Source organism: Pithys albifrons, chromosome 5 (genome assembly GCF_047495875.1).
Source record: "Pithys albifrons albifrons isolate INPA30051 chromosome 5, PitAlb_v1, whole genome shotgun sequence".
Classification (NCBI taxonomy): Eukaryota; Metazoa; Chordata; class Aves; order Passeriformes; family Thamnophilidae; genus Pithys; species Pithys albifrons.
The window spans coordinates 50,768,508-50,840,596 of NC_092462.1; the positions used below are offsets into that span (position 1 = coordinate 50,768,508).

Below are 72,089 nucleotides of genomic sequence, written 5' to 3' on the forward strand. Positions count from 1 at the left end.
ACACTGAATCCAGTTCAAGAGCAAGAACACTAGAGGTGAGACAAGTAGTTTTCTGACTAATAGGTCCTGACAGTTTGCAGAAATGTTAAACAATGTTAGTTACTTGACTCATAAACTTTAAGAGATCAAACTGACAACCAGAATAGTTTAAATCCTAAAGCAAGACTTCCAAGTACCTCTAAATCACAACATGAATCAACTGGAAAATACCTCAGCCAGGTAAAACAACCCTACTAACATATTGTTCTCACATGCAGTTGTTGATGAAACAAGATCTGTGACAGTCTTTCTATAGAGTTTAACAGATGGCCCCAAGTTCTCTTTCAAGTGTGAAAAAACTTAGAGTTGTCCAGACCAGAACGTTACTGGTCAATGCAAATTAGTCCTAGTCCTTGCTGTGGGTATTCTGTACCCAAGTCCTGCCTGGCTGCTGCCCCCAAGGACAGCAAGAAAAATCAAAAGGGGTATGGACCTACAGTATTAAAAAAAAAAAAAAAAAAACAAAAAAAACACACAACCACAAAGAAAATAGAATATGCACAAATACTGAATAGCAAAGTTTTCTACTACTTCTGAGCAACATGCTCTTAACCACAGGCTCTTTTGATGCAGATTTCCAAAGCTTTACCCTCACTAAGGTACATGGAGAGCTTTGTTCCAGCATCATCCACTGGTGCATCTGCAGACTCACAGAGGTCATTAATATTAAACACACCTCACATGTAGGGTTGGCTTAATAGCTCTTGCTGTACTTACTCAGGCTTCTAATTATCAACATCCCTGCTTAGTGCATTTTCTGTTAGCTGTGAGGGTTGTGTCCCACAAGGGGTGATGAGAAACTCCTTCTTGTGCTTGATCTTCTCAACCTAGTTTTACATTTGTAAGTCAAGAAAGAAAAAACTTTTTTTAAGTGTATTCTACTGAAATATTTGCCATTCTGTGAAGAAAAAGGTTAGAAGAAACTCTTTACAGACGTTGACTTCACCATCTCTGGTACTACATGTGTATTTGCCTCATCCCAGCTGTTAATCTGTTGGAAAATCTAGGGCATTCAGTTACAGTTACTTAGCATATTTTACTTAGGCATTGCACTAATTCTAATACTTAGGAAGCTGCATCTGGGGTTGTGGTGAAGCTTCTCAGTAACATCTGGGTGTTTCCTTTCATGAATATCTCGTATTTAAGATAGAACAAGATTCCACACAGCAGGAGACAGAGACTCCTGAAAACAAAATACAGGTCCCTTAGGCTGCACTGGAGGGAAAGGGACAGGAAAAAAAAAGGAAGTAAAAAAAGAAATCAACCAGACATGAAAAAAGAACACAGTAAGTGCTTTAAATATTCCTTCTGTAACTAGAGTTTTCTGTGGTTCACATATGAAGTCCAAAGTGTCTCCCAACTTCCATGATTGCAGAGATGACAACAGTTCCACAGCATCACCAAAGGGACCTATTTCACCCTAGAAATGGGTTCTGACCTGTAAAGTGTTCCAAAGGTACGATTTAATTATCCTGCCATAATCCACAGCCTGCAGAGGCTACATCCCTCCCACAGAGCAGCAGGACCACAAGATGAGGGGTGAGAAGCTATTTTATTCCTATACCACTTATGGGGAGATATACATGGGTTTAGCAGCAATCAGCAACACAGCCCTTCTCGGGGGGAATGGCCTTTCTTTGTTAGACCGTCAGTAGATACTTAACGACTTAAATTAGCATTTAGTCTTGGCAGTACCTTAGCTGGGAAGGAAGCAGTTGCAGTTGAATATATTTAGACTCAAAACCCTTGTTAAGTAAAAGCTTGGGGTATACAATGAAAGAAAAAAAAAGAGAGAGGAGAGGAAGAGGGGTCAGAGCCTTAGGTAGGCTCTGTTAAAAAGGAGTGATTTCTTTTGTGTCTGCCTCTGCTTGTTTTCAATAGTGTTCAAGCTATATATAGGTTACCAGGCTGTAACCGGCTTGTTTGGTCTGCTTATTTAAGTAGAACAAGCTTTTAGTCAGGTAAAAACAAACCTGTTCAAGCAGTGTGGTCTAATTGTTCATTTTATGTTTTACCTTGAACTTTCTTTTATGTTTCTCTATTGTGCACATTTATATCTCAGGTTTTACCAGGCATTTGTGTGACCTTTATGTTCCTGAAGATTTTTGTAGAATCACTAGAATTTCTTCAGTAATGATATTTAAAGGCATAGCTTTATAGGGAAGGACAGGCAAGATCTAGTCAATCTGCCTCTGTCTCCCCAGACTACTAAAAATGACTGAGACAAAAAAGAATTCTGCTGGAAACAAAATGATGAGCCTTTTCCTAGAAGGTTGTTTAAAAAAAAACAAACAAACCCAAACATAAAAAGTATGGAAGAAAATCTTATTTAGAAGACTACTTTGTTCAACACTGAAATCAAGGCAGCAGTTTGAATGGGGTGGGAAAGCAGTATCTGGAAAATGCTTGTGGAAGGGGGAAAATCCCATGGAATCAGTAAAACTTGTCTGCAATCAATTTGCTGCAAATGAATAATGAAAGCTAAAGATCTCGATGAAATAAAAATATGTCTCTACCAAGGAGAACTGAGATTTTTAAAAAGGAGTTTAAAATTATGATAAGAAAATAAAAATGCCAGGTACTTAAGGAAAAGACAACACAGCCAGTCAGGATGTGGAAGTGCAGACATATTCACAAATAATCTGTTTCGTTTCTTTACTTTAATGTTTCTCTTTTTGCTTGTGATGTTTTATCTGGTTCTACTCCAAGCATCAGAGAATGCTTTTGTCCATTAACTTGGTTAGAAACCAAGTACAGGCTTCAAAGGAATAAACCTGGTATCATATTACTAATAAAAAAACAACTCCACATAAGCTCCCATGTGATACAGCACTAAAAAGGGCTGGCAGTCACTTGATCCTTAATTTAGTATTAAGTGTATGAGAAACAAATTTATTTTTAGCTATGCCAAGACTGACACTAATATTATGAAGCTGTGTACAGTTTAAATTTGTGCTAAAAGGTAGCTAGGAAATCTCTAGATGAAAGAAACATAAATGATTTAAAGCTGCAGAAATTGCCTTGCAGTGAGAGTTTGAGAGCCCAATCTGTTCAGCCCAAAAACAGGGGCCTGAGAAGTGGCTTTATTACTGCTTGCAAGTGCCTTCACAGCAATAAATTATGTATTAAGGAGATATTTAATATAGTAGGGTCATAATAAGAACATATGGGCAGGAAGTAATGCCAGACATTTCTGGCATATTTTTCCAGCAATGAAGATGATTAATCATTATAGGGAAATCCTAAGGGAAATGGTGAATTTTTAATTGTTTCATGTCTTTGTATGAAGATTAAAATGGCTCTCCTGGAGGTATAAATTTGTTAAATGCCACCTGTTTGGTGTCAACTAGGTGAAAGAAAATTATTCAAGATCCTGTAATGTCTATAAATCCTGGAGATCTGTACACTAGGACAAAATCTGTGCAGTGTCTCTCAGGCACAGAGTTCTTAATGCATGGCAAAAGTAACTATTTTCTACCCTGAACCTACTAACCTACATGGAAGGAGGTTATTTGGCTATACTCACACTTCTTTGAGGAGGTCCAAAAACAACTGGCAATGCTAACGATTCACATATAGTAGCAATGTAACATTTTCTGTTAGAGTGAAGTCCCCTTTTCCATTTGTGCTCCTCCAGTACCCACTGTTTCTCGTAACAGAACAGGTTTTGTGAGCTACTATATCATAAACTTTCTGTTTGGAGATTTAGTAAGCCTTGAACCTCAACAGATGGAGATAACTCATCAAAAAAACTATCTTCATTGCTAGTTACATGAATTTTATGAAGAGTTAGTAACTCTTCCTTATAACTGTCACTTTTACTTCTGTTTCACAGTGGAGTCTTGCTCTAGGATTGCTGCAAAAACCAGGAACCATTCTGCTCCTTCAAGACCTCTGAGTTCTGCAGATGAAGAAGTTAGCACTATTTTTTTTGCTTAAAAAATTGCATTTTTAAGTAATCCAGAGCTCTAGTGGAAACTTGATGTTGACTGTGTGTTGATAATCAGTCTTCAAATGCTTATCTTCACATCTTGTTACCATGGTATAAGGGTTATAAAATTAATTTCTAGTATGGAGCCTATGTTAATGGACAACAGTCTCTAAAACACTCCAGTCACTTCAGTGAGAAGTATATTTGCAGTATCTTTGGCAATGCACAGTCTTACATAGGAAAGAAATTCTGGTGGATGAACTCAATATGATGTAGCTGTTACCAGTGAGAACATTCACTTTCCTTCAGACCACCCTTGTTAAGAAATTCAAGTACATGTCTTGGAGAAAGGTAGGAGAAAACTAGGAGACTGTTTCTCTGGCACTAAGAGAAAGAATGTAAATCTTCTCTTATAAGATTTGTTCTTTAGTAGATGCAGTCTTCAAACTATTTCTGTCTGTGTGAAAGGGGTAGAGTATACATACCAGCTTGCAAAGGGCAGAGCACCTCTGATGTCATTCCTGAACTTTTTAAAGCATTTAAAGGATGTTCAGTGTGTGGACTGGGATGTAGTATATCTGATTTTGGTAGATATAAGGGGAGCAGGAGAATCTGAGAAAGAAAACCAAGCAGAATCACCTAGATGAGATGACTAAGGTCCTGAAAAGACTGATCATAAAGCTGTACAGAAAACAGTATTTTGGAAATGGCTTGAAAAAGGTGAAGATTGAGTCAGATATTAAGCTATGTGCTGCCTAGCTAAAGGGACAAAAAATCCTCAGTATGTAATTTTGAAAGGAAAACATTATAGTGCTCTAGAGATATGAGACATTGTGAATATACAGAATAGCCTCTTTTTAAAGCCTTGCTAATATGAAGTGCTGGTGCTCTGGCTCTGTTAACCAAAAAAGACAACTTTTTATTTTTCCGTGCATGCATAAAACAAGCAAGTAGCTGCCCAGGGGAAAACCAGTGTGTTCCTAGTTCTGCTTGCTGCAAGCAAAGCTTAGTTGGCTAATTGGGCTTCCGACGATGTGAAACACACCAGCGGGAAATTATACTATGACAACCATGCGCAGGAACACAGCCAGCCCTGCAACATCTGTCTTTTCACAAATCTTGCCGAAGCCAATTAAATTCCCTCATAACCAGCTGGTCCCAATGTGACCACACACTGACTCAGTCAAGGCAAGCTGAAGATTTTTGCACTGGGGCAAGGCAGTTTCATTTCCACCTCTCTTGCACAACTTGTGTGCAGCAGCATCAGTCTTGCTCCTGTGGACTTCCTTCATCAAAATGCCATTGCCTCCAGGGTGAGGCCAAAGTTGTACTCAAAACATCTTTAGTCTTCCTTTGTGCTTTATTATGTGATCCAGATAACTTAATGTACACAGCCAAAAGCACCTGGTTCTTCCTGTGCTGCAGTTATGGTTCTCATATTGATGTCAGTATCCCCCAGAAAACACTAGGCTGAAAGTGCTTTCCCAGTGCTCAGAGCCAACAAAGCCTTATTTTTCAAAGAGGTCCCTGGCACATGGGGGACATATCCCTCCTACTCATGAAAACAAGGGCTAAGGTCACTTGCCCTTTGACTGACTGTCTTTCCAAAGGCATGTAAAAATCCTTTGCAAAGGTGCTGCTTGTCATTTTATTTCCTGGCAGACAGCAGAATAACCAGTATTATGGCTCTGTTGTCTTTCTGATCCTTTGTATCATTCAATTAAAATCACATAGTATAGGAAGTTTTATAGTATAGCAATTTTCATTAAGGTCATAGTCTTACATTGATGAGGCTGTTGACACAAATGTAAGTGAATTATAGTCTGGCAAGGGATGAAGCTATTAAAGGCAAAATGTCCTCCAAGTCATCCCTAAGGATCAGCAGGTTTTATACCCAACAGGTTTTTTTTTAGTTAATGGTGTTTAAATGGGAATTACAGGAACCCAGTATGCCTTAAAGTACTTATTATCTTTCATTTGAAGGGCTGTTCCTAGTCACAGCAGGGTTAGGTGACGGAGCAAGGAAAGAAAAGGAACACAAGCAACAACATCGGTTTGAAATTAAGAACTGAAACAGGTTTTTTCCTCCATATAGCCCAGCCTAAGATCTTTATATGCCCCAAGCTGAGTAATTACTCTTAAAATACTTTTCTGATATGAATTTATCTTCATTGCCAAATAAAAACTGCAGTAACAGGACTTGTTGTTACAGGGGGGAAATAGAATTTACTGTAAATATGTTATTCCATGCAAACACATTTTATTTAACTTTTTCATTTGCAGCTCATATTATCATCAGGGATCAATATATGTTCATCCTTTCTCTGTATTACAATAATTATGTTTTTATATAGAGACAAGTCTATCTTGATTACTTCCTGAATGAACTCATCAGTTCCTTTACAATCTGACATCTTTTGCCAGGATGCAGAAACGGCCTGCAAAGATAATGTTTTTATTTGGTTCTGTTTAAGAACCAAGTCTGGAGGGAAAAAAATCTCTGTCTTACTATATCATGATCAGTCTTGTTTACTGAATTCTTAGAGGTACTGGAACACCTCTTATGGGTTTAGCCAAGCCTAAATTAAGCTTTAGTTTTCAGAGTAGGCCTTAGATTATCAGCTGACTTGAGCTGGATCAGGCCAGTTGACAGGTGACTTCTACTGGCTAAACTATAACAGGTGGGGAGAAAGCTTTTTCCTTTGGTACATACTTGGCATTTTGCCAAAGTATTCAAACCCAAAACCTAAAACAAAGCACCACCTCAGAAGAATTATAAGCTCATATAAATATAATGTTATTTGTAAATATCTTTGTTATTTATTGCACTTTCCCCAATAAATATATTTCACAGAAAATATAAGGCATCATTCTGTCTCCTAAAGAGCATGCACTCCAAATATGAGCATGATGAACAGTCGATGATGCATATCGAACAGTAAAGGGAAAGCTTAAAGAGGCCCATATGGTTGCTCATGGTGTCAATATTGTTGCTTATATTTGTGTTTATACATATAGATGCTACATCAACAGTATATACACTATATATCTAGAGAGATATAAATATATATCTTTACATATTTGTCTGTAATTAACATACTCATGAACTACTCAAGGTATTCTGATGCATGGTTTCCTTCTGGAAGGGATTATCTGCCTATATTTATAGTTGTCTAAGCAGTATGGATCCACTCTTAACCTGGTTTTCAAACCCATTTATATCATCCAAACAATTCTGAGCATTTTTTAAAAAAATATTTTAATGTATTTTTACTCTCTTAAATTCAACAGTATTTTCACAGGTCAGAAGAGAAAACACCACAACAATCTAGTTGTTTTTTCCTATGATTTAGAAAAGGCTGACTCACTGAAGAAAACTATTTCTCTGAAGCAGATTCTTTTGAACTGTCATTTAGAAACATTGGAGTAAAAGAAGTTGATATCCCTTTTTTTGTTTGTTCATTATTCATCCCTTTAATCTCAGCCTGGGGTGCCTTTCTTTCTCAGTAACTACTTAGTAATGTAGGTCTTCAGCTTCTGCTGATTGTCACCAGACATCTCCTTGTCCAGCAGTAACATCATTAGGATTCTCTAAGTAATGTATTTCCCGTGGGAAAAAAAAAAAAACACAAACACAAAAAAAAAAAAAAAAAAAAAAAACGAACCAAACAAACAACAAAAAATCCCCAGCCCTTTTGGACAGGCAGTTAATTATTCTTGTGGCAACATAAACCCACTGGTCCAGAACTGGAGCCTTTGTCCTTTGCTTTTAACATTATGATGTCCCAAAAATTTTGGGAACTACAGTGATTCTGTTTTGTATTCAAACAGAAATTTTTTCTCTCATATTACTGTGCCTTTTTCCTTATGATTCATTTTTTATCAAAGGAACACAGGCTTTCTGAGCAACAGAATAGGGAAACAGGGAGTTGTGCTATCAGTGGAAAAAGCAGCAGGCAAGTAAATAGATCTTTCCCTCTTACATCACAGTACACAGTTTTACCCTCAAGAAGCAAGAGCAGCTCTGGGAAAAACAGTGACAGTTTTGCCATCATGATAAAAGAGAGCTTGAGGCTAAGCTTACAAAGCTGAATTGCCTGGGACAGAAACAACTCGGTCTACTGAAAACACTCCCAAACAACCATCAAGTCCAGCCAGGTTCTTGCGGGATTTTAGTTCTTTTTGAATTTTTTTATTATCGGGAAAGATAACAATATGACAAAAGTGTACTGTAACACTGTGCAACAACATGTCCGTGGTATCACTAGTTTTCTCAATGTGACTACAAATGTTGCCCAGCTTGAACAATATAGTCATTAAGGAGCTTCCCAACCATTTTGAATTGCTTCTGGAATCTTGTAAAATGGATGACAATAAAATGATTGCAGGGAAAAAAGTTCACTGATAATATACAGCATATCCCACATGGACTTCTACCTACTCTGCTGGGTTCTCATTTACAGCAATAGTAAGAAGAACATTTTCCTCTGGTGTTCTCCAGGTACTGTTTTCATCAAAGTTGTGGTATCACTGCTTTCTTGTGTAATGTAATATTCTTTCTACTCCCTACAGTTCATTGCCAGCACTACAAACAGTGCAACTCATACCTCCAGAAATGGCTGTCATCATGATGTGAAAGTTCAGAGCACAAACCATACAAAAGAGGTTTTAACTGCATCTCCACCTATTCAGGGCTATGTGCTTTCCAAGTGAGGAACACCAAACATGAGGCATTCATAAGGAATAGTGCAGATCTAAAGGAGGCATTAAGCTCCACCCTGCCAAAGGCAGGTTCTTTCCTATCTTTTGTCCACTTTAATAGCAATTCAGAACAGTGGTAAGAAAACAAAGGAAAGCACTTCATCTCTCTTACACCCTCACTTTGGACCTTTCTCGAAGATGCTTCAAGAGATCCTTCAAGAGACGCTCAAGCTAAAGGCACTCAACATCTCTGTCAGCAACCTGGATTTGTCAAATGAGAATAAAGTGAAAAGCAAATAACAGTCTCAACTCTGGGCCTTTGAAGTTTATTAGAGGATTTTTAAATTATTTTTCACTTTCTTCAGGCATGTGACTTTATCATTTTAATTCCAAAATGAAATCTGATCTTTTGGAAATAGTGGTAGAATATATATGCTCTCCTTTTTCCTGTGAACAACCAATTTATTCTTGGCCCTACTAGTAAAATCCTTTTTATTATTATTATTCAGTTCAAGATGTGAAGACTCTACTTCTAATACCTATTTCACAATGTTTTAAGGATTTAGCAAAAGACAAATTATTTATCTTCATTCCCAGATTGGTACTATCTTTTCTCTGAGGATGGAAAACCAGGCAAATCCCCAAAATATTATGAAACATTCTCTTGGATTTCCAGGTCTGTAATAAATGTGTGCCAAAGGTGACAAGGTACCTTTCAAACTGAGACCAGCAGCAGCTTTTTTTTTTTTTGGCACTCAGTATTTTATTTGCCTTCCACAGACATCATGAGTTGCTGATGTAATGGCTCCAGTGTGTGGCATATTGCAAAGGCTGCATGGTTCCTTCGTGTCAATTTTCAGGTTGATACACTAGTAATGTAGTAGGCCAGGGCCTGTTGTTAGTGCAGATACTATAGCCACATGTGACATGAGGTGTGAAAGATGTAAGCAGAAAGTATTTACTTTCAAGAAAAAGGGACAAGTGATGCTAAGGAATATTTGTCATATGAGCTATTGCACTGCATCACCAGGAACCCTCAAAAAGGGAATTTCTCCCACCACACCATTAAAATTCGTTCAATTCATCTAACTGATATCTTGTGATAAATGATATGCACTGAAGTCATGAGCTTAGAGCAGCTGAAATTAGAATGAATAACCCTCTGGAGTAAGAGAGGTGCAACCAGTATCTACTTTTCATCACAAACTTAAAATTCAAAGGAAATCAACATCTTACAACACAGGAATGGTTTCACTGCCTGTTCAGTCCTGCTCATCATACTTCTCATTTATGTCAATCTCCATCTTATTTACATCATTTAGCAAGATTAGAGATGCAATGACAACTTATGGCTAATCTTTGTTTCTCAAAGACATCTCTACTTTCGCCAGAATTAAATAATACTCCTGCGCCTCTATCTGTAATACCAATTACTTTAGGATTACTCTAAAAGTCCTTCATCATCCCTTGTGCTGTGCCACAATTTCTATTGCATTCAATCAGGAAGACATGTCTTCTTTGCATGATTAGTGTGTGCAGGCTGTCATTCTTCAGCAATATTTTTCAGGATTCCATGACCTTTCCCCATGAAGTAAAAGTAGACCCACAAATTACTACCTTCAAACCAAATAACTTCGTCACATCTAGGGAACGTTTCTGCCCACTCTCTGTCTTACCCATAGCTATTACTGTGTACAGGTCTCAAATCCTTTCTCTTGTTAAAGAAATCAGTGCTGACAAAAAACTATCCTAAAAATGCATTTGTGAGTTCAATTGCTGTAGAGGATCTCCTTCAGTAATACAAAGAGTTGTTTGCAGCAGAAAGTACAGTGCTAAAAATTCTAAACTTGCCAGAAGCCCAGTCAAAGGCCACATGACATAACTGAAAGAAACTATAGTATCATGTATCATATTTTTTCCCCAAGTCTCACAGACTCACAGACTACTTTGGTTTGTCTAACAGACTACTTCTGGTTTAGGGTTATTCTACTCAGTTCTTTTGCTCCTCAGAAATAAAATAAATGTCTAAAATACGCTATATTAAGGAGAAAGGAGATGGCTTCTAGTGTAACTATTGTGAATTTCTCCATCCTAGATGGTGATTTGTTCCAATATCATAGGACAGGGCTTAAAAGTGTTCACCTTAGCTCTGTTTTATTCCATGCTGAACTGTATTGGCAGAGTAGACTTCTCTCTCCAGCACATAAAGTAATTACTAAGACATCTGTTAATTAATAAGTACAAATTCTAAATCTGATTAAATATGTATTTTGTATAGATTCCTCTGCACATTTCTTTCTGAAATGAAGTTGCTGCTGAGAAAATGGAACTGAAGATACCCAAGCTCTCATTCTAAACAGAATGCCTAAGATTTATTTTTATTTCCTTTGCAATTTGACATGTGACTGGAAATGCTTGCTTATTATTTTAAATACTTCTATGAGATGCAGTTCTATACACACTTACTAGCAGGAATTTCTAAGCTTGAAACAGATCATATAAAGTAAAAGAAGTTACTTCAAAATTGCAACAGAAAAGCATGGTAACGGTTTGGGTTGAGTAATATGACAGGTAGTTACATTTATTTTGTGTAACACAGAAGACTTATCTAGATCTGCATGTTTTCCTAGTTATGGCACAGCTTTTGACCAGTTCATGAGGGCACTTTAGGAGAGGTAGCAATATGTGCTACAGCATCCAAAACACTCAGTCATCTCACAAGTGGGCTGCAGAAGGCATAGTTGCACGTGGGCCATGACACGACATCCAAAGCCTCTGCTGAAGTACTGCAGTCTTTCAGCAAGACTCACACAGGACTGAAAGTTCTAATGAAGACTGTGAGTTGGTCTGCTCCAGTAGAGTCCAGAGCAAGTTTTAAGTATTGTGCCAGGAACGGGTTCTTCCAAACACAGATTTGGTCCCACTTCTGAGAAATTTGCAATAAAAATGAGAATGGCACATGGCACTGTGACAGCAGCAAAGCAGATTGTTGGAGATGATGAGACAAATATTTGAGCTATTTTCTTCAGAAACAAAGGAATGAAAATGGGGTTTTATTACTCCAAGTTTTGTTTTTAACTATATAGGGGTTTAGGCAATAGCTGATGTCACTTGGGTTAAATACGATGCTCCCATTTTTTCATAATCTTCCATGAAATGAAAGAAAATTCTGAACAGATTGCATACATACTAAGTTCTAGAACAAAAGTGCATGAGAGTAGGAAGCTAAAATGTCGTTAATTAATTTACTATATTTACTTCATTTACTAGCAAAACACATAAACTATTTCATCCCTGAAGAGTGGTAGATATTTTTCTTTCAATTAGATGAAGTGTCTGGCTAATGTATGTGTCGTCAGTAAGCTCTTTCTCTTGCAATTAAGGTAACAGTCATCCTTCATGGATAAGATATATTTTCCAGTATTTTAGTATATATTATAGAAAAAGCACTAAAAAAATCTCATGGTTCTGTATGAAACGGAAAGATATTGACAACTAGTTTCAATTGCAACTTACAGGAGAAAAGTAATCCATCAAAAGCGCAATGCTCAAAACTGAAAAACTTCACTAAAAAATTGTGATGATCTCTCTTATTCTGAAATGTAAATCCTTGCTTCTGCAGACATAATCTGATCCTTTTGAGGATAAAAAACACTCAGAATGTAAAAACTGCTGAAAATAGTAATTTAATGTCACAGAGTCAAATCCTCATAAGGATATAAAAAGTTACAAACTTGTTGCCAAGGTGTCACTGTTGATCTGTATCTCTGATGAACAGTGATGATGTAGAGGATCTGCTGCTCAGTTTTAGAAGCAAAATTTAAAGCAGAAAGCTCAATTTTTTATGTGCTTTACAACTGTGGTAGTCCTGGGTTTAGTTTCAGCTAGGCCTTCAGTTTCAGCAGGCCCAGAGAGTCCATGTAGATTAGAGGGGGCAAATAGCACCTGACTTAAACAACCAAAGAGATATTTCATATCATTTTGACATCAAAATCAAGTATAAAAGAAGGCACAGGTGGTGCCTAGTCAGTCCCTCGATGCCTGGGTGCTGAGCAGACCTGCTATCACCCTTGCTGGGAGTGTTGGGCCTCATTCACCTCTTCACAGCTGTTCGGTTTGGGAAGTACCATTTTTTTCTTTGTTGTTGGTTTTCTCCTCTCTTGACAGGTACCCTTTGGGGGGGAGTTTGTTGGAGCATTTTTTGTGAGTTGAGGTGGTGGAATTCTGTGTTGTTTGGGTGGGAGACTCGGTGGTTGTTATTGTTTTGTTTTTTTCTCACATTTGTATATATATGTATTATATCATATTCTGGTTTTAATTGTCATAACAAGCTTGCTATTTCGAGCTTGGGTTTGGTTATTTTTCACCTCTTCAGGTTTTTTTCCTCCCTCCTCTTCCCTTGGTGCGGGCGGTGGATTGTCTCTCTCTGTGTTGGGCAGTTGGCATTTTGCCAGCTCAATCTAACACAACACATTGAATTTTATATGCAATCAGATTTTAAGAGGTAAAGCAAATGTTATAGCTATGTTTAACAATTTAATTATTTCTAGATATCTAGTAACATCAATGGAGAAAGGAAAGAAGGAAAGCTGGAAATTGGTAGTTTTTCAGGTATAAAATTTTTGGGAAATCTTCATATTAAAAAAAAAAGGATAAAAACTTCAAAGAAATTTTTTTAGGAGAAGAAGACTTAGTGTATTCCAATTTCTGCCTCATAACATCTACATGAATTTGTGCATCAGTAAAATATTTTTAGTCTGGAGATTTAGATTAAATTTCTCTCTGTGCCTCTGAGGCAAGCAGGGATGTTAAAACAGGGATGTCAAATCTGATTTACCATTCAGAATTGCTGTGATCTTCTCTTTTTATGAAATACTTTCAGACTCACAGCCAAGTAATCTTTTATTAGTTTGTAATTATTGCTGACATTATCAATATGAAATGCCATGTTGGGAATAAAAAGGTCTTTGGGAAAGTAGTATAACTGTTGAAGAAAACAAATCTCAATATGAAGTTAAGAGCGAAAGTAAAGATATTGTCTGCTCTGACTTTATGGTGATTCTCTGCAGGTGTATACCGGATGAAGACAGTTGGTTGCAGCAGGTTAATAGCCCCCCTTGAACCAACTGTCAGGAGAGATGGAGGACAAAGGAGACACCAGCTGAGGATTTAGGAGAGCAGAGTGGAAGAAGCTACCTCTATCAAGCAGGGCAGAAAAATAGTTTGAAGGAGAGAGAATGCAATGAGTGAATCTGGGATCAAATTCCAAAACCATGCTATGGTACAGCAAGCTATTGTGGACCATAATTCATAGTACAGCAAAGACAGATAGTAGGAAGTCTCCCAGAGAGGACAATAGGATTTGTGGGTAGGACCTGAGGCTATAAATTGTACAGTAAGTAGATATACCAAGTTGGCTGAAGGTAAGTATAAAGTGTGGCATGACATATTTGGCATTATTGAGCATTAGATGCTCTGCAAGAAGTATAGGCTGCAATAGAAAAGACTTATTGCCAACATAGACCTGAAAAAGGAGTGGAGAATAAATGCAGAAAAATATTACAGGGTTTTTTTCAAACCATATTGCTCATGAAGTATGTCCTTGAAGATGAGATACCATGGTGCTAAAAAGAGGAGAGGATTTTATTGCTAATTTTGCCTTGATGCAGGATGTGGACATTTGGTTAAGAATATGAGAAAAGACTGAGAAATGTAGAACCATTATGTTCCAAATTGGTAAAAGAACATGGTGATGTAGAAAAAGGCAGCACAGCACCAGACAACTCAGAAGAGTGTCCCACTGTCAGGGATGTCACAAGAACACAACACTGAATAGCAAGGAGCCCTGTTGTGAAACTGCAACCTGCAGAAAACACTCTAATGGATGTCTCTAAAACATTGAGGAAGAGGATTACAGACTAAACTTTTTGACAGGCTTGTCTGCTAATTCTGCTTTAGTTATTCTGTCTTGTCCTGAGAGAGATCCTAAATAATGGAGGGAATAATAATAATATACTTATATTAAAAGTACAGCTTTGTTGCTTAATAGTAGTCTAGTAAATTTTCTTCTGTGATTCAAATGTATGGGTAATGATGATGACTGTTTATTACTTTTGTGCTTATACTTAATAAAAAAATTACAAGTTTTTACTGAGTCCTTTAATTTTGCAGACTGAGGTATTGATCTTATGTTCTGTCAATCTGATTAGATCGCTAAGGCCGTATAAAGCATTCACTGCCTTTGCAGCTGTATTGATGCATAAGGATTAACAGAAATATATCTTTCCATAGGTTTGGAGGATTTTTGATGGAGCACAACATCTCTGTCCTACTGTGTGCTATTCCTAATTGTCATACAATGGGAAAATTTAATGCACAATTGAGATTTAGGGACAAGACAGAGACTGGATGTTTTTAAAAGTCTCAGACATTGGCTCAGATCAGGGGCAGAGTCCCAGGCAAATAGTATAAGGTTGGTACCGAGAGTTAGTTCAGAGAGAGGATTCATATTTAGATGATGTTTTATAGGTTTGCCATCCTCACTCATTTATAATTTACCTGACTTGAAGTCAAAGGTAATTTCTACCATATCTTACAGGCAAGAATGCATCCATCAGATTTAATATTTATAAAGTAATATAGCCACTTTTAAGTTTAAGCGTTCACATCAAATGATGACATTTGGCGAATTGTAGTGATCATTATTTCCTACTTTGAACACATTATGATCAATTCTAAAAATAACCACCTGTAGTCAACCATTCTGACTGGTCATATAATCCTTGCTTGTTTTGTGTCATCACAACGAGCTTTTTCTCCAGAACAAAATATAACTCTGTCAGCTACCAGAGAGCATTAACCTGTAGCATATTTCTTTTATATATACTTCCAAATTTCAGGTCACTAAAAGATAATGATCTTTGTTGAACTTAATATCTGATTGTTGGGAAGGAGGGGAGTCTTTTAAATAAACCTTTGTTTTCCATTAGATGATTTTTCCGTCAGTGGAGAAAATATGAGACCTCAAAGAGACACAGGCAGTATGTGACTTATTGCATTGGGGCTTTTCTTGAGTGGAAAACTTGCTGGTTTTCATAAATCTTTTAACTCATTTGAAACCAATTTTTCAAAGTAGAACTGATAAGCTAGAAGCCTAAACTGCAAGTGTTTTTCCACAGCCATTTCTTTCTAATGCAATTATTTCCTGATTCATCATCCCTAAGCAAATTGTCGGAAGAAAGAAAACTCAGATTAAATATAAAGATGTGTTTCTAATAAATTTTACTTTTCAAGCTATTGTTGGATTACAATGTCCTTTACTATCATCTCTAAATTATTTAAAGTAAGCTAAGCAATCTAAATTCTTCTCCTTACTAAATTATTTAGGGTGTAAATGTTTCCTGTTGAATGCTTTTGTGGTCAAATAAGGTATGTCAGACTAAGAGAATAAAATAGTGTCTTCCATTATGTATTTACTCCTGAAAATTGTGAAACTCAGGACAGTAAAATTAATTTCTTATTTTCATTAATTAAAACCCAAAACTCTCAAGAATTTCTCGTTACTTTTTTTTCCAGAATACTAAGGTCAAAAGTAATAAGTTTTCTTACAATACATGTTTACTTACAGCTGAACTAACTTCTCTTCTTTCAAGAGCTATCAGTTTCTTTTCATTCATTATTATGAGTTCCCAGGTATAGCAGAAATAACTCATAGCATGAATTAATATCTTGATGGGCTTCAAGACACGCCATATTCTTACTTTAAAAGAGGAATTTATACTATACACAATATAGCATTAATTACAGAATTCTACATTTTACAGTGCTTCACTTGTAAAGGGAAGATAGGCCAGACACAATTGACCAGGAATTTAAATCAGTAGGATGGTTCTCATTGATTTGAGATGACTGTGTTTGAGATCAGAAAGATTCAGAATTAAGTACCCAGTGTTATTACAGAGAAAAAGAAGTGAGGAGGATGAACACCCTGCTTTATGTGGTCCTCACTATTTAGAGTAGGTATTTGCTTACTGTCCCGTCCCATGACAGCAAGACTCACTATGAAACAGAAGACCAGTCTTATGCCCAGATGCCAAGCAGAGACTATGTAAAATGAAAGTACATGATGATTTGTCAATGTGTGATCACCTTTTGAAATTAAATATAAGATTCCTCAGCATGACATGGCTTTTTACTCAGAAAGAAGTGTCAAATACTTTACGGACATTCTTCCCATTCTTAAAATTCATCAAATCTACTTGGAACTAGATGATCTTTAAGGTTCCTTCCAACTTAATTCAATGACTCTTCTACAGAAGAGAAGAAGAAGGGTTTAGGTCAAAACTTGTAGAGGAAAGTCTGCTATTGCAGCCTTGAATACAAACTTCAGGCAAAAAAAATCATGCTCCACAGAAGGTCCTAAACAAGATCCGGTTACTGAAAATTCACATACATTTTCTATGAGTACTTGTTCATCTCAGGTGAGTCTGAATGCACATGAGTGATCTGTGTAGAGACTGAATATTTATCTGACTTCAGCAGAGATCTCAAGCCAAGTATGAGTCTGGTTGCTAATCTTGCATTGGCATTTGATTTTGTTTTAGAAAGTACTCTTATATGTATTCCACTTCCTCATAATGGGCAGTTGCTCCCTTTCCAAAAACTAACAAGAAAAAGTAATCCATAGCAGTCTAGTATTTTCTGTCTTATTCTTCTTCATTTCCCACGTTATTCTAAACGCTTTCTTTGCTTCTTCTTAATTCTCTCATAAGGCATAGTTACTTCAAAAGATTTCTTCTTTCAAAATTTTCATTAAATCACCAAAGCATGTGTATTCTGCACATGTATATATAACATTTTGTCTGGTCAGTTGGTTAGAATGACATATATAATCCCCAGAGCAACAGCCACAGTCTTTGTTGCTTATACCTGAAATTATTCCTTTATTTGTCAGTCAGTAGGAGCCTTTGCCACAGGAAGGCCTGTGTTTATCCATTAAGTTTCAAGTACACCTCAGATGGTTCTGATAAGGAAGAAAGTGTCCTGCAGAGTTTCCGTGTCTACCTTTCAGTTCTTTTCATGGAAGTAACCAGTGGCTAGAGCCCATGAAGGAAAAAGGAAATGAAAATTTGAATTTATAGAAAAATCAAAGAACGAGTTGTATCACATCATGTCCTAGAACATGAATCATGGTAAAGCCAAGCCACCTGATGGCTGTAGCATATCAGTATGGGGAATACATAGCCCACTGGAAAGCGTGCTGCAAGCTACTGGACTAAGAAGTCCGAACCATTCCCTTTCTCAGGATCAAAAACACTATTTTGCAAAGCAGACAGCCTTAGGATTACCTTGGTCTATGATACTCACTCTCATACATGTTAATATGCTGAGCTGTCAGGCAGAGAACATTTGCTTAGATCCTTACCTCAGCATAGCAATGAAGGCCAGAAACAAGAGTAGCAGAGCTTGATGCATTTATAAATAGAAAACTTCCCATACAAAGATGCAGCTGAATGAGTCTTATTTGTCATAACAGAGAAGATGGCTGCTAACTCCTTGAAAGTAAAGATTCGATACTGGTGTAAATCAGAACAGAGCCGCATTCCTCATTTTATTTCAGATTGACAATAAAAGCTATATTGTTAGCTGACTGATGCATCTCTTATACTAGGAAGCATCATATTCCTGACCTGGCTCCTAGGTGTGCCTTAGTAATGATGGCATTCTGTCACACTTAGTGTTTCTATGAAAGCTGGAGCAAGCTGAGAAGCCAGACTCAAATTCTTAGCAAAGGTTGTAAAACATACAGTAAAAACAAAACAAAACAAAACAAACAAACCCAAACAAACAAACAAAAGGTTTGGTTTTCATGCAGGCTGTTATAAGGAAAATATAGCTGGAGAGAAAAACCTAGTAATTCAGTTGATGACAGAGAGAAAGGATCTTTTTCTACCACTGGAAATTTGTCATAGGTTTCCTGAAAAATATGCAATGCTTGAAGAATGCTCTATTTGTTAGCATTACGTGTCCTGTGTTTTATTCTATTATCTTCTAGTCTTAAAAAGAAGATTCTGCCAAATGACTTTTTGCTTTCATCATTTCTCCTTCTAAAAAGAAAAGTAAGGAAGTTTTGTCTCATCTTTGCTTGTAGGTATTAAGTGACTCTGTTAGAAGGACAGTGCCTTGGCTAGGACAGTCTCTCTACATTCCTTGCATGTCCTCTGGAGATAAATCAGGAAATAAACGGAATTCAGAATATTTGTCTCACTCTGAAGAGAAGTCATTTTCTGATTGCCAGAAATGCAGGAAAACCAGTTTTAAACCCTCATTCCAGGTCAATGAATAACTTTCATTTTCAGTGAAACTGAAAATATTTAACATACTTCGACAAGTTACAGTAATTCGGTCATACAGTCCTTCAGCAGGAGAATGGTGATATGGACTATGTCATCAAGAAATACATCTTTTCAGGGGTAATGACTCTGGAATTACAGTATCACAAATACACTGGCATTTTCTTTCCTAGTAATTTCCCTCAAGGGTCAGAATTTATGACATTCTAAGCATTGGTATTCTGTTTTGTGCTGCCTTTCTTTCTGTATCTTACCAGTCTGAACTGCAATAGTAGTCAGAAATGGAGGGTACATGACTATTAAATAAAAAAAGGGAAATGTTTTTCTTTCTTTTCATCTTACCCATGCACTAAAAAGGTAAGAACATCTGCAATTGAGAGTTTTATATCTTGGGTGCAACTAAACATTATGGGTGGCCTCCGTACAAAATTTAATCTATCTCATGTTATGCAGAAGATTCAGACACTCCCTCTAAGCCTCACAGTAGGAGCTTCAGGAGCAGTAGGATCTCAAAAGCACTTTCAAACCTGCATATTCAATATACCACAGAATATGCGTAAGTCCTTTAGATTCAAATGTTGAAGATAAGTAAGCCAAATTTGTCCAACTGTTCAGCATCAGCTATCACCTCTAGACATAACAAGTGGAATGGAGGTGAAGAACTATTGGAGTCACCCTTTATTGGGGTAATGTAGATTAGCTTAGCAGTAGTCAGAGGAGGCAGAGACAACTCAGGCTGCAGCGTGATCAGAAGACTTCACCGAAGACAAAGTACTTTATTTTTAGTAACAGCTTCACTTTTATCTACTCCTGTATATAACATGCCAGTACACTATTGGTCAGTAGTTCACCTAACATACATGGAAAGATTCTGCTGGTTACAAGACATCCACATTCTACAGGTGGTTCTCTGGTCCTTAAGGGTGCATTCATCAATCACCTCAGACCTTAAGAGATACACACACACACTGTCACCCCCACAGAGAACAGGTGGTTGTCTGCTGTTGGGGCATGGCTTGTGGATTCGGGCCATGGCATCTTAGCAGAAGCCTGTATGCACAACGCCCTGCTTACTGCAGACTGTTTGGTCAAGGATACTGTGCCCTTGCAGGTGTGACGGTTAGGAATGTAACCACAAGGCTAGAGCAAAACAGCCCTTATTGGTTGGAGTTCCCAGTTGCTGCCTGCATGGATGCCACCTGCTATCCAATCAGCATCATGACTTGGGCATGTGGACAGCCACCGTTAGCCAATTGTAAGCCGTTATTGTATGCGCAGGCATCTTGAGAAAGCATATTAACCCTGCTCACCTGTCAGTAAAGTTTGAAGCATTGACCATACCTCTGTGAGGACGCATCAGTGGCTTCCACGCCAAATCCCAGGTTCGTAGGTCTGGGGGCAACCCGCAGAAAAGATGAGAGACTCTCGCCTTTAAGGAGACTCTCACCTTTAGTCTGCTGATTCAGATGAGGAAAGTAAGGCATCAGAAAAACAAATGCTATCAAAAAGCTTTTTTTGCAAGTCTTGCTTTGTGCAACTGTGCCTATCCTGCTTTATACTTCGGCTGTGCTGTGCCCAAAACAGTGAAAGAAAATCTGAGATTCTCATCACAGAGAAATATAAGGAACATTGCACGGGAAAGAGGGAAGAGAAATGGGGTCCTCAAATAGAGTAAGAAACACATAGTAAAGGCAATTGCACTTACCCAAACTCCAGTCAGCACAGCTTTACAAAGAAGGAGGGAAGAAGTAAGAAGTAACATGGCTTCACATTTGCTAAAGCAACTTCAACAGGATGAAATTACTACCGTGAAAGCTTTTTCAAGCCAACATCAATTTCAACAAGGTGGTAAACCTTTCTACTACCCATTCCAGTACAGACTGATAGCAGGAACAGAAGGAAGATGTGCAATGTCAACATAAGCAGATAGTGCTGGTTTGCCAAAGTTACCCTGTTAAGAAGTACTCTGTGGAAGTGCATGAACGGTAATGCACTTCCAAACTGGAACATATCAATGTGGAGAGCCCACAGCCTGTTCAGACTAATTACTGACTAAATCTCTTGTGTTTGTGTTGAGGAAATCCACCAAACATTTCAAAGTTATATATAGTGCTGGAGTTGTCTGGGCATAGACCAGTGGCCTTCTTGGAGAGAAAAGATGCCTTAAAACACTCATGCCAGGCTAGCTGTCAAACCACAAGAGTCACTAAGCTGAAAAAGCTGAACTCTCATCCTCAATTACTTTATATGCAATTATAAAACTGCCTGATGTTCTCACTGGATCACTATAAGGTCTATGGTAATATATAGGATAATAAAGCTCTGAGATACTACAACAATGGCTATCAACATCTACTATGTTAAATGTTTATGCAACTCTGAACAACATTAATTTTGTACCGAATAGAAAGCAGTACTAAAAGACAAAGCTTATCCATGGGTTTTCAAGAAATGTTTCTGTTCTTCTCTTGCAACATAGAATTGGGGCCAGAATTCAGCCATAGTGACTTTTCAGGGAAGCACTGAGTGGAATGGTCTTAGACTAGTCCACATCATAGAAACTTTATTCCCACTGATCTTGAAAGCAGCGCTACTCATAATCTGAAGGTTAAGCATCATATTGCTGTAATTTTGAGTGCATGAGTCAGAAACACATACTGTTGCTGATGATTCCTTATAGAAAATGGGAAGAATTCACATAATGTGATTTTTCCAGAGTACAAATCTCTTTATAAGAAAACTAAAAAGATATAATTCAGAGTTCATTATATGGTTGGCAACCAAAGTTCACAAAGTTCAAATGATCAAACCAGCAGAAGTATAATACAAATGGATTTTTATTGACTGAACTGGATAAACAGTTTTATTTAAAAAAAATAATCAAAAAACCCAAAACCAGCATATTACAAACTGGTGTAGTACCATAAAATTAGTTTGAACATATGGAGATGCCATTTTTAGCCTGCACAGCTCCTGCAGCGCTGTAGCCCATTCTCATTGCATGCAGTACACTTGAGGGCTTTGAATGAGTCTGTAAAGCAGTTCCGAAACACAGACATCTTGCTCCCATGGCACGCTGAACACGGCAGGAAACCAAAGCCCCCGCAAGAGGGGCACTCGTGAGGATGCTGGACTCTCTGCTCAAAGAATGTGAGAAAGACAAAAATGTTACTTCATCAACCACTGCAAGGTCTAGGACATTGAGGACTCTAGAAGGGCTGAGAATGCACATTCTGGTTCCCATTTTGGGCAATACCCACTGCCCCATCCCATGGCAAACCACCGTAGAGAAGACCATTACATCTGCCTTTTCCTTTGGTCAAATCCACCTTCAGTGGTCAGGAGAGGCTTGTTGCAGGTACATAGGTTACTTTATACCTTAGCAGCCTGCATTTATACTTGCCAAAGTACCTAGCTAAAGGGTAACTTGCACACATTACTCAGGTGTTGTTTAGGTCTAGATTAATTCTAGGAGGTATTGCAATTGATTGAATCCAAACTCCAGGCAGTTTATGCTGATTTTATATATTCTATGCTGTATGTGAAGATATTATGACTTTCAGCATTTCCATGCTTATGCTGAACATACTATACCTATTAGAGTTAAAGCTGATGATATAAAAAAGCAATTCAGAGCTTCTGACAAGTAGTGCTCAAGGAAATAAGTGGTATATTCAAATTTATGGTTGTAGAATGCTAAAGCTTTAAGTATAAAGAGGAAAGATCATCAATATTTAGCAGTTATATGGAGAGAAAATTGCTGCAAGTAGGGCTTGGGGCCCCTAAATTATCCCAGTTCCCAAGAAAAACAGTACATTTACTGCATTTTGTATTGGATTAAAGAGAATGGAGAACACAAAAAGAGATTTCAAAGATGTTTTTAAGTTTCAGTTGCTGAAAATGTGGCTAGTCTGTTTAATGATTGCCTTAAAGTTCTATGTCAGAGAAATGAAAGGTATGCCACTATGGGTACTTACCACCACACAATTTAACATTGCAGAGTTGAGTATAGATTTTACAGGTTTATTCACAAAGACAGAACAAAAATCCGTACAATTCCTGATAGCGTTAGTCTGAGGAATTACGTACCACTAAAAGTTAGTGACAAATTATTACTAGAGTATAACAAAATACCTATGGACAATGTAGTACCTGGAGTTTCATCAAGAAAAATGAAAATATTTCTACAAAACAATTAATAGTATTCATCTATCAAACACTCAGATGAAATTGCAAAAAAAGCATTTTTTTCTTTCTGTCCTGTAGCTCATAAACTGGTTGTTCTTCTTCACCAGGCAAACAGCTCCTACTACTATTTCCTTCTCCAGGGACAATGTTTGTAAGTATTTAATGTAAAATAAGCATTCTTTTTATCTCAGGCGTGCTCACATCTTTCATAATTTATGATGATGGCTTACTTCATTGGACTTTATTGCAAATAATCTCAAAATTTTAAGATAATTATATTTTTAATCTTTGCATTCATTATTACTTGTTAGGCTTAAAAATCTATAGATACCTTTCCATGTAGTTAAGGGAGCTAAAAAAAACCAAACCAAAATTTCTTTAGCTCAATTCCTTGAACAACGACCTTTTCTTCTTGAACAGATGACAAAAAGACCAAAACCAAACCAAACACCAAAAGGCAGTGAAGCAGTGATTGTACTCAGCAAGCTGTTATTGGTCTGCCGTACTCTGAGATTTTTTTCTTCTATATGTACAAGGTTAGGACACACATTGGGCTAGATAATTACATTATAGATATTCAATATAGTTAAAAATGGCCAACAGATTCTTCTGTATTTTATACAGCAAAACATACACTGATTCACAAGGCAAGGAAAGCTTTCTGAGTAAAGGAACAGGCTGGACAAATTCAGAAGGTACCACCTGCAGTGCAAAGGGTTAGGGGAGTTCATGATTTACTGCATAGTGTTAAATCCACCTCCTGAAAAAGGCAGAGTTGGACAACACTTGGGCTCAGCCTGACTGGAACTTTTGGAGGAGTTCCAGAAAACTGGCTATAAAAAGCATGTTGGCTTTTCATTGCCAACATGAGAAAAAGAGATACTCAGTTACTGATAAACACAAAGATACATGGTATACAAGAGTTGCTCAAATCATATGCTGTAGTTTGGCTAAATGAAGGGAAAGAAAAATCTTGGATTTAAATCAATTAGCATGTAGCTTTCACTTGCTCTTTTGCAATGTCTTTTACAAATATCAAATCCTCATTAATTATTTTTAATATTGATGTAAGATACTTTTGAAATTTGTGTATTATCTTAATTTGGCTAGGTGTGATTTCAAAATAACACAATAATTAATAACATACATTCCTTTTCTAAGGACTCAGCTATCCATATAACTCAGACATTATGACACACAACTCCCCAAGATGTTCTTTGTTGCAGGATATCCAAAGAAAAACAGAAAATGTCTTGAGCAGCCAATAGCACAAGACTATCAGAAAAGTGATGACCAGCAGGGAACCCAGATTACAGCAAAGCTGTGGGAGCAGACCCACACTTCAAGTGTTCTCAGGGAGTGTGCATCAACTATTCATGGCAAAATAGCAAGCTTGGCCCAGAGAACTTCCATGAACATTGCAAAACTGGAGAAAGGCATGATGACCTGTAACTTGAAATTTGTGCAAAATAGTGTAATTGGAAACTTGCAGCATTTGTCCAGATTTTATAGATGTCCAGCTATAGGTCTAGCCAGAATACAGATATACAGATTCCCAGTACATTCCCAGTACACAGGGAAGTGGTACAAAAAGAACCCTGCCTCATCCAGGCTAGGGTGAAAGTTAAATACCAAAGATGATGTAAAAAGTTGTCAGAAAGAGAAAATTAATTGTCTTTCCTACTATGACAAAAATCAAGAGAAAAGAGAAATGTAAATTTTGGTTTGATGTTGTCACCATTCATGTTTTCTCAAATTTAGTGAGCTGTAATCCTATGATACCATTCATTCAAAGAGAAAAACAAAAAAAGCATTTGGGATCATCAGTTCATAACAGAAGAATATTAAATGCCAAAAGAAGAAAATCTACTTAATTACAAGTAGTCAGTGTATATTCCTTATATTTATTTGCAGAAATACAATTACCTCAATTTTGGTTAAGAGATCCTGCAGTTCCCCAGATTCATTCATTAGTAAAATTTTCTCAGCACCCTATTAAGAAGAAAAACATCAGCCACATTAGCATGACAAAATGAGAGATTATTAGCAGATTTGTGCTTGAAATTTTAAACAGGCTGGGGACAAATTTGACTCACATTAATTATATTGCAATTAGATCAACCTTAGGAAAGCTAGAAGGAAAGAAGAATCTAATCACAGGTCTGATAGTAGTGCCTAAAGTTCATTAGCAGGTGACATATCACATTGCCTTTTTTGTAAAAGGTGACACAACTTGGAAATTCTGTTTGCATTCCCTTTATTTTACAGAGTATCTTTCCTGACAGAATAAAAAACATGTCTAGTTATCATGTCAAAAAATTACAATTATATAAATATACAACACATCAGATAATACAGAAAAATGAGAGGAGGAAATTGTATTTCAAATATTCTGACAGTTAAGCATTGAATTAAGACAAAATTTTCCTAATGTATAACACAAAGAGAAAAAGGGTAATGAAAATACTGTAACAACAATAAAGTCAGACATAACAATGAATAATAATAATTTAGTCTGACTACATTAGGCCTCTGAGGTGTCCTAATTCAGGACAGTACTGAAGTGCTGGGGTTTTTTTCCTCCTGAAAGAAAATGCTAAGAGATCACTGCAGACAAAATTTAAGTGTCAGAGGTGTTATAAAAGCTTTTGTTCCCTTTTCTTCTAATTAGGGGGGCACATTTGAATGTCTATACTTCATATATGTAACCGAATTCATTGAAGACTGCATATTACAAAACACTTGCAGACACTTTTAATCAGTGGATCACAAGAAACCAACAAAAGGTGAGGAAACAGGCACAGATGCATAGGCCTTACTTTGCAGTTAAGGGCAATTGGCCACATCTTGACCATGTGGTGAGTTCATGCTATTGTGCTGCCCCAGTTAGCTAGTCCCTGCAAGTCCAGATTATTAAATTTTATCTTTGAGTTTGCTTCCAGTGTTAATAGAGAGTGTGGTGGGATGCTGACACAGGGCAGAGGTGCAGTGGGATGCTGGCACACATCTCGGATATGTCATTATTTTGAGCTGCCCACGGGCAGCCAAAGGAGCTCTCAGCCCCAGTGCACCACCAACACCTCTCTCCCTGTTCCTGGGAGGCCCAGGAAAAACTGCTGGTGAGCACAGGGAATGGGTATGTATCTCTCATACACCTCTAAATGTCCAACCAGCCACAGTGCCTTGCTGGGCACTACAAAGGCTACAAGTATGTAGCTCAAAAGCCAACTAAAGGCCACCAAACATTGCAAAGGATTTTGTATGACACCCTACTAAGGTTATTTGCCATGTAGAAAGTCTTTTTGCTCTGGCTTTGTACAAAACAGAAGCACTTTTGGCTCTGTGTTTGATGATTTTCATTTTAGTTAAAAAGGAAATTATGAATATTTTAGTTTAAAAGGAAAATATGAATATTTTAGTTAAAAAGGAAAATATCAATGTTTTAGTTAAAAAGAAAATATTAATATTTTAGTGGATGTTGAGTGCCACTTTTTCAGTGAACACTACTCTTGCAGTGTTACACTTGCAAAGAGATATTTTACAAAAAAAGGTATCACACGAGGTAATTAGTTGTGGTTAATTAATCACAGAAGACAGGAGACCTATCAGCTAGCCCTACTTGTGCTGACTCTTCTCTTGAAATCTATTATAGATCATGGGCACAGAATGTACCAGCTCCAACATCTGCATTAGGCTCTCAGTGTCCTCAAGAGAGCAGCTTTTAGCAGTCTGTCGACCCCTTTCACACTCCTCCTCTCATCTTTCTCTGCTTTCACACAGAACAGGCAATGGGAGTGATTGGCACAAGAAAGTGAGGATTTGCCAAGGCAGCCCATGGAGTATTAGCTCTGGACCTGAATACACTGCAGCAGCTTAAGACAAAGCTTGTGCTGCCCATCTGATGCAGAGACATTAAGGATTTGCAGCTTTATTGATAGAATTGCAGCACTGCAAATTCCTTAAATGAGACAAGCCCTGATTTGCCCTCATTTAGGAAAGGATCTCTTCTTTGAGGCAACAGTTGGCAAGAGCATTCCTGAGACTGTTGTTCTGTGTTACAGTGATGTAAGGTTATGCTGACTGGCTTTTACAGCAGCGCAATTAAAAGTCTGACAAGTTTTCCGTTATAGATTTATATTTTAAAGGATTTACAATTCCAATTGCATTCAGCTGTGTTCCTTCCAAAGTAGAAAGCTATAGTTTTTTAAACTAAAAACTAAACATCAAAATGGCTACCAGTGTTTTTAAGTGTTGCAGTGTGTCTTTTCTGATTAATGGCTGCCCTTAGTTTTATATAAATAAAACAGTTTGCAAAAGTTAAGCTTCCCTTTGGATCTCTGAGTCTTAAAACACAGAGCCGATAATTAATAGAGTAATTAAAGCACCTGTTAAATAAGTCCAATATCTGCTTTCTGACCAGAAAGTGATGCCTTTAATTTTATTCCTAGGTTGTGCTCAGTGCACAAATACCCACAAAGGGATGTGAAGCATTAAATAGTCTGTCTGCCCCTCCTGAGATTAACATAAGAAGCATGAGGGGCAGTGACTACAATGTTAAGAGAATCAGCAATGAGAAGTGTGTTTTCAGTTTTGTTAACCAGTTACATTTCAAAGCAGCAGCCTGTCAATCCCTTATCTACTAAATTTGCTAGCTCTCTCCCATTGGAGTCCAGAGACTGCAGCCAGATCTTGCTCTTCTTTTGGCAAGAAAATGACACAAATTTGGTTAAAATATTCAATAGGTTTTCTCGACCATTTTAATTAATAATTTATTTTCCCAATTGTCTCTTGAGAATATCCAGAAATTAGCACCATGTTTCAGGTATTAAATTCCCATATATAGTTCCCATTAACTGCAGAACTAGGACAAATCCAAAATCCACTAAGTTTTCTACTGCCCCAGCTCTGTTGCTCACCTATCTTTGATATAACCCTTTACCATTTTCATGATGTAATTCTTCATCAAGGAGCAAACACAGATATATGGCTCTGCATTTAGCTGCACTAGAATACATGCTGGTTTGGAGAAGCAGCCTTTCTTCCACAGCCTTCCTTATATACAGAGGAAAATTAGCACAGTATTGCAACATTCCTCATGTGGACACATTTTATGTGCAGATAAATTGCATGCCCTATTTCCTTAAAAACAAACTTTTGTTATGTATATAAGCAAGACCTCTTGCCAAGGCAACCAAAAATACCCTCTCATACACTTGACTGTCACTGGACCTGCCACGTTTTTCACTGTGACTTGCCGAGGAGACAGGTTGTATATACCCCTGTCTGTACCCAGAGCTTGCACAGGCTTCAGTCTGCCACACTACACCTCTCACGGCAAGGTGCCCCTTGGCAGCAGGTACACATGGAGTATGAATCAGTGCCTGGAAATCTGCCCATAAACAAAGAAAATGCATATTGCAGTATAATACCAGCACCAAAAATGTTGGATTTCATATGCAAAAAAAGGGAAAGGCTGATGTGTAAAGCTATCAGAGAAACTGAACCTTGCAGTTCCTGAAATGTTAAACTGCAAAATAGAAGAAACAAGTGGGAAAATGTTAGGTCACTTGATGCAATAATTACATAAGTTTTACTGTAACAAAATAATTCATATCCACCCCATCAAGTGAGTTTTAGGAGAATGTGTTTAACAAAATATGGAGGCTGTAGACAGGTACTAATCATATGTGGCCAGTGAAAAGCAGCTAAAAGGAAACTGTTAATTCCTGTTTAACAAAAAAATCTGTTATACATGTATTTTCTAAAAGTCAGTTACAAAAATTGCCTCATCAGTCTTTGGAAATAATCATAACCGCTATGTCAAATAAAATAATTTTACAGTAAATTTCATGCTGCTGTGGATTCACTATAGCTGGCAAAACTAAATAGGAAACATTTTCCTCAAAAAAAAAAAAAGTGTTAAATTCACATATCTAAAAAAAATCAAGTCGGTTTATATGGCAAGAGAATGCTGGAATTCAATCATGTATTCCAAATGGAAAAAGAAAATACATGTATTTTTTAACTATTTTGGTGTCAGTTAACATGTTTACTAAGAATGATTTTATTTGCCTTTTTTTTATGTGCATCCCTTTTCCAGCAGAGTGGATCTTTGCATAACTTAAGCCTTTAACAATTCTGAGTGCCTTTAAAGGAGCAAATGAGTGCTCCATAATGTTTTACTATGTGGCTTTCCATTTTCTGGAAGTAATTTTTTATTCTACATTAGTATCCCAGCAGATGGCATAATTCCATTTCAGATGGAGACTACCTCAGGTGAAAAAGAGGGATTAGATCAGGCAGTAAAGACCATGCTGCAGAAAGAAACTGCAATTTCCTGACAGACTGATATTTAGACAGTATGTGTCAAGAAATACAATGATTCAGTCCTGAAAAAATGAGATTAAAAATCCTGCTGTACTGCAGCATGCAGGACTTTGCTTGACAGGACCTAAATATGATTTTTCTATTGCTTCTGCTGAAGTTACAGATTTGTTTGATTGCCCTTATGCAGGCAGTGATAAATTCCAGAGCACTGTGAATATTTATCCACAGCCCACTGTACTCTTAACAATTTTGTCCATGTTTCTGAATCACTTGAGTACCATACACTCTGTCAGATGCACATATGCTGTTTTCTGGTGGTTTTGTTACTTTTATCTCGTTAAGAATAATCTTGTCACCTTTCAAAAGCTGTTCATATTTTAATTAGGGGTTGGGGTATTTTTTCTCCTTATGACTCATTGAAAAGTGCATGACTTAATATAGATTCTCCTTTGTATTGCTACATTGCATCTCCTTCAAGGAGGAATTTTTCAGGAAATAAATTAGAAAAAAAGAAAAAAGAGAGAGAGACAGAAAGGGAAAAATATTGTATGATTTGTTTACTGACACATCAGGCTTTGTGATTTCTGTGTTGTATTTTGATATCAGGAGCTAATTATCATAACAGGCATTATAGAAATGTCCACTGTTACCAACAAGACCAAATACTGTAATTAGTTCTCAAATGCATTTTAATGAAACACAAGTCTAGCACAGGTTCCAGCTAACAGAGTGCCTTCAGAGTCACTGATGAGAAGGTCAGTGTCCTGGAAAGGTGAATTGACAGAGATGGGGGTGACTATTTCATTGACAGACCTTCCTGATATGCAAAGTTCTCCCCCACTTATTTCTCTTCCTAAATGAATGAATGTCACTTTCTCTGGTGAAGCCGTATTATGAGAGAGAAATAAAAACTGCCATAAAATAATGGGGTTTGCTACAGTTAGCAAATAGAGTGTGTGCACACAGGTCCCTTGCCAGGGCAAGTGACAGGCTCACCGTGGTGCTGTCCTTTCCACCACCCTGCTGCCCAGTTCATGGGCTGCGCAAGTTATCTCTTCTCACACCAAGCTTGGTTTTCTCACCATCACTAGTCTAGGCTAAAGGGCATTATAGAGAGTGATGCTGTAGCAAGCAGCAGTGCCCTCCACCATGATGATAATTAGTGGAGAGTGGTGAGGGGCAGAAACTTCCTCTGGGAGTAAGGGTGAGGCACAACCACAGTAGCAGAGCAAAGGGCTGCTGTTGTCCTGACTGGCCGTGGTGCTCTCCGTGAGCAGAGAAGGCATCTCAGGAACTGTTCCCTCCATACAAAGCTGATTTTCCACTAATAATGTCACTTTTACATTGAATAACTTTAATACTCTCCTTAAACTAAAGTCTATTCTAGTTAACTACAGTGTAGGTCATCAATTTAGGAAAAAAAAAAAACCAAACTGAAAAACAAACAAAAAACTCCCAACCGCATACCAAATCTGATTCTTCATTTTTTTATCTTGTAGGAGGTAGATTTGTCTCTCCCACAGAAAGCTATCTTCCTAATTCACTTCCTTCTTTTCTATACCTCTCCAAAGCATCTCATAGAGTAATTACAGCTTTAATGAGATTGTGTTGCTTTGTTACATTGTTGCTCCTCTGATGCAGGACAAGCTTGTCACAATCTTAAAAAAAAAAAAAGAATAAGCAGTGACTTAATGGGCCATCCATCATACCAAAATGACTCTCTTGCCCAGCTTCACCCACAGTTAAGTAAATAATTTGTTCAATCAATTTGAGTATTTTATCTGAATTCTTTTGAAAAATTGGTCACACACGGACTGAGATTTCCTTGGAGTCAGTCATAACTCAGTAGGTACATTTTTAACATGATTATTAGGTGAGAAAATCTTAGTTTGAATCCTGTTAAATTTTAAACTGCTATAGAATGAAGCACTTCTGCTCCTGACTGGCTGGAAAACTCTCTAACACAGGGTTTTGATAAAAACGTATTCTGTTCTGAAGGAAAAAATCACATTTGTTATAATGCTCAAGGAAGCCTAACTCATGAAGAGCACGTGGAAAGCTAGGAAGGGGATGGGGGAAAATACAAGACAGGGCATTTGACTGTTCATACAGGCCCAATATCTATTATGCCAGATTGTTGGTTACATTACGTTTAGTTACTTAAATGTTTTGTGAAAATGAAAGTGTTAAGTGATACAACAAAATAACCCCACTGTGTTTAAATATAGTTATGCCTTGACAAATCACAGTCTCACAGTTGGTGCTAATTGCTAGCTTTTTACCACTCTATAAAAATGCCTTCTGTGAACTCTCAAGCTGTTTCCTTTGTGCCACTTTTGAGAATCTTTCTTTTAATTTTTTCAGTTTCTGAGAAATACATTTCAAAAGTACAGGCTGGTCTTAAGGAAAAGGTGATTTCAATTATCAACAGGCTTCTAGACCTAGAGTACTAGAGTACAAATGGGGATTATAGTTTTCCATTTGAAGTTTATGTCTTGCAATAGGTCAGAGTTGGGCTGTTTTTCTCTCCCTTCTGTGGTAAGACTTTTTTAAAGTAAGTATTAACCAATTCTCTACCTAAAAGAATGTTCAGTTGATTACAGATACTGATGCAGACTACATCGTCTAAAATTCAATGCATATTTAAACTCTGACCCCAAGCTGTTAGTTTCATATTCAACACAAATATTACTAAATGACACCTTTATGCTATGTGTGTTCATCTTCCTGGGTCAATCATACAAATAGGTTCTCATGAATTTAAAAAAAAAAAAGTCCATCTCTAGATTTTCATGTAGTTTCAACTACAAAAATAAGCTATTTTTTAAGAAAGGGAGGATAGCATAGATTGTATTATTGCCTCTTATTCCCCTCCTGATAGTGTCTCCCTGGTTACCTTTTGCATCTTCAGATCAAACCTACCAGTGTGGATCTGTGCAGCACATACCACAAAGGGATCTCTGCCTTTGATTGTTCCCGTCATTTCAGCATTGTAGGCAATTTTCTTAACACAGTCCTTCTCATTCATCAAAATTTTCATCTGTTCTTCCCAACTACAGAACAAAACAGGCTCATTCTTACTTACCCCAAGATAATGGCCATCAATAAACACAACAGGAAGTGAGGGAACTTCACAGACCCTCCTGCATCTTTCATCTAGTTCTTTTCCATAATCACTGTTCAGAGCAATGTTTTTTTCTTCAAATTTAACTCTATGATTTTGAAAGATCTTTCTAACCAGTTCACATCTTTCAAAAGTTGTTCTCACCACACGAAGACTGGTGGTATAAATTACTATGCGACCAAACTCAAGGACTGTTGATACCTGGAAAAAAAATATTTCCCATTACATTAAGCAAGATGTTAAAAGCTTCCAAGTATTTAGTAATTTTATTTAAAATAGTATTTAAGAAAAAAAAGCCCAGCATCTTAAAAACACAATCCAACATTCAACTTCTTTTCAAATATGAAGATGGAAGGTGAGGAATTGAGTTCTTGCAAACACTAACTTAAGGCGATGTAAGGGTTTTATCTAAGTAAGGTGCAATTTGTCTTTTTCTGTAAAGTTTTAGAGATGGTGAGTCAAGTTATACATTTTCAAGAAACAGAGATATATTTTAGATCCTGGTGGACTTCCAAATATGAATAAATTGACACTGTTTTGCTGAATCTGTTAATACAGTCACTCATTTTTGTGCAAAGACAGTCTGGAAGTACCCAGACTATGACTAAACTTAGCTCAGATGTTGTTGATAGCATCCTTTAAGACAGGACGGGAGCCTAAGCTAGAATTCAGCACGTCCATGAGGCAACATTAACTTAGAATATTTCAGGTGTCTCCAAACTGAACTCGATTATGACTGCAGAGGGGACAGATATATCGCTAAATTTTAATGTGGTTCCACAAAAAATTACTCTAACATCCAATTAACAATAAAAAAGGATATTTTTTGTGTATTCAGTGCCCAATCCAGAGCCTACTGCAGCTAGGGGAGGCAATTCTCTTTCCTGGAAAAAGCTTCACTCTACAATTCAGATTTGACTACAGCCCCACTTTTTCATATGTAAAATATTATACTGCATCTTTCCTTTCTGGGATGAAATCAATTAGATAGTGTAAATACTAGAGGGATTAGTTTGCCCAAGAGAGGGTGATGCATTTTCAAGAAGCCTGAGAGTCATTGCTCTAAACAAACAAAGTATGTTCAAATATATAGCTAAAATCCTAGCTTTTTTTAAAAGGTGGCAATGCATTTCCAAGCTTTCCAAATTATCAATTATATTCAGCAAATTGTACTTATTTATTTCATCAACATTCCAGGAGTAAAAACACAAGTTAGGAAACAAAAAACAAGAATATCTGTAATGCACTGTAGCAACATATGGAAAAAGAACCTCAGGGGATGAATGGACAAATTTTTAATAACATCATGCAGTAACTGTAAAGACACAGTTGTAATATTGGGCTGATGCCATTGCAGATTTTGCTACATAACTAGTCATGATTTAGCTTACTGTGTAAATGCAAAACCCCAAAAAAGTCATTGAAAAAAAACATTTTCTGCTTAGAAAGGTGTTTACAAGGTTCTTCCTACAGTAAAGAGTTCTCAGGAAAAACATTTGCATGTCACAGATCACTGAAAGAGCACAGGAAGTGTAATTGCACACATATGTAACAAGAGCTTTCATCTCCCATCCTGGGAAGGAAGTATATTGTGGTAGGTCAATATTTATTTCTCTTTGAATGGATGTCAGAAATTCAATTTTAGGAACAAATGTTATAAAAAATGGGCTACTTCTTTCCAGCCTGTTTTCTAGTTTGCAAGTCTGTTATACTGCTACTGCAGCATTGACTCTTCTCCAGCATATTGTTCACACATTCCAAGTGAGAGAATTAGCTTGTCTTCTACTTAAAAGACAAGTACTCTAGATAAACACTGCCAAATATTTTGGTAGGCACACATAGGTTGCTCAAAGAAAGAGGAGATCATTGTTTTCAGAAGTAACCAAAAGAAGTTCTTAAAATATTCCTTAAACAGAAAATTTCACATAGTCATTGTTTCTTCCTCGTTGGAGTGGTTATACATTTTGAAGTGCGGAACTATTCAACAGGATATAAACTCTTGTTCCTTCATAACTCTAATCTCTAATGCTTTTTGTTCCCAGACACCAGAGGCTGGCAGCATAGGTACAGACAGCTATTATCTAGTGAAGCATCAGGGCTGTGGTGTCCCTACAGCATACAAATAAGCAGCTGAAGAGACGGAAAAATGGAAAGCTGTAAAGTGATCTGGAAAGATATCAAGTGGAAGGTGTGTACACAGAGTCTCTTTTATGTTTATTCCTTTATTTTTTCCTAGGGTGGAAGTGAAGAAATACCCTTGTTTGCCCTGCAAAGAAATATCAAGAGCACTGACTAAATAGTTTTTTAGGGAAACTTTAGTTTTCTGTGATACAAATGCACATAACTTGTCCCAAGCGTGACTTTATCATAGCAGAGAAATCCCTCTTGTTGCCCACATAGAACCAGACTTGTAATTAAAAACAGTGTTTTTCTTGATAAGAATCTGTGCTAATTCTTATTCTGCTACCCAATTGAAGGGCTATAACCTGTAATATTTAATTACTAACTAGAATATACTCTTAGAATAAATCAGTAAACACTGTACTACTCCTTCCTAGGTTGAAACTGTGACAAAAACATAATATATGGCAAACAATGTAAACAAAGGAATTGAAAGGCCCTTTAGAAAATGAACTTTCATAATTTTATTTAGCAAAATCAAAATTAATGATGAAATTCACAAATGCACATAAAAGGCAATTCTCTGGTTAATGGGCATGACAAAACTTTAATAAAGTTTTTCACTTTAATAAAGTGAAAGTTGGGCAGATGAACACACCCAAAGATTTGGAGAAACTTATATTGACCATTTCCTTTCAGTTCTTGTAAGTGGAAATTCTCATTGAAACGTGAAGTTTATGGATACCAGTTGGCCTGAGGTGGCAAATATTGTGTCAGATTCAGGAAAGCTCTGCACATGGGCCAAGAGTATGCTTCAGAGAAAGTGTCTGCATAGAAAGATTGCCAAAAAAGGGATTTAAATTTTAAAAGGGAAATAAAGTTGCTTTAGTAACAACCCTCTACATCATTTACAGTTCTTACTTTAACTGCACAGTGCTACCATCTCCCCAAGGGTAAGGGGCAGTATCTGCTTTAGTGCATCAATCTGGGGAATGTCAAGTTTGGCAGCAACTGCAGCAGCATGACTTGCATCACTTCACAGCAGAACCACCACTCCCAGTGACTCGGGAACAACTGCCCCTTTTTTATTCAGTCCAGAGAGAAAAAGTATTTATATCACCAGTTCAATCCTATTCATGACTGAATGTGAGAAAAACCAAAACACGGTTCCTATTTTATGCCTGACTCAGGTCTTTTTCTAGACTTCTTTACCAGGTGGATCAGGCCTTTTGCAAATCACAGAACCACAGAATGACTTGGGTTGTAAGGGATCTTCAGGATCATCTAGTTGCAACCCCCCTGCCAATAGTAGGGACAATTTCCACTAGGCCATGTTCAAAGCCCCATCCATCCTGAGTTTTGGTGTACATCTGGGGGAAATCTATCCCTCTACCTTCCCACTGGCATCCATCTGACATGGTTGTGACAAAATATAATAATTAACTGTGTTAATAATTAAGTCTTCTGCAAACAGCATGAGGCACATGGTGTGACTCTTGGGGATGGTTCTCTGCAGGGCTAGGAGTTGGACTCAGTGATTCTTGTGGGTCCCTTCCAACCCGGCATATTCTGTGATTCTGTGAATGTCATAAATGAGGCTAAATTTGTGAGCTCAGCATCAAGAGAGACCACAGAATAGAGGAAGAAACTGTGGATGAAAAAGAGAAGGCTTAATACAGCAAGCAGATGAGCAATAAAACCAACGGATGCAGGGGACTAAGAAAGGGCTGAAGAGATAGAACTAACAAAAAACAGGTAATTAACCAAAAAATCAAATGTTGGGATACTGACAAAAGAAGGGAAGTACAAATTAAATGTAGAAATAAAAACATTAAAAATATGACCAAAAAAAGACAGCGAGTGAAACGAAACAAAATAAATGATAGAACAGAGAGAAGTTCACTGAAATATGACATCTTGAGTCTCTTTTAAAAGAAATCCTGGGAGTCAACAACAACAAATGCATTACAGAATATGTGACTCTCCCAAATTGTTTCAATATTTAGGAGTATTTTTTTTAAAAAACTGTGTGTACTCTGTGTGCTGGGCACAGAATGGCGAGAGAGCAGCCAGGCAGAAAGGTACCTTGGAGTACTAATTGACAGGAAGCTCAACATGAGTCAACAGTGTGCCCAGGTGGCCAAGAAGGCCAGTGAGATCCTGTCCTGTATCAAAAATAGCGTGGCCAGCAGGACCAGGGAAGTGATCCTTCCCCTGTACTCTGCATTGGTGAGGCCACACCTTGAGTACTGTGTTCAGTTCGGGGCCCCTCAGTTCAGGAAGGATATTGAGGTGCTGGAGCAGGTTCAGAGAAGAGCAACAAGGCTGGTGAAGGGACTGGAGCATAAGCCCTATGGGGAGAGGCTGAGGGAGCTGGGGTTGTTTAGCCTGGAGAAGAAGAGGCTTAGAGGTGACCTCATCTCTGTCTATAACTTCCTGAAGGGACATTATAGCCAGGTGAGGGTTGGTCTCTTCTCCCAGGAAGCCAGGAATAGGACAAGGGGGTATGAGCTCAAGCTCTGCCAGGGGAAATTTAAGTTGGATATCAGAAAAAAATTCTTTCCAGAGAGAGTAATCAGGCATTGGAATGGGCTGCCCAGAGAGGGGCTGTATTACCCATCCCTGGAGGTTTTTCAAGTGAGATTGGCCGTGGCACTGAGGGCCATGATCTGGTAGAGGGACTGGAGTTGGACCAAGGGTTGGACTTGATGATCTCGAAGGTCTTTTCCAACCCAATCGATTCTATAATTCTATGATTCTCTCACTGTAGCTTCAGAAATATAAAATATTTGAGAATGACGCTCCTAAAATATGTGTTTGAGAATTTACTTCTTCTGTGTAACAGCTGCCTTGACAATAATAACAGACTTCTCAGCAGCTCTGAAAAAATACAAAAGTCAGGTGTTTCCATGGTGCTTCTGAAAGCCAAATAAATATGTACACTCTAAACCTCCCACAAACTTCCCTGGATTCAGGCCTTCCCCACTGTATCTTATCCCTAACATCTGGATCCAGCTGAAACTGAAGCAGCAGCAAGAAGAGACTGTGTTTCCATATTGGCCTCATAGCCCTGACCAGTCCTGCCAGTCTGAGCAGATATCACTCACACTCCTATTTGTGAGAGGAATTTATAAAATTAATTATTGAATAACAATACTAGATTATTTTATCAGCATATCTGTCATTAATCATTTTCTAAAGGCTATAGATTTTTTTTAATATATGACATTTTTATGTCTGTCTTCCTGGCTTTGAGTGGCTTTTTATCTTCAGACCAAAACCCTCATCACAGACATTTTCGTAGCACACCTAAGAGCTGGTCAAAATCACAGCAGAGAAAGTAATCCGAGTCAATGCTTTTCTGCTTGTAGTGTAAGGACCACTGCTGGATGTTGGGGCATAAGGTAATTGCTCCTGAAACAGTGGTAAGATTTTCTTTCTGAAAATCTTTGTATATGAGCATGTCTGCAAACAAGTAAACAGATAAGTCCAGCAGCAAGAGGAATGACATAAGCCTCATTTTTATTTGCTTGAAAATGAAAATCATGACAGCAACACTACAGAAGTAGTCATGGGATTATTTTTTAATCTTCCTTCTGGGTGGAAGGCATAAACATCAGTTGTGACCTCTCTGGTGTGAAAATAGCTATTTACATTCATATTCACATACAATTAATTTCAATGGTGGTACCACTGACAAATTTGCACTTGATTTTTTAAAAGTACAAAGTAAGAAATGAAAAAAACCCACCAGACCCACTCTATATTTTGCATTATATGCATAACATTAGCAACTGTATTCTAGCAAAAGAGAATATTTTTCTGCTAAGATTAATGAGCTGGTGTACTACTTCAGTAAATGCTGTAAATTCAGTAAATTTATCACTTATGAGATTTTTAAAAGATTTTACTATGTTCAGATATAACATTCAACTAATGTTATTCATGTGGTAGTGAAATGCTTCTGCGATCTAATCAATGGCTGATACACCCTTCTCTGCCTCAGAATATCATCTTTCAACTTCTCAGACTGTTCTAATGAAATATGCACCCTTTGGCTCTGTAATTGGATACTATCAGAGTGGCAGAAGTATCTACTATCCACTAAGTAACTAAGTAGGCTGAGGAGTCTAGAGCACATTATAAACCCTGTGCCAGAGATTCTTCAGGGAGTAAATACAGCATTCATGATCTAAAGAAAATGCTAAGAGAAAAATAATATATTCATATATATATTTTTGCAGGTGCGTACATGCTTTTAATGTATGTGAGAAGTGATGTATGCAGTATGCTTGCATATCTACAAGCTTAAATTAAGCTACTCACTTTATAATTGGCATTACATGGCTTATAGCTTGAATTGGTATCAATAACTGAGTGGCAAGAAGTATTGTGATCTAATTTTCTGTTCACAATCTGATTTGGACTTTCTGTTTACATTTTACAGTCAGGAAAAGAAGGAAAGAAAACAACTTTTACTTTCTTGCAGACAAAAAAAAGAAAGCAATTTAAGGATTTAATTTCTGCAAGATTGAATAGCTTTTATTAGCTTTTAAGTTTTAAAAGGCTTTCAAAACATATACTAAAAGTAATGAATACTTTCTGAAAGATTATCTTAAAGTCAAAAACTATGACCATAATGTTTCCATATTTTTCTACATGACACTTCATCAGAATATACATGTTTTTGAAAATGTATAGCAATTAATGAAAAATATACTTTTCATCAGGTTTTTGCTTATACGAAAATATGCAGAATTCTTTGAATGAGATGGCTGGAGATTGAAGCAAAAACTACAGCATTTGCCATTACAACAACATGGTACAATGCTAATGGTGTTGTGAACCAGTCCATTCTGTCTGTTGGTTGCCTGGTTCAAATTAAAGGTTTAATGTAATTTCTCAGGAAGAATTGTGTCACTAGTAAGAAAACCCCTTCCAACAAACAGATCTCATCGACCAAATAAAATAGGTTTTTTTGTCAGTAAGATATATTCATGCATACAGGAGATATTGCAAGTGGTCCCCACTCACAGTGTGTACTCTTGGTACGAAATCACATTTCCTTCACTGTTTGCAATTCCAACCCTTCATGGGCTCTCACAAAGTGTGCACTTAAATTTAAATTTGTGCTCTCTCTTAAGTGCTTTATTACATTAAGACTACAATCCTGTTTGCATTGTCTTCAAGGACTTGGCACTACATGAACATCCAGTAAAATCAGAACTTTATTAAATTGGGGAAATTGCATTTTAGGGAAGCTCAGTAGAATGAAGACAGATTTCTGCAACAGTGTAAGTCATATACTCAAGTCAAAGCATGTACTGACTTTCTCTTAAATGTATGTATGTAAGTATGGCTCAGCTTTGTGAGTGAAGATTAGGGAAGGGCATTCCCCATGTGGGTGTGCCCTTCGAGCCTATGCAGTGGATTTTTAGATGAGGCTCGGCATGTGCAGAACTGGCCCCACCTTTTAACTCCTAAGGTTCATCTGCCACAGCCAAGTACTAACTGGGGCTGACCCTGCTTAGCTTCCGAGATCTGATGGGATCAGATGTCAGCGAGGCATTTAAATGTCTTTCTCTTAAATATATAGGTTCAAAAACACTGTACTTTTTCTTATGCAGTTTTGGTAAAGTGACTATAACTGCATGACTTGCAGCCTGTGACCCCCTGGGGCAATGGAGTGATATCACCAGTTACCGTCCTCATAACCATCAGCAAGCTGAAATCAATCAATACCAATTTACAAGTGAGGGCATCAACTCCTAAACAAGGTAGCCAGGGCAAATAATACAATATAACATCATCTCTCCTTTTCTGCCACTGTAGGCTTTCCCACATATTTTCTGGCACAGAGGGCAGTTCAAGGGATATCAAAGTGTTCTCATTTCAAAGCAGTAAAAATACATATAATAGCACAGCAAAGAAGTACAGGGCATGACCTGGTCTCTCCCTGCTCTTTGTAATGGTTCAGCCATCGGCAGGTTCAGGAGGTACAGACTACAATTGAGGTCACCTCTTAGTGTCCTGATTACTGTTCATCCAGCACACAGCCATACAAGCACATTACAGTATGCTTTCAGGGGACCTGAGCTCAGATAAGAGAACAGGTTATCTTGCCAGGGTTCACGGGGTTTATACCTCTGCTTCTGTAGAATCTGTAGTCAAACTGTCTGATACAGGTGCAGCACTGCCTTGGGGGTAAAAGTCACTCCTGTTCAACAAGACATAGCAATGCTATGAAGTCAGCCAGTGCAAAATTAATTTCAAATAGTGAAAAATATGTTCAAATTAGTTGAAAGAAGATCCATAACTGTACCTTCCTAATTGGATTTTATTTATCAAGCATTGAAAGGTCTATTGGTATTTTCTTACTAATTTATTTATGCCATTCTGCATATGATAGGAAAAAATGAAACGTTTGAAAATCAGAAGCAAAAGATGATCCTATGATTAATTCTAACCTAGTCTGCAATTCTCCTGGGAAGAAACAACACTGTAATGTAATGCTTGTTTCTTTCTTTAGTTTGCTCATTCCTTATTTCTTTCTCCTCATATTTACCCATTTGACACCTCCAAGAAATCCTTCTCAAATGAAAAAAGAGAGTCTTTTAGAAGACTCTTGGAGATGTTACTCCAGTTTTTACTAGTTCGTAATAAAGGAGAAGCATCTCTTTGTTGTGTAAGAACAATCCCCACAAAGGCTGAAGGGGAAGAGGCAGGAGCTACTGAAAATAGTTTGTCCCCAGCAGTTTACATAAGGCATTAGAAGCTGTTTGAGACAAGGACTGTCCAACATTCTCCTTTCACATTGTGCAGTACTTTGAACCATTCCTATATTTATCAGATGCCAGACAAGTTTTATCTAGACTGTTCTGTGACCTCATGAATTTACTTTAGATAGAGTAGTAGGAAGTAGGTTAAAACAGGGAATAACTGAGCTGTTATTATTATTTAAAAATCCTTTGTTGTTGTAGAGATCTCTGTGAATCAATTTGCTAGTGTCCTCCTCCCCTCTCATCGGCCTTATAAAGACAGCAAAAAAAATACAATATTATGGAGCACAAAGCAAATAGCAATAAAATATTAGAGCTAGACATATGATTTCACAGGTAACCTTTTCTTGCAGTTGACCTATAAAAAAGTTGGACTGTCAAAAACTTTGAAATTTCTGCTACCAACAGAGAAAACTATAGAATCATAGAGTGGTTTGGGTTGGAAGTAGACCTCAAAGATCACCTAGTTGCAGCCTAGCTGTTATGGGCACTAGACCAAGTCACTCAAAGCCCCACCCAGACTGGTACTGAAAACTTCCAGGGATGGGGCATTCACAAGTCCCCTGGGTAACCTGTTCCAGTGCTTCACCACCCTCAAAGTAAAGAATTGCTTGCTAATATCTAATCTAAACCTATTGCTCTTCTATTTGAAGTCATTCCTTCTTATCCTATCACTGTGTCTTTATAACTTAGTCCATATCAGAAAAACCAAACACATAATGCAGTATAGTGCAAATTTCTTAACAGCATTAGCCAGAGAAATTGATTTCACAAAATTTTCAGCAACCAGCACAATCAGTATGCAAAAATAATGTGCAATTATTTTTTTAGGACAGATAGATTCAGTTCTTTGTAATTTACAGCAGGAAACTCCCAGTGCAATACTAAGGCAGCAGTGAGGAAATATCTAAAACAAGTTTCAGGAAGGCATATGCTAACTTTCCCCTTCATTTTCAAAGTGTTGTGGGATCTTATACCAAGATAGACAACTGAAATCTCATATACTATCTTTCAGCCTTACTATGATCTCTCCCACAAAATATGACTTCAGCCAAATATTTCTTTGACTAAGTAACACTTTAAATCAGGAATTGCGTGTTGTCCCGTTGTTGTAATTTCTCTGAGTATATCAATCATTTTAAGCCATGGAAAGAATTGCTCCATTATGATTATTTTATATCAGGTTTTTTGAATAACAATACAGATATATTTTAAGGTTTTTAGTCAGTTCTAATGGATAACCAAGAGTAAGCCCTATTAAATGTGATTGAAGGAATGCCATTATGATTATTTTATATCAGATTTTTTGAATAACGATACAGATATATTTTAAGATTTTTAGTCAGTTCTAATGGATAACCAAGAGTAAGCCCTATTAAATGTGATTGAAGGAATGTCACTCACAGGGCATTCACTAAACAGGTATATTTCATAAAATTATTTTCTAGCTCTTGGAGTACAATTCCTTGAGCACACCTGAATAAAGTTCCATGGGAGTTTCTTAGTTTGTGCCTTTTATCAAAAAATAGTGTTTTCTTCTCAGGTGGGCAAGGTTGTCTCAGACCACATGGGAAGTACACTTGCTTTTTCTGATACTGATCTTCATCTTCACTGAGAGCTTGAGCACTTCTCAGCTTTCAGTGGCAGGGTTATGGCACAATCCAGCCTTGTTCTTCTGTTAGTTCAATAACTATTGTCGGCTCTGAAACAAACTGATTGGGAAAGGAGAGAGTAAACAAATTTAATTGCTTTGAGGCTGCTCATCAAACCGCCAGTTCATCTATTACTCTCCTCTTCCCTCATCAATTTATTTAAGAGTAGCTAGACTTCCTATACAAGAGGAAAGGAAAAGATGCTGGGATTACTTTACTTATAAACACAGTATTTTCAAAATGGCTCTTTTGAGACAGTGAACCGACTAGACCTTAAGATATTTTCTTTCCAGTAAAACAAACTCAGTTTCTCAGTAGGGAAATGTTGCTGTTTCTCATAAGTAGTTTTTGTTTTTCATAGCTATTTTACAGTATATTTAATATGAATATGTTTAATACCTACCTTAACCTGTACAGAACACATTGTTGCTCTGAAAGGTTGTGAATTCCAAATCTCTGTTAATGTTGAAGGCCAGGTTACAGGTGACTATGAGCAACCTGGTCTAGTGAGTGGCATCCCTGTCCATGGCAGGTGATTTGAACTAGGTGATCTTTAAGGTCACTTCTAACTCAAACCATTCTATGATTCTATGGTTTTACATCATGCAAACTCGAGCCAGCACCTGTCCTAAAAATGGATTTTGTTTGGCATTGGGTTATGCCATATTTCCCCTCTGTGTCTACTCTCTATCGCAAGATTGATTGTCGTGCTCTGTAACTTGGCATCCAGCCATGGAAACATTTGTTTTCTAGAGATGCAGTGTTAGTAGGAGAGTTAGAAGCTAGTGTTACTCATGTTTGATTATCTGCTATGTTTGATAAATGGTTTTCAGCTGAACTCTCTGAGTGACAATATAAACAATTTCTCTTAATTTGATGCAATTGTTGGATCCGAAAATTGAAAGCCATACTTCTACAAAATTGTGTTGCAGTGTTACAGGAGATACAAGCTCCCTGATCTGCTTCTTGGGTCTTTGACTGCATAAAAAAATCCTCATTAGGAATTCTCATTATGTGTTAGTACTACTTCTTAAGACCTAGACTGTACCAATCAGGTACAGATGAGGAACTAAATTTAGGAAAATTAAATGGTAAAAACTGAAAAAATTTTGCAAAACTTCAAATTCCCTTGTGGTCAAGACTGAAGTTCTGATGGAAATTATGCTAGCTTGTTCTGGCTAAAACAAAGTTACAAAGAAAATTTGCCATACATGTGTTTAAAATACAGGTATTTTAAAGCTCTAATTGAAAGAATCAACAGATTATTCTTAATGTTGGGCACCAACAGGTGTGGCTGAAATACAATGTGAAAAAAACCCCTACATACTCTTATTTATCTGGCTTTGTCAAAACTTCTGAATTCAAGCTGTAATTGAAAACTCATGTTTCCCTCATCTCTTTTTTCTCTTTACTTCAGAGAGCTGACCAGATTGCAGACTAAGCATCACTTTCCTTCCAGCAAGCTCTTCATCTGTCTTCCAGGTGAAAGTCATTCATTTTAAAAAACGTTCAAAGATGAACACCCCATTTTCCCAGGTCTCTGTGAGAGATTTTATACTTCCTCCAATACTGCCAGCATGCGGAAGCCTTTCTTCTCCTTTCTCACTTCTGGCTTTATTGTCTCAAGACAGAGTACTTCACTGCCACACTTGACATTTCTGGCAGAAATTGAGGAACTGGTTTAAGTGCAGTCCTTACATTTTCATAAGATCTACATAAGGTTAAAATTAAAAGCCTGTGCTGCAGGCAGGCTGCAGGAGTGTCTGGGAGCTAGAGGTTTCCATGGTGCCAGCTCAGAAGTAGATGTTACCTCCTTGTTAAGTTTCAGTAGGGCTGAGCGTATAATGAATCAGCCAAAATGGGACAGAAGCTCGTTGAAGGACTCACCACTAAGCAGATAGATGTCCTCAGATGAAACTAGAGGCATTTGTGGTGAAGAGTTTTCAGATTCCTGGACATGTACACTCTCTGAAAGTTTCACACATATCTTGCCCTTTCATATGAAAATCATCGCCACACATTGCCATGGAGCATGTATAATGCCATCATTTCAGATGAATTCTGGCCATCTGGAACTTTCTATTGGTTGTAGCTTATGTCTGAAATGTTTTGAATTCAAAGCATTTCTTCTCTCTGTGGTAGGTTTTTGAGGAATTCTGTGAGTTCAAGTGTACACATTTACCTAATCATCTTAACAAACACTAAAAACACAAAGTACTTAAAATTATTGCTGAGCCTGTCCACAGCCAACACTTCAGTTTCACAGGCCTCCAAACAATATTCCAAAAACTTACAATCACAGGTCTTCCACTTCCCTTTCACATGTCTCTGTGAATCCAGATAGCAGGAAGCATTCTCCAGCATCTCATGGATAAACAGTTTTTCTCACAGACTCACAGACTATTCTGAGTTGGAAGGGACCCACAAGGATCAAGTCCAACTCGTAAGTCAATGGCCAACATAGGGGATTGATTCCATGACATTGGCATTATTACAACCAAGTTTTAACCAACTGAGCTAGTATTAGTGTTCCTATTTTGTTCCTCTCCAGCCAGTCCCAAATACTGAAAGTCACATTACTTGTGTAATTACCAGCAGAGATTTTCTGAAAACTAATTAAGTTTTCTCAGTATCTACAACCCCGCCAGTAGCATTTGCCATGATTCTAGTTTCCACTGGTTCTGGTTCTTTCTTAGCTTCATCTTTTCAGGTATGTCTACATAATAACTTGACAAGGATGCAACATAATTTCATCCTACCAACTTTGTACTCAGAGAGGTTTCTTTCATTGTATATTAAGCTAATTTTGGCTCCAGTAGCATGTCTGACCTATGCAAAACGAAGAGGATATAACTTCTAAGTTATCCCAGTGAAGGTTTCTGACTGTGTTACATCAATGAGAAAGGAAAAGGAAAGAGATGAATTCCTGCTTTGGCTGTTTTCAGCTGTTTACCTGAAGGCAGTTTTCTGAAGATTTTGCTCACAGAACAGCAGCATAACAGTTTATGCAATGTGCCTTTGACATGAATAAGATACAGGCATTTTAAAATGTCTGTAAAATTGAGAAGTCAAACTAAATGTGAAAACAAAAATAGTCCACAATTTATCATTCTTGCACATTTTCTCTCTACTAACAGGCAACACAAAGTTGGAGAACAGATAAATTGGAGGGTCACTGTTACTTCAGTGTACCTTGAAAACTGAAACTAACTAATGTGAAAGAGAAAAAAATGTCTACTGTATGTCACCTAAAGAAATGTTGCAGTCAGTAAATTAAAAATGTATGGCTTGAGCAGCATAGCATCTGCCTGACTGAAGGTGTGTCTGTAAATAGTGTGGAAGACCAGAAAACTGAAACAGATGGGTCATGAAAAGAATGTTAGTATTAATTACACAATTCTAAACAAGTTGAAAGCTCTGGAAATCTGAGAATAAGTCTCTGTTCTTAGACAAAGATTTGTGCCAGATTACATAATTTAATTTCCTATTGCTTAATATTTATGTGCTACTACCTGGTGATAACAGTTATGTATAGGGGGTATGAAAAATAATTATTATTCAACATTTGATCAATAGTTGTTTCATTTCTATCTCTATCACTAGCAACAGGGAGAAATATACTGAGCAAAATGAGAATTGAACTTCTATAAAATGGAACTTTTTCTTGGGTTTAAAAAATATTGTTCAATTTTTCAATTTTTTTTTTCTGGGCCTTTCTGCTTTTTAGTTCTACTCCAAACAAGAAGGAGATCTGGAAGAAAGAGAAGAGAGCATGTAGGTCAATTTGAAAGAGTTCTGATTAGCACTTGGTGTTAGATCCCCTGACTCAAAAGAATTCTAGACTTGCCTATATTTAGCTGTATGTATAAAATGTTTGAATAAATGGCTAGTTATTTTTCTGGCATAGCTATTTTTCTTACTGTATATTCACATTTTGAGTTACTTTGGGAATTGCTTTTTAATAACATGAGTAGGATTTTTCAAATATGTTCAGTTCTCTTGAGAGGGAATGTTTTGTCCTGCTACATGCTCAGACTTTGATGGTAATTCTACTATTTATTTATGTACCATTTCCCATGATAACACCTTGAATTGTTAAAAAAACCTGATAATAGATTTGTCTTAAACAGCAGTATTGGAGCCCAAATCCTATTTTCTCTTGCCATAAGCAGCTTTTCGTTTTGCTTCTTATTTATCACATGGTTCAAGATGTTTGAACCTATATTGCCTGTTCAGGAAGGATCACTAGCCAGCTCACGCCCTCTTTGAGAATATTCTATAAGGATGGCTTTAGTCAGACATGAACTAGAGCAGGACTTGCTGAGGATGTGAGATACAGATGAAGGAGTTCAGTATCCCAAGTCATGTGGAAAAGTTAGCAAAAAACCAGTGAGTACTGGTTTGAGCACATTGTCCCTGTCTTTCTGTAATCACTGCTGCTTCACTTGATAGAACATTTCATACTGCAGAGAAAGGCTTGTGTGATCAGCAGCAAATCACTCTCATGAAAGTTACTATGTCAACTCTGGCCCATTTCTTTCTAACTTGGCAGCAGTTTTTGAATACCCTGTTTACAGTTCTCTGGCAGGCAAGTGATTTTTTTTAAAAAAGGTTTATATCCCTTCCCTCTTTCTCCTTGCTCTTCTCTTTCACCAGTCTCTTACTGATTATTTCTAAAATATTTCTTTTTTTATCCTTAGACTGATGGAGATACTGATAGATACTAACAATAACATAATAATAATACATGCATTCATACACACATGAATCTCTGACTCATTTAAACATTGCTAGGTGCAGTTAACTCATGCAGTGATCCCCTTTGTAGTTCCCAAATGTCAGTTACAGTTTGGTTAATCAAAAGGTATTAGTGGTCTACGAAAAAATGTAATCTAGTCTGTTGAACTTCTTACAAATGTGATGCCACGTATTTCTGACTGAAGAATAAACCAGTTAGTTGCTGAGATTCTGCTCCTGATATTACATGGCTCTTCCTTCTGTGTCAGCTATGCTTTGTGTGATAAGTGGGCCTGTTTTCCCAAGACATACTTTCATTATACAAGAATATCTTAGGAAACAGAACAACAGCCTATTACTTCTTTATATTTGCACCAGTATTTCAATGGGTGATTTTCCTAGTGTCAGAGAGAATCAGCAAGTAAAAACTGGTATTTGGGAAAGTTCTTACCAGTTACACTTAGATCGACTTGAAAATTTACTGAGTTTTCATTGGCAGATTTTCAGCCTTTCATCATAGGTTAATTACACCCTAGAGTCAGTCTTATGCAACAGAACTACTTCCGCTCACTCAAAAAAACAACTGAAGAAGGTAATAGCATAAGTGAAATAAAGTGTCATTCTCAACTGCAATCAATACCAGAGAAAATTCAAAGATTATGATTCATTTTTCACAATTTACCTTCCTAAGCAATAAAAAGAGAAGAGAGAGTTAAATGAATTCTGGTTTTGATTTGTGGTACACCCTAGAGTTTTCATGTTTAGCAGGTAACAATCTTTCTGTCAAAACTGATTTTATGTTTTACTGCATTCCTACAAATGGAAGCTGAAATAAGACGCACTAAGATCCTGAAATTCCCAAGGAATGTTGAATAAAAGTGGGAAACCACTACTCCCCCTTAGTTTTCATTTCCAAACACTTGGCAAATTATGTACTTTTTCTTTCCTGACACTTTTTAAAATAAGTCTACCTGAAAATGTTGATCATCTGGGCTGAGATAAAATAGGCTACTCTGTAAAAATTGAAATTGTCATTTGCCCTGCTCAGTTAAAGAAAAAGCCAACCATTTGTCAGGTGAACATGAAGCATTGTCTCACTTTGGATCATAAGCCACTTTGCAACCAGTAATGAATTTTGCACAGGTCTTTGAATGAGGCAAAGAGCAAAGTTAAACAATGATTAGTGCACCAAAATGCTGATTCAGTCCTTACTCCTCAATGCCCTATCACTCAATACATGGAAGTGAGGAGAAGGAATCTCATGTAGTTATAGCACTACTTTGTTCTGTATTGGTGCTGAGTGATGAAGGAACTTGTTTCCCTGCTATATTACTTAACCTAATTGGAACTATGCTCTCAGCTATCTCATTACTTAATAATACCTAGAGATTTGGTACCTTCATCTTCAAACCCCGAGTAGTTAATTACTAGTTATATATTCAATATCCACTTTTTAAATTAAAGATCCATCTGCATTGCACACATAAAGTGCTTCATTTCTTTTCTTAAGCAATAGATTTCAAAACCAAAGGCAGAGTGCTTGAGTTTTTTATGCAGATATAGAGGATAAAAGTCCTAGACAGCATACATAAACAAACTCTGCTCTAGAATAGCCTGTACTGTGCCTGCTAGCCTTGCTGGATGAAAGGGGACAGATGGCTCATCCACCAGTGCCCTGTGAGCAAAATAGAATACAACTTTGTGGTGCAGAATTGTAGATTTTGTTGCTGGGGAAAAAGCTAAGGTGTAAGCATTTGTTTTGGTTTAGTTTTTAATTATATAGGCATAATGTCTGAAAACCAGAATATAGCAGGTTGTATGCTTCATACCAGGTCCTAAACCTGCTAGACAAAATAGCAGCCAAGTTAGTTATTCTGTATATATCACATCTGTAGTTGGACTAGTCTTTTTAGCAAGGTCAGTTTTATGCTCTCACTTGATACAGGCTTTTTCCCAGAGATGTGTATTTTTTAAATAAAACAGAAACTAATATTCATATCATCATTATTTTTATATGATAATATTCTTACAATAGACCTAGAATCTATATTATATCATAGCGTTAACATGTTCTGGTCTACAAATAAAACTACAAACGAAGATGCTGAGATTATTAAATTTGCTATCTGTTGTTCTTTTGGAGGAACATTTCAATGGCTTCTTTGCATAATATCACTTAGCACCATATAGCAAGATAAAAGAATAAAAACATTTATTCTAATATCATATCCTGTCTTCAAACAATGCTTAAACTCCAGTCTGATTTCATTTTTGCAAGCTGAATAACCTTCTGCCAAAATAAGAATTGAGACAGCATAAAAAACAGGTCAGAAAGTTTTCTAGACATCTCTCATTTTTTTAAAACTCTTGCCCTCATCTATTGTGACTTCAAAAGAGAACTGCTTGGGCAGCTGATGATAAAATCACCTAGCTGAAGGAACTATATGGTTCAAGTCTGCTTTCAGTCAGTAGCAGCCAAAAAAACCAGAAAGTAGTCTCCTGTATCCAGCTGCAAATATTGGCCACTAAAATTGTCCTGCACCTCACACTCTCCCACATGAGAATGCACAAGAATATTATGCACCAAGTAAATAGATTTCCAAAAGGCTTGAATGCCAAGCAGATACAACAGCTGCCATCACAATATTTTGCAGAGTTAAATTAACACGTTTCCTGAATTCATCATTTAGAAGCTGCTGCCTCTTTTAAATCTTTATGACATATTAAGTTTGGCCTTGGAGGGACTGAATAGCTGCTTGTTAAAGTTTGTTAGATAATTAGCAATCAGTAGTAATCCAAACAAGACTACTGAGAGTCAGCTCCAAAGGAAGAATTATTTCCCTTTGCATCCACACTGGCTGATTTGTCAATACAGCACATAACAACACATGTTGTTATAAATGTGTGCAAATATTGACCGGTAAGGCTTTTTATATTTCTTTGTGAGAAAAGGAGAAAGAATGAGTCTGTGTGTGGTATTTTTGTAGTATAGAATACATACTCCTCTGACATTGATGGATGATGTTTCTAGATAAGGTTCCAAAGCAAATGGTACTAAGGTTGTTAAAATGCTTTCCACAATTCATACTAGCAATAAATGATGGGTTTTCTGTCTTCTTTCTTGCCAGGCATGAAATGAGTCTCCACCTCACTGAGTCCAGTTGCTCATGTGTGACCATTTCTGTTGCTTTGTATGATGGAGGCTATAAAGAGTCATTCTGTGGCAGCTCTCCACAACAGAACTACTGCGCCAACCAAAAACACAAGATTGCCTGTTTGGATGGGGAGCTGTATCTTTCCAGCTCCTTTTCAAAATCATCAGGATGAGAATGTTGTCCTATTTATTATTCCTCTTACATGTTTTGTGAAAGTTCAGTGAGACTTGAGATTCATGCTTTGTGCTACATAGCAGTGGATGTTGCAGCAATGAGAAAGGGGTTTATGCATGAAAGTCATACCCTTTTCTTTCTGGTAGGAAATTCCATTCTAAAGAATGTTTTATTCCACTTCAGCTACAAAATTATGGTGCTGCCAAACGTTGTAGTCACAGGATAAAGCTCTATCCAACAAAAAAAAAAAAAAAAAAAAAAAAACAGAGAGAAGCAGTATCTCTTTGACCACCATTTCTTTCTTTCAAGCTGTTAATCATGTACTTTGTATTGTTGCCATATGTAGTAGGCAAATGTCAGAGCAAGCTCCTGACAGACCAGAGCAGTCTAGCATATGTGTATGGCACATATCCATGTATATATTTGCAAATTCTGGTTCAGAACTGAAAGGACTAAGAGATCTGTAAACTAAAACAAAATGGACTTTTAATCCACTTAACTTGTTAGGAAATTTTTAAAGAAAGATTTAATAAAGGAGCTGTGTTTCATCTTTATAATTATCTTATATTTGCAAATGCACAGCTGTGCAGTCTTGTGACATATTGGCACAGTGTATCCAAATATTTACTTCCATGTTTATAAAGTTTTACTTAAAACATACTTCACCTAAGACACTCAGGTAAAATGAGGGCACTTAAATATTTGGTTGCAGAATAATTTATTTGTAGACAGAATTAAGTGTCAATGTGATGCCAGGAATTAAGCATACAGGACAGTTTGTATTTGTAGGCAATTTATTTAATCTTTATGTATTCCACAAAATTTGTATATGCTGTGTCAAAGGCATGCAAAGACTCAGGGGGAATGAACTAGCCAGCAGCCTGTTGAACCATGCCAAATTTACTAGAAAATCCTAGTTTTAAGAATGCTTCAAAAGATATTTTCTCCTAATTTTCCTGCTGAATTACTGAGTTGGGCTTTACAGATGACAAAAGACAGAGAGTTATTGCTACTAATTAATTAAAACTACTCAGTTAATCTTTTTCATCTCCACTGTAAGAGACCAAGTCAGAAAAAAAAATCCCACTCTTAGATTAAGTAGAAAAAAATTCTACACTAGCATACTAAGATTTCTTTTGATAGGCTGTTTGCATAACATGACTCATGTTTCAAGCTAGTTTGAGGTAAGATGAACCATTTTTCATGTTAATTCAAAGGCTGAGCACATTATTGAGCAGTTCCACAAAGGGACATTATGTAAGAGTCCCAGAGCAGTACATAGGCTCAGACCCAGTGTTTGTCTGGTATTCCATGTCATCTGCCAGCCAGATAACTAAAAGTAAGAGGAGGAAAGCATACATAGCATTTTTTACTAAAACTGTCTCGTTTAATGACTCTTTTCAGCTCAGAGAATTTTCTGAGGCCACTATGACTTAGGAACCACATTTAGTACAACCAGGAAGGATCTTTTCCATTTGGCATTTGCATTCATTCTTTCAAAAAAAGAAAGCAAATGTATTTTTAGTTTTAAAGAGAGGATGAAACAAAGTGGCAGAACATGATTATTTGCAACCTCTCATGTCTGGGATACCTGGATTCGATCTCCTCTCTACCACTTTTCCCCAGCAAGCAAGTCACAGCTACAAGCTTTTTTAGGATACCCCCATGATGAGGCAATGTGACCACTGTACTGCTTAAGAGTGAGAAAGAAATAAATAAAGAAAGGAAGAAAGCGTGATGGTGAAAAACACTACTGTTTGGTATGGCAAGTTGAGAATCAGCAAGCCTGTGTTCCGTTCCAGCTCCAGCAACTGATTCATGATGTCTTGTTACTATGTTTCAAAGTACAACTCCCACCACTGCCTCCTGCAGACAATTTGTAAAAAAGCAGAATCTGCTTATGTACAGTTTGTGTAGGATTCGATCCACCAGGCATGCTCAGGCAACTGCATCAAGCCCTGCAGATCAGACAGGCAATGGAACCCCTACTTTATGGTTCCCATAGGACACAAGTAGGAGGTAACTGTCATGTCCTGTCAATACTGCTATGCTGAGGCACAGGGCCAAGGCAGAGCATTAGTCAAATTTTCATTAATGAGAGGCTTTTGCTGCTTTTGAGGCAAGGTGACACCAAAAAGAGGCTTGGATGATCTCAGTTTTGGAGCTTCATGTCTAAATCCTTCTTCAGAGGCCTACGGGTTTTTTGAATCTATACCTAAAGCCTAGTACTATATATTCTGTATGTGCATATTCACTACAGTATTACCACAGCTTCATTGCTATGCCCTTTCCCATTCAAGGGGCAAGGCCAGTGTCTCAAGAACACTGATCTCATTTATAGTTCTTTTAAACAGATCAAGACTCATCAGAGCAAGAATAATTTTGAGGTCATGAAGTACACTGGAAGCTTGGACAGATGTCCGGTACTTGCTGATCAGACTACCAGCATAAAAGCCTATCAATTTTTTTTCTTCAGTTACAGATTCAATCTCAAAGAAGTGATAAATGTAACCACAGTTTTGTTGGTAAGCTTTCCAATGTTGAGTGTATTGAAAGATCAAGACATCCTATACCTACATTTTTAAAAATGAGAAATCAAAGTCTTTTTTAACTCGAAGCTTGTATATATCATTTTCAGAGGTTTAGATAAAGTCTATTTACTGATCATTTCAAGTCTATGTCAAATAGGTACTTCAAGTCCAGCAGAAGCAAATCCTCAAATGCCATGAAGAGTCTAATAATAGACTTGTCTGATCTCAGTGCTTTACAGCTGATTTCTACAAGAACATGAGAACAATAAAAACCAATACCCAGGCTCCAGTTAAAAGCTATCAGAACTGAACATCTTTTTTAATTCAGTGTGTCTGTTCAGACGTCAGCCCTGGAAACCACTTGTTACAACTGTGAATTGATCAACGGCATTAGCTCAGTCACAGTCCCATGCGATGTGGTCACAGATCAAAGCCCTTTTGAAGGTACAAAAGAAGTGGTGAAGGGATGCTATGCCCATTACAGTAATGATCCAGTTGTCCTAACACTGAATTTTCACAATCACTTGATCCTCTGTGTCTTTACAATTTTTCCTGTTCTCCAGTGGCTTTCAGCACAATTTTCAATAACTAATTTTCCAGACTTCCTAACACTAGGAATATACACTGGAAGTTTGTATCTCAGATACCTACAGCTTGCTGGGATTTATCTCCATCCATAAAAAGGTCATTACTGCAAAAAATTGCTCTGTACAAGAAATCCAGCACAGTTTTTTTCTTTTGCAAGCTATGCCTATTTGGGAGTCATGAAGTAGTTTCTATGGATCACAATATGAAAGTTCAGGAGACATTTTGCAATCTTTGCCCAGACCCAGCAGAGGTCTATGAGTTCAAAGTGTCCAGTGATGTTGAAGTGTCAGCACTGATTGGCTGACAAAGTGAGGAGGACAATATCACAACTTCTCCCATGAAAGTGCAGATTTCTCTTTCTCATCTCCCCAGATTTTTGGGGATTGTAGTGATATATGCTCCAGAGGAGTGGTATACAACATGCCACCCATCCTAAAATCTTTGCTTGTATTATCGTACACAAAACTTTCCTTAACAATTTCCAGTATCTGCATTCTTTGGAAGAGAGTTAGTTTTGCTGTAGTCTTTCAATTTATTTTGTCTGTGTTATTAGCTAGCCCTATCAGTTTGTAAGCTCTCCATGTCCTGCTGTGTATTAACTTTTCCAGGTGTGAGAGACTGAAATTGGTTAATGGCTCAAACACCAGGTCTCCTATGAGTAAAGAAAGATGAAAGTGAACTTGACAACCCCAAAAGCTCTCCCCTTAACCAACTTCCATCTGATTCTTTATTGTTTTGCATCTTTCTCTCTAAACATTAATAAGCTCATTCTTTAACAGGCTGAATAATGACTTACCATTCTCAACTGTAAATGTCAGCTCTGCCCGAGAAACTGTGCTGGGAAACATTGTAACGATCAAGTACATTGTGTCTGACTCTTGGCCCATGTCCTCTGACGCAGGCTCACAAAGGCACTCATCAGGTTTGTTAACCAAGCCTGCCCTTGCACAATAGACGTCAGTGGGCCCTGCCTGAGAATGAGTTCTGTGGCTAATTTAGCAGAACATGACCTTTCAGAGGAGACTGGAAGACCAGTGGAGTGTGTAAGTATGGACACAGAGGAAAATACCCTTGCTGAAGCAGTGAAAATGAGGGGACACCCATGTAAAATCTTTGGCTGAGCTCCATTACGCTGTACGTTGGGATGGAAACCTAGTCTGGCATGAAATGATCATTTTACTACCTTGTAATATATCAGGCAATCCAAGGATTTTTGTTCATTGTCACATGGAAACCATCATAGAGATCGTCTAGTCATAAAAATTGGTCATGAAGAGAATTATATTTATTTCAAGGGGAAAAAATATTTCTGTACTACTTTCTATAGGGAAATATAGGAAATAATCATCAATTTGCATTTAAGCAGTATTCTAATATCAGAAAGCAAAATTTCTGGTAATGTACTGAAATAAAACCACAGTTACTTTGGATATGCAGAGAAGGGGCTTATGCTTCTGGCACAATTGGCAAGTCACGTCCCCAGCTCCAGAGCTGGTGACACTGTCAATTTTACTGTTTCAGAAGGAGAAAATGTCACTTACACCAAGGAAGTGCACAAACACGGAGACTGGGAGCTCTAGCTCCTTCCTGTTTTTCAGGCTTTTCAGTAATGTCTGTTTCTCACAAATAAAATGTTCCTGACTGATGCCTGTGTTGTCAGCACTGTGGAAGGTCACACCCCAGGTCCAGGTTAGGTGCTAGCAGTGGCCAGGTGACACACGTGACTGTCCCTACCCTTCACAAATGACCACTGATTAACTCCCTCCCACCTTTCCCACCCCAGGTGGTTGCTATGTCAACACCCATCACCCTCACCACCACCCACCTCAGGATGTGGTTGCTATGTCAACGGTCTCCTTGTGGCATCCACCCCAGGAAGGGAAAGGCTGGAGGGGTTTCCATGGAAACCATGTTGTCCTGAAGCATCAATAGAGCTGGTCCCTACCCCACCTTTCTTCCCCCAGAAAGTTGAGCCATGATGTTGTGACAACACCCAGACATGTCCTGCTCTGCCCCACATTGTATCCCCGTGGCTGTGCTAGACCCACCTGCCCACAGCTGCTCCCACCTGCCCAGCAGCAGCTTCCCCAGCTGTGCAGGGATGACCTAATGGGAGACCTTTCACTGTTACACCACTGGAGCACCTCTTGTCTGGGGTACAGGCAGTCCTCAGACAAACTAATGTCAGGGACTTAGCTTCACTTCCCAGGGAACCGTGAAAATGGGAAGTCATAGCTTGTGCTCAGTGCATGACTGTGGGAAGGCGTAGCAGAGGATGCAAACCTACTTGGCAGCACGTACACATTCTCAGACTGGGCTTGTATCAAATAGCAACAACAACCAAACCCACCATTTCATCTAGAAATATTTCCTGTATTACATCACTCTCTTAAAATTGAAAAAAGCTCCAGAAGGTGTGATTATTTTTTTTTCAGCTGAGTTTGTTGTGGGAAGAGAGTCTGAACCAATTCTGTAGGAAGGCTGTAGTAAGAAAATGTGGAAAAAGAATTCAAAAACCCAAATATTTCATCGAACACTAAAATACGCAAGAGTACTTTTAGCATGGGTATTTGAACAGAAAAAATCAATTGTCTTGATGGCACAACATAACAAAGCACAGTTAATGAACACCTCCTTATCCCTAGAATATCTGAGCAAAGTGACTTGTTTAAAGGATGTCTTCCCTATCCCAGGGATGATATAGGGATTTGAGGAAGTACCATAGTAGAGCAGTGTGCAGATATAGTTTGAAAGTCAGAAAGTTCACACTGCAAAGATAATTTAACTTTTCCCCTTTCTTCTGCAGTAAAATACTATAAATTAAAAAAAATCTTAGCACCTTTTAAACCATTCATTATTTTACAGGTTTTAATTATGCACTTCTGTGGTAGACTTGTATACATCTTATTTTCTGAATTTAGAAGAAGGATATGCCTCCTTTCAAGCAATACTTGCTTCTTGCAAACACCTCATGGAAATAGCAGTGGTCTTAGCTGTAACTCTGCTAGGAATATAGGAAACTTTACAATCAAGTTACATTGATTTCAGTCCATGGGCTTTTCCTGAAGAACTTCCAATCTAAAACTAGTGATAGAAAGAGCAAGGTGGCAGGGACATGGATTAAGATACTTGTGTCTTCAAATGGGTCTATTTAATTAGCTGATTCAAATTTCTAAACTTGGTGTCACTGATTAGCAAATGCTTTTAGGCCCAGGGAATAAGGCTAGTGAGGTAAAACAGTGTACCATCCAGACATGCCTTAGTTAAAACTTCCTAATTCATATCTACTTAGAAAAAGCGAGTTTGTTACAAATTTTGTCAGAGTAGGGAATTCAAGGACAAACTCTTCAATGAGTCCCTTGAAAGAAAGCAAACTACTTAAGTGCTCTGTGATGTTAGGCAAAAAAACAAAAATGAACCGGCAGTACATCTTTGAAACTTCACTTCCACAGGAACATTTGTGTTGACAAAAAAACTGTTATAATTTAGGTACAACACAGCAGATAAATTCATATCCAGAAGCAAGAGAATGTTAAACTATAGTAATTTATAAACATGTTATAAAATTACTTAGTTTTAAAGTAAAAAAGAACTTTTAATTTCAATACACAACTGTCATTAATATCAAATTCCCCATGATTTAAAACTCCATAAAACCTTTTCAAACCATGCCCTGAAGTCAATTATAAGATAATTTAAGTGAAGAGCATAATTTTGGGTTATAAGAACCTTCAGAAAGAGACTGGTAAAAGAGCTCTTTTGTGTAAATATTAATGACTGAAAGGCTTGAACAGTGTGTATAGATACTTCGTATATACAAGCTAAATATTTTAGAACTTTTCTCTTGATTTTTCTGAGGCCTGTGTTTCTCTGACTGAGGCATTAGTGTGGTATATGCTATTTCAGCTACAGATATTCTGCTCCTTCTACAAAATAGGTGGAAAACAGACATTAATACAAGAGACTAAGATTTCATTCTTCTGAAATTTTCATGTGGGAAAACCGTCATTGCTACCACCCTACACCTAATTTGATATACTTTGCAGATTAAACAGAATGGGATTTGCAAGTATACATATTTACATGTAGGGACAGTAGATAACATCATAAACTCATTAGAATTGATATCATATGAGTGGAAACATGACACAACCCTGTACAGTGGACCTGTAGAGATCTCCAGCAAAGCCCCAGTTAAATCCTCTGTTACATTTCTTTCCTGGTCCATACATGGGAAGCAGAACATACGTACTTCTACTCAGTAAATTTCAGGTCAATTTTGAAAGACAAAGTTCACAGTCAATTTGGAGGGTGAAGCTGTTTTATAGCAGAAAGACCAATGAGCCCCCCTTGTGCAAAAAACAGCAAGTGGATAGCAATGAGAATGAGGTAGAATATTGAGGAAACATAAATGAGAGCAGTTTCAAAAAAAGGAAGAATGGAGTTATAAGGGACACACAGAGGGCTTACAGCCAGCATAACTGCATTACCTACCTGAAATACTTTTGCCAAATTGTCAAAGAGGGCTTGACCAGCACTGACTTTATGCTTGACTCCCCTGACTGTGCCATTTTTGCTGAGGATGTTGACTCGCTTTGTACCAAATCCTTTCTCTTTAGTGGCTCTGACTAAAATGAGCAAGTCATCCTGCTCATTCTCATTTTCATCACACTCAGACCCTATGTGTCCATTCTGCTGCCCGTCCACTTCGCTCAGTCGGCTGGTTTGGTCAGTCTCTGAGCTACTGGCATATTCAGAGTCCAGAGAGTCAGCAGCCTCCCCATCGGCGTACACCTCCTTCAGCACCCTCCCGCTGTGCGAGGATGCAACGCGGAATCGAACCTTCCTGGACAGCCTCTCGCTGTCTGCCTTCATCTCACTTTTAAACATTGCCTCTTCCATTGATATAAGCAGTTTGCATTGTTCCAGTGTGGTGCCCATTGCATTTGCCAGTTTGTCACACTTAACAACAATATCAGCACTCTTTTCTGTTGACAGGGGTTCTCATATTAAACTAAAGAGGGTTCCCAAGAAGCCACTGCTGTTCTGCAGTTAATAATGGATGCATTTGTGCTATGGTTACCTTTAAACTAAAACCCGTAAAGTGATATCGTTAATTAAATATTAAAAAGACATTGTGTACTTTTTAGCATTGAGGAAGAAAGCAAGAAAGGGAGAAATAATATTCATTGACTAAAATAAAAATTTGGAAGGGAAGGGAAGGGAAGGGAAGGGAAGGGAAGGGAAGGGAAGGGAAGGGAAGGGAAGGGAAGGGAAGGGAAGGGAAGGGAAGGGAAGGGAAGGGAAGGGAAGGGAAGGGAAGGGAAGGGAAGGGAAGGGAAGGGAAGGGAAGGGAAGGGAAGGGAAGGGAAGGGAAGGGAAGGGAAGGGAAGGGAAGGGAAGGGAAGGGAAGGGAAGGGAAGGGAAGGGAAGGGAAGGGAAGGGAAGGGAAGGGAAGGGAAGGGAAGGGAAGGGAAGGGAAGGGAAGGGAAGGGAAGGGAAGGGAAGGGAAGGGAAGGGAAGGGAAGGGAAAGGAAGGGAAGGGAAGGGAAGGGAAGGGAAGGGAAGGGAAGGGAAGGGAAGGGAAGGGAAGGGAAGGGAAGGGAAGGGAAGGGAAGGGAAGGGAAGGGAAGGGAAGGGAAGGGAAGGGAAGGGAAGGGAAGGGAAGGGAAGGGAAGGGAAGGGAAGGGAAGGGAAGGGAAGGGAAGGGACTTGGACAAGCTCCCCAGGGAAGTGGTCACAGCACCAAGCCTGATGGAGTTCAAGAAGCATTTGGACAATGTTCTCAGGCACATGGCATGATTTTTAAGGCTGTCCTGTGCAGGATCAGAAGCTGGACTTTGATGATCTTCGTTGGGTCCTTCTAACTGAGAGCATTCTATGATTCTGTGATAAACCAAATAACAGAAATTATACAAGTTTATATAAATGCAGTTTGTTTTGTAAGAAAGACAAAGAGTTTTTCACAAAATCTACAGAGTCAAAACTGTTTATATTTATGTACATTGCACCTGAGAGGAACATCACAAACTTCAGCACCTGAGTAAATGATCAGCACATTTCTTTCATCAGAACACTTCAATTCCCTAGTAGTCAGACCTCATTTACCAAAGTCTGCTTTTTATACCATCTTACAGACATTCAGAAGGGAGGTCTGACTTGATGGTTTTTGATGCGGGCCTTTTCACAGGCTGGCAGAGCAGTGGAGAAGTAATTAGTCACAATTTGTTGCACAGAATAACACAGTGTTATTAAATAAAACAGAGCCACAGCTAACAACACACAGCAACCACAGTGTATTTTCTGTGTTGTCAGTTACTCAAGGGACAGGGCAAGGGAATCTGAACAAGGAGGAGGAGAAAGCTAATTAGAGGCAACAATGATCAACAACAAGAAGTAGGGTAAGGTGGATTCATCCACAGGGGAAGCACATTGCCCTATCCCAGCAAATCACAAGTAGTGGTTGCCGCCTGTAGATGTAAAAGTAACAAACCCACACCTGAGGTTTCTGTATATGTGTAATGGACTGAATTTTGTTCATGTCTTAAACATTGTTGAAATTATAGAAAGACTGTTTGTCAAACTGCAAAGAAGCAAATGCCTGTCTGCAACCACCAAGGAATTCCCCCACCCCAGTGCCCCCTAACTGAAATTTAGACTGTGGCTGGGAACTTGAGATAAGACTATTGTCCAATCATCTCAGGTGTGAGGAGAAATAAACTAGGCCCAGGTGGTGGTGGAAGAGAAGGGTTTGGGGAGTGTGATGGTGAAATCTTTCCACACCAAACCAAAGAAATAACCAGCCTCTCCTTCCCAAAAGGCCGTGTATACATGGGACAATCATGTGAGAGGTAGCTGAGAAGAGTCATAAACCATCAAAGACCCCCAAAGTGCTCTCCTCACTCATTCCTGAGGCCTTCCACCACCAGAGGACTGCACATGATCCAACTGATGCAACAAATTCACAACCTGTCACAAGAGACTGGAAAGCTTCTGCCACATCAGGAGGAGGTGCCTGGGCATCTCCTGAACATATATTAATCCATTGGATTCTATGTTTTTTAGGAGTCTCACCACCAAGAAGACCAGAAGAAGCAGACCCACAGGATGCCACAGGGTCCCACAGTGGTGACATATTTTCTATTTAAATCTCTGTCACTTTATTTCTTCCCCAATTCCTTTTTCCTATTTCTTTCTATCTCTCTTTCTCTGCCTCACATTTACCATGAATAAAATCCATACTATTAACTTTGGCATCCGGTCATGTTTGCACCTTTATTCAGACAGAGCCATTTCTAATAATTTTAATAACCAGATCCTAATAATATATCTACTCAATATCATGTAGTAACCCCCAAGCTGGTCCTAAGTTTGCATGAGGATTCCCACTTACAGTGCTATTTCTGTATTTTCTTCATTTAAAGAAAAATGTAGCATCAAGAACTTATTCCCATTCTTACTTTCCTAAAAAACACACTCTCTACAGCTTCATTTTCTCTCTAGACTTATGAATACTGTGCTTCTTCCTTAAGCCTGTGACTCCCAGCAGGTGTGGGCATGAAATGAGTCCCTAAATTCTCAGCCAGTCCAGAATAGTAATGCTTGCAGTCCCGGGACATTGCAGAGCTTCAAGGATCTGAGACTTTCTGGCCAAGATTTTGGAAATGCAGGCTCAAATTTTTCAGCAATTAGGTGTGGGTTATTGTGACTTTATTTTGAATAAGAAGCATGAAAATACTGCTCTTCAGCCCAACTAAAATCACAGGGGTTTTGGCTGAACTCTAAATGTTTTTATTTTCTAAAATTTAAACATTTTATTATGATTTTATCATTTCATAATACTAGTGGTTGCCACACTTCTTTCTAAAATGAGACAATTCACTCTGTTAATAACTTCTATTATTAATGCAGAAAAAAGGGTGAAAATAATAATTTGCAAGAGTTAAAATGCATTGCTACTTATCTTTCAGAGAAGAGAAACATCTAGTACCAAAGTCTGTACTAGTATTAAATACAGACACGTTGTGAAATCCATTTAGGGGGGTGGGTCTTGAATCACACTGATTATGACATAGTCACTTGCCCACAGGAGTTTTGACATGAAATACAGTTAATTTACTAAAAAGTAACTTAGAATGAAGAACATTCTATAGCAAGATGAATATTTCCAAGTATCTTCTATGGAATTATCCAAACAGGGCTGCAAGATACCTGGAGAAATTACTTAGTCTATTACCTACCCCAAAGGTATCATAGTGCTACCATGATTATCTGAGTGATTTCCTCACGGAAACCTGCAGTAAATAACTATGTACATATTCTTTTTTAAATTTAATAATAAATCCAAGTGTTTTGCAATTAATTGCCACAGATTAAAAAATCTGAGCTTCTATAACACAAATATTCTGCACAATTTTATAACATTTTTATTTTCTCCAATTGATGCTATATATTCTTTAACATAGAAACCATTTTACTCCTATTACAAGCAATGGACAAACTGTAGTGCAAAGGATTTGATGTTACCTGAATGATTTTAAAAGATAATGTAGTACTGAAAAAATGCAGAATTAATCAGTACCACATTTCAAAAAGACTCTAAATACTGTTAGCATCTTGCTCTCTGTTAGTAGAAAATTAGCTCATCATTTATTTTCACGGTAATTCCATTATTCGCTGGGAAATATTTTTCTGTCTTTTTATGAGAAATGAGAAATTGTATGCACAATTTTCTCTGCAGAAAAATAATTAAGCTAAGTGGAACGTGCCCCTTGACAGAGGCATTTGCATGCATAAGATTTCATTTTGATGTCTCAGCTGTGGACCTTCTCTGAGTAAACACGTGACTTTGGGGCTAAGTGCACATATCCAGCAGAAAACAGATTACAGACTCTAAACAGATTGTATTCATGACATGAGACATTTGAGTTCAAAGACCTGAAATACACATATTTGTACCATCTGCCTGGGTGCATATTCTCAACAACAGCAGAAAGATGAAACTTAACTAAGCACCTCTGTCCCTCCTGTAGACTAAAATTGTATTTAGTGCTTAAACTAACTACATTTATGCAGTTTGATTCTGCACCCTTCCAGCTGTTATATTTCTGTTTATCATTTTCAACTTTTTTACACAAACTTTTTTTGCTCAAATGTTTATTTTAATAAATGAACAGTATCCATTACAAACCAATAGGGAGGGGTTTTGAAGTAATGAGGTATTTCTTGCCCATAATTATTACTCTTCCTGAAGCATTTGGCTATTGTTAGTTTTTGTTTCTGCTTAGTTTGATTCTAATGTTCTCCCATTTATTAATTCAAGGCCAAGAGATCCAGCAACCATAAAGTCAGAGCACACAGGAAATAATTTGTCTCCTGATTAGAGAAGCACTCCATAAACAAACAAAAAAACCCCAAACAAACAAACAAACAAACCTATTACATCCATCGGCTCTTACTTGACTCTCTCATTTCACAAAGAACTGGACAAACCCATTACCTTAATGTTGTGATAAATAATATGGCTGCAAACAAAATCTTCAGATTTTATCATGTTCAATATATCACAAAGTTTAAAGGAGCAAAGGAACAAAGAAGATGATGCTTCTGTTAGTTGTTGACTTCTGATACTTCTGCTTGACATAGAGTCAAGATACCGATAGTGAATGAAGACCAGGGGACAGATGTTGTATTGAAATTAGATCAGGTGAGCCAAAGTCTTTATTACTTTTAAAATTAAAGGTTTGAATTAAGCTGAAGTAGCGATCACATTATGCCAAGTGAGTCATTTATAGCTGTATCAGGAAGGAAAAAAAAAACAAAGGCAAAAGAAAATAGAAGGAAACTCTAGTCTCATTTATAACTCTGATGTAATTTCTTTAATATACAAATAAATCTTGCTGTTAGACTTCATCATAAATATACATACTTCAATTTCAGCAGCTTATACAAGAATCTGTCCTAGGTGTTCCATTTCACTAAGTTTGGAGCACTACCACTTTCACCTTGAGAGAGAACTACAAATCAATAACAATATACTGTAGCAAAATGCTTGAAAGAATATCCAAACGTGTATTAAGAAGCACAGATTGTCTGGATTTTGCTGAAGAAATGTATTATGTGCTGTTTGAAATTACTGTAAAAAATGTACCTTGATCACATTTCTGTGGATCAGACAATAAAAGGTATAAAAACCTAGTAGAATTAGTAGTATTCAAATAGCAGCAAAATGAAACCTGAATCATGAAAATGAGACTTTGAAAGAAAACAAATGTCAAAAAAGTAATACATGAGATCAAAATCAACAACTGACTTCACTTCTGAACACATGATTATTTTAATGAACCAGTTTACACTATGACAAAGCATTACATGCTCTATTTTGATGTGCAGTGTATGCAAGGCCATTTTGTGTGATGTATTTGCAGGTTACTGAGCATATATAGCAAATTTGTAAGATGACTTGATACCATCCACACTGGTGTCATTCATCATTAGACAGATGGTATGAATTCACAGTGACATGTCTTGTGATACTAATTTTTTTTACTCTACAAAAACTGTTTGCAACTACCTCTGACTTTATTACTCTGGTAGTAATCAGATACATATTCTGTAATCTCTAATTGTTAATGCAAAATTAGCAGAGCGATCATGAGGACCCAGATATTCAGAAGCCTCAGATTTCCCAACTGTTTTGGGGAGCAGGTATTTTGATTTGTAAAAGGAAATGTGGTAAGTTGAGGGGTTTTACTCTGTTACAAGCTTTAGAGTTTACAAAAGCAGATGATTTCAACAGTGAATGCTAAAATTGTTTCTAGCTGAGACAGATTTAGTGCATTTCCCACTTGCTCAGAGGAGGAATATTCCCATTTGCTAAGTTGGCAAAACATCTGTCTACTTTTCTGCAGGTCCAGAATAACATGTTGACTGTAGTAAAGTTCATGAGGACACACAGAGTACATTCAGGTCCCCATCAGAGAACTCTTGCATGTGAAAGTTGTTTGTCAGGTGTAGTAGCTGCTAAGTGCAAATACTACAGAGGAGAACAGACGGAGCATACTGTTGCTATTATAATGTCTAATTATTCATATGACGAGTGCTTTACACTGTCAATTCACTTTATTTGTAGGTTTTATTTAACTTCTGTTAAACAATTGTTAGAATAGCAGGGTTTCTGGGTCTATGTTTCTGTTTACATTAGTGAATTGGGTGCACTGTGTCTTCAATTTTTATTATGAAGGAATTAAACAAATGAAATCAAGACCTGTATATAGGCCATGTACACAAGTGCACAAGGAGGTAGGAGGACGTATGGAATCTTTCTGCTACTCTTTTAGCCAGGGTGAACAGAAAACCTCCATTTCCAAAATTGTTAAGGAGAAAAGCAATCAGTTGCCATCCTCAACTTGAAATTCACAGTCATTTCAACAGTTCTTTCACTTCTGCTTTTCCAACTGTAGATTTCCATGGGAGTCCAGCTGCTGAGCTAAACAGAGAAGCAGCAGTGCATGAAAACTTCTGTCATTATGTGGTACTTCAGCTACTGCTGAAGACTTAATTTGTTTATTTTCTCTGAACAAAGCAAAAGGTCAGCTCTTAAATGTGTTACATATCTGAGTCATACAAGGCACCGGCCACTTTTTCTTCAGGGGAGCCTAGAAAACCCTTCTAGCTTACTAACTATAGCAGCAAGAATAGTAGCTGGAAATTTTGATCCATATCAGATAGTTAGTAACAGGCTTAATTTTTCATTTCTTCTTTTACACATCTGGTATCAAAATTCATTGTATGTAGCTCCATTTCCTTCTAGTCATGTAAGCAATCATCATAGAATGTCTGTAAGTGTTAGCCATCTCTTCAGAAGCTTTAGCCAGTAGCTAGCCACCAAAGGTTTTGGTGGCCACAAATCTTAGGGTCCAAAATAGGACTGAATTCCTATGCTGAGCTCCATTAAGAACTTTGGTCTATTTTCTTCTGTGTTCTACCTGAAGAGGAAAAAACAGTGAGAGAAAATTTCCACTAAAGCAGCATTTTTCAAGGAAAAACCAACTTTGTTATTGATGCTGTAAGAGACCCCAAAACCAGGACTCTGAGCCAAGTTAGTGTGGGATATGATAAAAAGTGAAAGTCCTTTAATATCAGGTCTAGGGCCCACAGGAACACATATCGACCCACAGGTGGGCAAGCTCTAATTTCCATGGCTTTTATAATATGATCCATCCAATCATTACTTTACACATCTCCAGTTCAACATTTTTCCTGTCCCTGTCCCACCCCCTCAGGATTTGAGTCTGGGGTCAGTGAGACGTCCTCTTCATCAGTCCTCCTCTTCCTCAGGCTTCTAGAGTTCTTCCAATGTTCTGACTTCTGAGTCACTCTACCCCATGTTTATGTTTCAGTCTGCAGGCCTTTCTGGTAGTCTTCAGTCTTCTACCTTGGAAACAAGACTAAACAACTAAAAGAATTTGAGCTACTGATAAATGGCAGAGGTTGGCGTGTATAAACATTGAACTTAAGCTGCTAGAAATATTAGCACACTAAATCTACATTTTACTACAATTACAAGTATGTTTAAAATCTATAAAAATCAAAAAATCAAAAAATCAAAACCCCTTCCTGCATCATTATGAAAAAAAATTGTTTTATAGATATGATGCACCAGGAAAAAATCTCCAATTCAGCAGAGACCTAAAAAACACATTGTAAGAGGCAACTGCTCTACAAGACTGCTCCCTCATATAATGTGCTGACCAGATATTACTATAGACATGAAGCTCCACAAATGCAGTCAAGACATGTCATACTTGGGGTAGTGTTGGAAAGTACATAGCTTTCCTAAATTTTTAGTTAATGGTAGCAAGTGGATAGGTTTCTTTTTTACAGGCTCTTGTCAGTTTGATACGTAAACCACCAAAGCTTTGTATTTCTCTGGACTAGCTCTGATAAGCTTTAATAAACAAAGCTTGAGGGAAAATCTTGAAGATTAGACTTCTGGGATCTTGACTTTAGGGTCCTTCAAAGACATGTCGGAGTAACCAAAAGTTACAGAGGGGATTAACAAAAACAGTATAGCCAGAAAGTTGGAGACTCTGTCTAAGGATGATAAGAGGATCCAAGAACAAGTCCCAAATTAGCCAGTGAAGAATAGACTACTAATCAAATGAATTGTGGAACTTTTAGAAACTATGAACACTAACTTCTTTTTTTGCTAAAATGTATAAATACATGAAAAGTCTTGAAAGGGACATATGTGGCCGAAATTATTCACTATATATCTCTGGCCAGAATAAAGTACTGCCTGGCTCATTAACACTTTAAAGGTAGTATTGGAGGATTTTCTTTCTTCACAACAATTTTTGGTGCCAGTAGAATTAAGAACAGAGTGTGCGCCTCTCCACCAAGCCACCTCCCCACTGACCATGGCAGATGAGAGCCAAAGCAGGGGATCTGGATGTCACAATCTAGCACAGAACAAATATGAGGATCACTTTCAACTAAAGGATTCATAGGGTGTAGAGCAACCATAGAAAAAAAAAAAAAGACAAAAATGCTTTTTTCTCTCTGATGATTTCACAATGGCTCTGCTTGAGTCCCTCTCAAATTGGATTTACTCTCATTTATACTGGAATCTATAGGTGGGCCTGTACTGCAAAAGAAAAAATTGAGATTACAAGATATTAATAGTAGAGTTAAATATTTGTACATAGTTCTTACAAGTTCTGCTTAAACTGCCTACATGTCAAAATGTCTTCCCATACTTCTTGGTGTGGTTAGAACACCTTTGAAATCTGACCTGAAATCTGACCTAAACTCTGATAGCCCTTCTCCTTTAAACATCACAATTCAAATAATACCAAAGATTTGGAAGAAGAGTCTGCAACAGGAAGCACTAATTCACTAGGAAGAATATCTTCTCCTGTATCCATACTGCATTTATCATCGGTTCAAAAACAAGGGAACAACCAGGAATTTTGAAAAGAGATTTACTTGTTTCTGGAAAGAAAAGTCACTAGTGGTAGTTTTCAAGGCTAATTTTCAGGGATTGCAAACAATCCCTCTTTGTTGCAAACAAAGATGAAAAAATCACCATGAAAGCTTCAGAGAGTCATTTCCATTCTTGGAGCTCCACATGAAACAGACTCAGCAGCATCAGAGACACCTGAACCCTATCCTGAAATTCATCATACCTTTATTTCTCTTAGTTCCCACTAGAGACATGGGCCATCTTTCTGTGTTGGGCCCATTGAAAAATATGAATAAGACAAATAGGGGGATTAAAAGGACCTGGCATTCAGTTACATTGGAAAGAACTAACACTCTAGTGAAATTCAGTTTAGTGTTGCTCTTCCTCATGTGATTCATAACCATTTGTTAAGTCCCACAAGTATGCTTTATGCACTTTTCATGTTCTCTGGATAGTATCAGCTAAATAAAACTTCCGACAAATACTATCAAACTTCTATCATCTTTTGACTCATAAATACATATATTTATATGTATGTCAGATCCCAAATCCTTATAGCTCTTTTGATATGATAAGTATTTTAGGCCTACATATTGCTTTCAGTATTCTGGACAAACTCCAAGTAGATTATGGAATGCTGCATTGTTAAATTTTGGATGTCATGGTCTTCCTCCCCCATTGCTCTGCTCTGTTAACAGTTTCTGAGTCCTACAGCTAAGCTGCCAACTTCATTAGCAAGTGGCCTCATTTAAACACATCTCTTACCTGTTCCTTGAAGGCAAGAGAGGTTTAATTACATAGTTTTACTGTAATCACTCTAAAGAAAAGTAAAGCATTTATAAGTACTGTGAGTGGGCTTATGTTTTCTTAAACTCAATTCATGTATTACAAAAATGGTTTTTGGCTTCATTTATATCCAGCTTGAGTTTTTGGATGGGCAATAGTTATTTTGGAGCTTTAACTCGGAGGGAATCAATGCTAACAACATATAGGCAGCCTTTTTTAAAGTTAGGTTTATTCTTCTGTGGTAGTACATAAAAGTTACTGCTGATGGACTGTATGAAAATTGTGCTGCTGAGCATGCAAATGTCTACCAAAGGCCTCTATCTGACTTGAACACAGATCTTGCATGCCTCCCTTGGACCTTCTACTATGTAGTATTTTTGAGACTAGTAATTTAGAATGTTATTTTGCATATATGGTTTTCAGGAGAAAAATACATTCAGGGCTATCTTCCTATTATTTTTTCTCCCCAGAAACCCACAGCATTATTGTGATTGTATTATTGTAGACAGCAGACACTCTAGAGATAATAATATATAACAAGGCAGTTTAGGTCTCATTTCACACATGGGAATAAAAGGGATGAAAATAAGATAAAGGACTTTCATTTAGTTCCATTGCTACTAGTTAATGTTACCTCTAGTATTCTTTCTGCAGGTTTCTTTTATTCAAAACTTGAAAAATCCTTATATGTTGGGTTTTTTTCCATGTCTTCAGACCATCACTGAAAAAAAGACTCCAAAATCTTGTGAAGTTGGGTTTTTTCCCACTGTTCTTTTGTATGTTACAGCAGACTGGCTTCTGTATAAGAAAGATGATCTGCATACACTGTGATATCCCATATAGCCATTAGCTGATAAAAAATGTCATCCAATCCCTGGATTGCAGTACTATTTCTAATTTAAGATAAGGCAGATATTAGGTTTTTTTCTGAAAATATTTATGTATATACAAATGTATTCAATCGTAGATGGACAAGATAACATTTCATAAAGCCTTCAGGATAAGAGAAACCTGCCAGCTTTCTCTTGTGTGCCCCAGAGGCAGAAGAGCCATCAGTGGACACAGAAGAGGTGAGACTGGTTTGACTATTCCACATGACAGTAAACCATAAGTGAGGTTAGAGGCAAACAGAGAAAGACCAGGCAGAGGGCAGGGCATTAGGGTATTGATTTGTTTAATAGAGGAGCTAACTGCAAGAGGGATGAAGCATTAAGTCATTAAGGCTCTGTCATCTCGGCCATCATATTGGGAATCACTTCACAGTCTGATTCAGAAAAACTCTTTCTTTGAGCAGGGAAATAATATCAGCAAATGCTTGTCTGGAATGACTGATGAAACCACACTGAAGCTGGATGAAATTGCTGCCTTATACCAACAGAAATTCAGAGCATAGGCAGTGCAAATGAGAAGCCTGGACGGTGACATAGCCACTGGTGCAGGGATGTCACGTTCTGTCAGACCCAGTCTCTGGGTGAGGCTGGCACAGAGTAGCCCCAGGCAGGTGCAGAGAGGGATAGAGAGGCATCACCAAAAGAGGAGGGAAGCCTTCCTTTTCTGTTTGACAACAGAGAAATGGGTACTTTTTTATCTGTAGAGGAAGAAAAAGCTTGTAAGGAGAGATTAGGCTTTCTTCTTCTGGCACTGATTGTTTCAAAACCATTCGGAACAAATGATGCAGCGAGATCCAGCTTTTTCCCACACTTCAGTGCACTGTTGCTATCATAAATCCAGTTCTTTACAACCAGAATTTGCAGTCACTTCCCTGCTATTTAAAGAAAAAAAAAAAAGAGATGTCAAACATTGTCCTAAAGAATATGCACATACCATAGCACCAGTGAAAAATGAAAAATATGAAGCCACCTCCTTTACCTACCCTTAATCTCTTTAGAGACTGCTTGTTAGAACTGAGAAACACTGACTCATCAGCTGAGTACCCAGCACTCTAATATTTGAACACTGTTTAATAGGTTGCTTTATAAAATATAATGAGTTATATGTCTTCAGTCACATTTTCTGTTGTTGTTGTTGTTGTTGCAGTTGTTGTTTTTGTTATTTCAGTCTTACTGCATTCCTCAGGAACCCAAAGGCACCAGAAGAACTACAGCCTCCATACACTGTTCTAATCCTGTTTTATTTTCATTTCAGCTTGGATTTTAAGCACTTTGGCTGAGCTAATTCAATTTACAGGCTCATTAACCAGACTGCATATGAAAGGGGAAGACAGCATGTCTCCACGGGAATTCTCAGTGTCAGAATGGTCCCTGGGTCTTAAAACCTCAGGAGCTCCTGGTGCAGCATCAGCCTCCTTTCTCATACCTGCAACCCAAAATAGGATCCTGTAGGTAAAGCAAGCAGCAAAGAAACTGGAAGAAAAATAGTAATGTTTTTTTCCTCCAGTAAATACTAAATTGCACGTGAATTTCTCTAGAAGATTCCTGATTAAATCTTAACAGATAATGACTGACTTGCCAGCAGGCTTTTATGCTAAATCTTTGTTTTTCTGATTTATCTTAAAGCTGTCTCAAAATGAAAGGAATATTTTTTCTCTCTTGGAATCTCTCTCTTTCTAGCTCTACCTTGATTTTTCACAGCTGAGGGACAGTGACAGCATTCAACACTGTTTCCAAAAGGCATGTCTCTGGGCTCTGTCCTGAGCCTGCCTGTACAAGCTTTTCAACCAAGGCAGCCACTCAACACCATTACTGATCACATGATTATTCCACTTTTCAGTTACAAGGGTCTTTCTAAGAATGCGACCAGTTTTCTCTTCAGAACACCTTTTGGAGGGGCTTTTTGTTTTGCATTGATTTTTTTGGTTTTATGGGTTTTACTGAAACTGTTTGCTTAGTATTTCTTATTTCTTTGCCCTATGGAGCTGAGGAGACTGCTGAATTGTATTAGTTTCTAAAGGATGCAGCCTGCAGCTGAATACACATAT

General features: G+C 37.6%; 1 protein-coding gene across 1 annotated transcript; it reads right to left on the reverse strand.

Annotated features, from left to right (window-relative positions):
• Positions 1-21,980: 21,980 nt before the first annotated feature.
• Positions 21,981-59,289, reverse strand: GRXCR1 (glutaredoxin and cysteine rich domain containing 1). Its single transcript, XM_071555204.1, has 5 exons — positions 58,894-59,289; positions 57,351-57,353; positions 32,624-32,863; positions 25,138-25,203; positions 21,981-22,160 (listed from the first exon to the last, which is right to left on the reverse strand). Exons 1-5 carry the CDS (start codon positions 59,287-59,289, stop codon positions 21,981-21,983), a joined length of 885 nt encoding a protein of 294 aa, XP_071411305.1.
• Positions 59,290-72,089: the final 12,800 nt, after the last annotated feature.

Coding starts and splice junctions, on each gene's coding strand:
- GRXCR1 (XM_071555204.1), bottom strand. CDS start 59,289: ATGTTTAAAAGTGAGATGAAGGCAGACAGCGAGAGGCTGTCCAGGAAG. Junction 25,204..32,623: donor TTGATGGCCATTATCTTGGG/GTAAGTAAGAAT, acceptor TCTTCTTAATAG/GGTGCTGAGAAAATTTTACT. Junction 22,161..25,137: donor ATCTCTTAACCAAAATTGAG/GTAATTGTATTT, acceptor TTCTTTGAGCAG/AGAGTCCAGCATCCTCACGA.